We start from the raw sequence: 72,089 nt of genomic DNA, 5'->3' as shown, positions 1-72,089 counted from the left end.
TTCGGGGATTTTTGGTAAAATTACCTCAGGGCAAAGTTATATAGAAAAACGCCGGGTTAAATTTCCGTCGCCGAAGGACTTTATTTTTATTACGAAATTCATCCCGACTTCGCCTCTAGGAGTTATTGAAACTACTAGGACGTGCCCGTACGTGGGTGCCCGTTCCTTGCCAAAAAAAAAAAAAAAAAATGTCTTCGCCCATGCATGCATGGGCGTGCCCATGGGCCCATGGGCGTGCCCGTAAGTGCGTGATGTGACCGTACAATGAATGTATCGTCCCGACGCCGCAGCTAATCGGGCCTGTATCGGCAGAGTTATTATAAACGTGTACTACAATCGATCGTACCTTACAACAATCAACACAGATTGCAACGTCAAATAAATGAATACGCTCTCAAATGTGCCGTCCGAGGTAGCGTCTGCTCGCCACGTTCAGCATCAGTACGTCGTCACTATGACTATCCGTAAGTCCGGAAGTGACGTCCTCATTTGACTGTCCGGAAGGTCGCATATCGCAGTTACGATGAATCGCAAATTAGTTTTAATTAGTTTTAAAACATAGTTTAACGCCAACATAGTTTGCCAACGTGAAATAAATGAATACGCTCTCAAATGTGCCGTCCGAGGCAGAGTCTGTTCGCCACGTTCGGCACACGTGATAGCTCGCTGCTCTCTGATTGGTTGAATCGTTTTTTGGACATAGCTCGGTAACTACTTCTCCGATTAATATGAAACCTTGAAAAGGCACATCCTCAGGTCCCCAGCAATATATCTGGCAAGTTTCAAGTATATCGGACCCGTGGTTGTCGAGAAACAGCGGTCACAGACACACATACACACAGAGATTACTGGAATTATAGATAGACTAGGGCATGCCCGTACGTGGGTGCCCGTTCCTTGCCAAAAAAAAAAAAAAACGCTACCCGTACGCTCTACCCCGCCCGTACGCCCGTAAACAAAAAAAACAACGCTCTTCGCTTCCGCCATTCGCTCTGACTGAATTGGGAGAAATAATGCGCATAAGAAATCGAGAAATTATTATTTTCTCCGGAAGAAATCGAATTACGAACCGTAATGGCGCACGCGCTCGGCTCGGCTCGCTCTCGCATCGGCCACGCCTACGCAACAACGCGTTCTGTGATTGGCTGCCGGAAGTGCAGTCTTCACTGTCCGGAAGGTCGCATATCGCAGTTACGATGAATCGCAAATTAGTTTTAATTAGTTTTAAAACATAGTTGAACGCCAACATAGTTTGCCAACGTGAAATAAATGAATACGCTCTCAAATGTGCCGTCCGAGGCAGAGTCTGTTCGCCACGTTCGGCACACGTGATAGCTCGCTGCTCTCTGATTGGTTGAATCGTTTTTTGGACATAGCTCGGTAACTACTTCTCCGATTAATATGAAACCTTGAAAAGGCACATCCTCGGGTCCCCAGCAATATACCTGGCAAGTTTCAAGTATATCGGACCGGTAGTTGTCGAGAAACAGCGGTCACAGACAAACATACATACATACATACATACATACATACAAACATACACACAGAGATTACTGGAATTATAGATAGACTAGGGCATGCCCGTACGTGGGTGCCCGTTCCTTGCCAAAAAAAAAAAAAAACGCTACCCGTACGCTCTACCCCGCCCGTACGCCCGTACGCCCGTAAACAAAAAAAACAACGCTCTTCGCTTCCGCCCTTCGCTCTGGGAGAAATAATGCGCATAAGAAATCGAGAAATTATTATTTTCTCCGGAAGAAATCGAATTACGAACCGTAATGGCGCACGCGCTCGGCTCGGCTCGCAACAACGCGTTCTGTGATTGGCTGCCGGAAGTGAAGTCTTCACTGTCCGGAAGGTCGCAAATCGCAGTTACGATGAATCGCAAATTAGTTTTATTTAGTTTTAAAACATAGTTTAACGGCAACATAGTTTTCCAACGTGAAATAAATGAATACGCTCTCAAATGTGCCGTCCGAGGCAGAGTCTGTTCGCCACGTTCGGCACACGTGATAGCTCGCTGCTCTCTGATTGGTTGAATCGTTTTTTGGACATAGCTCGGTAACTACTTGTCCGATTAATATGAAACCTTGAAAAGGCACATCCTCGGGTCCCCAGCAATATACCTGGCAAGTTTAAAGTATATCGGACCCGTGGTTGTCGAGAAACAGCGGTCACAGACATACATACATACATACATACATACATACATACATACATACACACAGAGATTACTGGAATTATAGATAGATTAACTTATATAAAAATTAGTTTTCTAAGACTGAAGCACAGTGACGTCATCACGCCCTTAGTTTTCTAAGACTGAAGCCCAGTGACGTCATCACGCCCCCGCCACGAGTGTCGAAGGTCTTTCGAAGAAGAAGAGCTCGGAGTTGGACTGGACACGAGGCGGAGCGGACGCCATTTGGAAGAGCTGAGAGGACTCAGTCGTAATAGGGTGAGTCTGAGTGAGTATATCAAGACAAGAACAAGATCTAGAAGGAGGTATGTACGGTGCGAGTCATATAATATATTGTGTAGTTATCGTCGATGAGGAATTTGGGGTCGGAATGGGTGGTCGGCCTGGGTGACTTGGTCTCGACTAGATGCTAGGCCGCACCTCATTTTGTCCAATAAAGTGGTTTTAAAATATTTTTTGATGGTTCTTATGCTTATCATTAGATGCATAACATTCGTAGCGAGGTGTGGATATATGGATTGACATCGGATGGTCTGAGATTCGGGATTTAGGAGCTTCGAAGTTTTTTCATTAGGAATATAAGCGATTTGTTTTGGGGGGCCATTAGAGCTAAAGGAGGCTCGGATTTTAATTCTGATTCCGGATTTCGCAGTCGCTAGTACGTCTTAACACTCGACAGAAACTGGCCCCGCGAAATTTCCAGGATTTTCGGTAAAATTACTTCAGGGTAAATTTACATAGGAAAACCCCATGCTAAATTTTCGTTGCCGAAGGACTTTATTTTTTGCGAAATTCATCCTGACGTCGCCTCTAGGAGGATACAGGGGTATCTGTGGATAACGGGAACCTGTATTTGGCGAAATTCGGACTGGTATTGACCGAGTTATTCAAAATATTAACTTATATCAAATAAATCTTTTGAGGTGAAAGCGCGATGACGTCACCACGTCACGCGGCACGAATGCGCACCTGTATCGTTGGAGGTATTGACTTATATAGGGTTGGTTTTCTAAGGCTTATATCAAAATATTAACTTATATCAAATGGGTCTTTTGAGGTGAAAGTGTGATGACGTCACCATGTCACACGGCACGAATGCGCGCCTGTGTCGTTGGAGGTACTGACTTCTATAGGGTTGGTTTTCTAAGGCTTATATCAAAATATTAACTTATATCAAATGTCTTTTAAGATGAAAGCGCGACGACGTCACCGCGTCACGCGGCACGAATGGTTCCATTGTGCACGCTTTCGTTTTATTTCCAAATTAAAATCTGTTTTCACTTTTGCCTTAAAAAGGACATCAGTGCATCGAGTGTGGTATCTTATTTGGTGAAATTCGGTAGATTTGAAGTGGTGAAAATAAAATGTGATCGTGGAAAATCGTAGCGAGGGGCCATTTTGAATCGGTTTTCGATTATTGCACCGGATTATTGCACCCTCCCATCACCCTCCCCCATCACCCTCCCATCACCCTGCCATCACCCTCCCATCACCCTGCCATCACCCTCCCATCACCCTCCCATCACCCTGCCATCACCCTCCCACCACCCTCCCATCACCCTCCCATCACTCTCCCATCACCCTCCCATCACCCTGCCATCACCCTCCCATCACCCTCCCATCACCCTGCCATCACCCTGCCATCACCCTCCCATCACCCTTTATTGGACCATTTGATTCTATAGGGTTGGTTTTCTAAGGCTTATATCAAAATATTAACTTATATCAAATAAATCTTTTAAGGTGAAAGCGCGATGACGTCACCACGTCACGCGGCACGAATGCGCGCCTATGTCGTTGGAGGTATTGACTTATACAGGGTTGGTTTTCTAAGGCTGTAGGCCGCACCTCATTTTGTCAAATAAAGTGGTATTCGGGTGGTTCCGGTATTTGGGACCGCAGGGACGGAAAGTGCAGGTACGGGGTGCTTGGCACTCCCCAGCCGGCCCGCTCTGAAGGTTCGGATCGGGACACCGGGATTCATTCCGGTCGCCCGGTCGGCCCGGAGGTGGGGGTGCGGGGCCTGTCACGGAACGTCAAAACAAACGGCCTGCCGGGGCCGCCCAAAGGTCGGGCGTGAGGGGCGCGTCCACTAATGGAACGCCTCTCGCTTCCCAGATCGAGGGCCACGTGGTCAGGAGAACCTCGTCCCTTCTGGTTGCCCTGCCGTCCCACCGGGAGCGCTGGCAGGGTGTACTTCAAACTAAGCTTAAGTGTCAAGTGTTAAGTTCCTCCTTGCCCTCGCAAGGGAAAGGCTAGGGTCAAGCTCTTCCAAATTTCCAAACACTAGAAATCGGACGTCTCAAATTAATTAACTAATTTGTTAATACATCTCAGTCGCCCGCGACCTCTCTAGCGCGGGCGTCGAACCAGTTCATTTCCGGGCGACCGGGCCGAGTATCGGCTCGGCCGTGGCCGAAGCCGTTGATTCCGCCGTAGCACGCTAACGCGTAGGCTCGCGCGTCCCTGGTCCGCCGGGGCTCCGCGGGTGTCATACCGTGCCCACGTCGCCATGCTCCCTGAATAAGAGAGTCAGACGTGGTGCCCGGGGACGGAGTTCGCTGTCTAAACATGGTAGCGCTAGGCCAGTGGGACCGCCGGGACCCACGTGCACTCACAAGTTGTTCTGCGCGTGGGCGGCAGTATCAGACCGGGGCGCCCAAACGCTCCCCGGCTAAAGTTCATCCTGAAAGCGCCCACATTGTGCGGACAAACCAAGTCAAGGGCCACGTGGTCAGGAGAACCTCGTCCCTTCCGGTCACACTGTGCCTATCGGCCAGCCTCGAAGACCGAAATTGTGACGGTGTCACCCGAAATGTGATGTCAAATGTCACTCGTCATCCGACCGAGCGAACGAGTTTGCTCGCCTGCTCACGGAGTTCCCGGCCCTCACGCGGCGGACGTTTTCGGCCGTCGCAGTACGACATGGGATCGAGCACCACATACCAACCACGGGCCCGCCGGTCTACAACAGAGCCCGCCGCCTCGACCCAGCCAAGCTCGCCGTGGCCAGAGCCGAGTTCGACGCTTTGGAACACCTCGGCATCGTGCGGCGCTCCGACAGCGCGTGGGCTTCGCCACTACACATCGTCCCAAAACCAGGGGGCGGCTGGCGCCCATGTGGCGACTACCGCCGCCTTAACGACGCTACCACCCCCGACAGGTATCCGATCCCGCACATCCAAGACTTCTCCACCCGTTTGGCAGGACGGGTCATTTTTTCAAAGATTGATTTAATACGGGGATACCACCAGGTACCTGTCACGGCGGCCGACGTCCCAAAAACGGCCGTCATCACGCCGTTCGGCTTATTCTAATTCCTGCGAATGCCGTTTTCCCTCAAGAACGCGGCTCAGGCGTTCCAGCGCTTGATGGAAGGCGTGCTGCGCGACCTGCCGTTCCTCTTCGTTTACCTGGACGACATCCTCGTCGCCAGCACGTCCCGGGCCGAGCACCTCCTCCACCTCCGAACACTGTTCGGGCACCTCAGCGAGCATGGCCTCATCGTCAACCCGGCCAAATGCCACTTCGGCACGACGGCCGTTGATTTTTTGGGCCACCACATCACCAAGAACGGGGCCGTGCCGCTGCCAACCAAGGTCGAGGCCATCACCACGTTCCCACGTCCCCGCACCATAAAGGCCCTGCAGGAATTCCTGGGAATGGTGAATTTCTATCACCGCTTCGTGCCCTGCGCTGCTCAACTCATGCGGCCCCTCTACGAAGACCTCCGGGGCAAGCCGGCCAAGCACGACGTCGTCAGGTCCGCAGCAATGGACGTGGCCTTTAAAAGCTCAAAGCGGGCCCTCGCCGACGCAACACTGCTCGCTCACCCGGTGCTCAACGCTCCCATCGCCCTCACCACGGATGCCCCCGACTACGCGGTGGGCGCCGTACATGAGCAATGGGTGAACGGGGTTTGGCAGCCACTCGCTTTTTTCAGCCGGCAACTCCGGCCGAACGAGCTCAAATATAGCACGTTTGACCGTGAGCTCCTCGGTCTACACCTGGCCGATCGCCATTTCCGCCACCTCCTGGAGGGCCGACCCTTCACGGCGTTCGTCGACCACAAGCCGTTGGTTTACACAATGGCCAAGGTCACGGAGCCGTGGTCGGCCCGCCAACAGCGCCACCTCTCCGGCATGTCGGATTTTACCACGGACATCCGGCACGCCGCCGGCAAAGACAACGCCATGGCCGACTGTCTTTCTCGGGCCAGCGCGAACGCGGTCCACCTCGGCGTGGACTTCTCGCAACCACCGACACCACGGTGCAAGCCCTCCGGGCGGTGGACACGGGCCTCCGCCTGGCCGACATCCCCTTCGCGGACACTGTCCTGCTCCACGACGTCTCTCAAGGCCAGGCTTGCCCCATCGTGCCCGTTACCTGGCAACGCCGCATCTTCGCCTCCCTCCACGGCCTTTCCCACCCGGGCCGGAAAGCTTCCCAGAAGCTGGTGTCGGCGCGATTTGACTGGCACAGCCTTCGACAGGACGTCCGCGATTGGACCAGCACCTGCACAGCCTGCCAACAGGCCAAGGTCCACCGACACACACACCGACACACCAGGCCCCGCTGGCACCTTTCACCGTGCCCGAACGACGTTTCGACCATGTCAACGTGGACCTGGTGGGCCCCCTCCTCCCATCACGGGGTTTCACACACCTGCTCACCATGGTGGGCAGGACCACCAGGTGGCCGGAGGCCGTTCCCCTCGTCTCCACCACCACCGCCGACGTGGCGCAGGCTTTCATCGCCACCTGGGTCGCCCACTTCGGCGCACCGGCGGACATCTCGTCGGACTGCGGACCGCAGTTCACCTCCGAGCTGTGGGGCGCGGTCGCCCGCAACCTGGGGGTCAAGCTCCACCGTACTACGGCCTACCACCCCCAAGCCAATGGGTTGTGCGAGCGATTCCACTGCTCCATGAAGGCCGCGCTCATGGCCGGCCTTCAGGACGGCGGTTGGGCCGACCGGCTGCCGTGGGTCCTTTTGGGCCTCCGCACGGCCCCCAAGGAGGACCTCCGGGCGTCCACCGCCGAGCTTGTCTACGGCCAGGCGCTATGCGTCCCGGGCGAATTCGTGCCCGACGCTACCAGTCCCTGGTCCGCAGCTCACCAGCGCTCGGACCTCCAGGAGACCACCCGACGGTTTGCCCCTGTGCCAACGTCCCACCACGGTGACCCCCAGTCCTACGTCCCCCCAGCGCTTCGCATAGCGGAGTACGTTTTTGTGCGTCATGACGCACATCGGGGGCCACTCTGGCCGCCGTACGACCGGCCCTTCCGGGTCCTGCGGCGGGACGACAAGTCGTTCGTCATCGACATCGGCGGCAGGTCGGACCGGATTGCGGTGGACCGCCTCAAGCCGGCGCACGTGGACATTGACCAACCGCCACGGTTGGCCCTTCCGCCGCGGCGAGGCCGCCCCCCGTCCATGGTGCCCCCCACTCGACCGCCCACCACCACACCGGACCCCCCCCCCCACGACCCGCCAGGGGTCACTTCGGCTGGGTCATCAGGACCCCCCTTAAATTGACCCTGCCGGTGCAAGTCGATTCTGGGGGGACGTGTGTAGCGGCTACCGCTGGGTATACACAATCGCCTTGCACCTACCGAGGACGCAGAGCGATCACCATGCCGGGCTTGCCCAGGACGCCCGGGCATGCCCGTTCTCGACTTGCCAGGCCTCGTCCGGGACGCCCGGGCACGCCCCCTCTCGCCTTTCCCGGGCGAACGCTCCGGGATAATGTGTTTTTATATTGCTGCCCGATAAACGGGCTTTGGAGAGTACCTGAGTTGATTTGAGACAATAAAGAAACTCGGACGAATTCCAGCTTTTTGTCGCGTCCATTTTTCCGATCGACGTTGGAGCATAGCTCCTACAACGTCATCGGTCACGTGGTTCGGCCGCCATCTTGGAAAAACTGAGAAACTTTGCACCTCGATATCTCCAAAAGCGCTGAATAGAAAAAATTGAGAAATGGCTCATTGTAAAGAACTCTCCATGGAAAATAAAATATGTTAATGATGATGTTGAAGGAGCTGGGGCTCCCACGTCGATCGGAAGAATGGACGCGACAAAAAGCTGGAATTCATCCGAGTTGCTTTAATCAAACCAAACACTCAGGCACTCTGAAAAGCCCGTTTATCGGGCAGCAATATATATACATATTATCCCGGAGCGTTTGCCCAGGAAAGGCGAGAGGGGGCGTGGCCCAGCGTCCTGGCTGCGGCCTGGCAAGTTGAGGGCGAGCCTGTCCGGGCATGCGCGGGCATGCCCGGGCGTCCCGACCGAGGCCTGGCAAGTTGAGCGCGGGCCTGCCCGGGCGTCCTGGACGATCCCGGCATGGTGATCGCTCCGCGTCCTTGATAGGTGCAAGACGATTGTGAAAACCCAGCGGTAGCCGCTACACACGTCCCCCCCAGAATCGACTTGCACCGGCAGGGTCAATTTGAGGGGGGTCCTGATGACCCGGCCGAAGTGACCCCTGGCGGGTCGTGGGAGGGGGTCCGGTGTGGTGGTGGGCGGTCGAGTGGGGGGCACCGTGGACGGGGGGCGGCCTCGCCGCGGCGGAAGGGCCACCCGTGGTGGGTGGTCGACATCCACGTGCGCCGGCTTGAGGCGGTCCACCGCAATCCGGTCCGACCTGCTGCCGATGTCGATGACGAACGACTTGTCGTCCCGTCGCAGCACCCGGAAGGGCCCGTCGTACGGCGGTCGGAGTGGCCCCCGATGTGCGTCGTGACGTACAAAAACATACTCCGCTGTGCGAAGTGCTGGGGGGACATAGGACTGGGGGTCACCGTGGTGGGATGTTGGCACGGGGGCAAACCGTCGGGCGGCCTCCTGGAGGTCCGAGCGCTGGTGAGCTGCGGACCAGGGACTGGTAGCGTCGGGCACGAATTCGCCTGGGACGCGTAGCGCCTGGCCATAGACAAGCTCGGCGGTGGATGCCTGGAGGTCCTCCTTGGGGGCCGTGCGGAGGCCCAAAAGGACCCACGGCAGCCGGTCGGCCCAACCGCCGTCTTGAAGGCCGGCCATGAGCGCGGCCTTCATGGAGCGGTGGAATCGCTCGCACAACCCGTTTGCTTGGGGGTGGTAGGCCGTAGTATGGTGGAGCTTGACCCCCAGGTTGTGGGCGACCGCGCCCCACATCACGGAGGTGAACTGTGGTCCGCGGTCTGACGAGATGTCCGCTGGTGCGCCGAAGCGGGCGACCCAGGTGGCGATGAAAGCCTGCGCCACGTCGGCGGTGGTGGTGGAGACGAGGGGAACGGCCTCCGGCCACCTGGTGGTCCTGTCCACCATGGTGAGCAGGTGTGTGAACCCCCGTGACGGGGGGAGGGGGCCCACCAGATCCACGTTGACGTGGTCGAAACGTCGTTCGGGCACGGGAAAGGTGCCAGCGGGGCCTGGGTGTGTCGGTGGACCTTGGCCCGTTGGCAGGCCGTGCAGGTGCTGGTCCAATCGCGGACGTCCCGACGAAGGCCGTGCCAGACGAATCGAGCCGACACCAGCTTCTGGGAAGCTTTCCGGCCCGGGTGGGAAAGGCCGTGGAGGGAGGCGAAGATGCGGCGTTGCCAGGTGACGGGCACGATGGGGCGAGGCTGGCCTTGGGAGACGTCGCAGAGCAGGACAGTGTCCGCGAAGGGGATGTCGGCCAGGCGGAGGCCCGTGTCCGCCGCCCGGAGGGCTTGCACCGTGGTGTCGGTGGTTTGGTCCGCCGCCATAAGCGCAAAGTCCACGCCCAGGTGGACCGCGTTCGTGCTGGCCCGGGAAAGACAGTCGGCCACGGCGTTGTTTTTGCCGGCGACGTGCCGGATGTCCGTGGTAAACTCCGACATGGCGGAGAGGTGGCGCTGTTGGCGGGCCGACCACGGCTCCGTGACCTTGGCAATGGCGTAAACCAATGGCTTGTGGTCGACGAACGCCGTGAAAGGTCGGCCCTCCAGGAGGTGGCGGAAATGGCGGACGGCCAGGTGTAGACCGAGGAGCTCCCGGTCAAACGTGCTGTATTTGAGCTCGTTCGGCCGGAGCTGCCGGCTGAAAAAAGCGAGTGGCTGCCAAACCCCGTTCACCCATTGCTCATGTACGGCGCCCACCGCGTAGTCGGAGGCATCCGTGGTGAGGGCGATGGGAGCGTTGAGCACCGGGTGAGCGAGCAGTGTTGCGTCGGCGAGGGCCCGCTTTGAGCTTTGGAAGGCCGCATCCATTGCTGCGGACCAGGCGATGTTGTGCTTGGCCGGCTTGCCCCGGAGGGCTTCGTAGAGGGGCCGCATGAGTTGAGCAGCGCGGGGCACGAAGCGGTGATAAAAATTCACCATTCCCAGGAATTCCTGCAGGGCCTTTATGGTGCGGGGACGCGGGAACGTGGTGATGGCCTCGACCTTGGTTGGCAGCGGCACGGCCCCGTTCTTGGTGATGTGGTGGCCCAAAAAATCAACGGCCGTCGTGCCCAAGTGGCATTTGGCCGGGTTGACGATGAGGCCATGCTCGCTGAGGCGCCCGAACAGTGTTCGGAGGTGCTCGGCCCGGGACGTGCTGGCGACGAGGATGTCGTCCAGGTAAACGAAAAGGAACGGCAGGTCACGCAGCATGCCGTCCATCAAGCGCTGGAACGCCTGAGCCGCGTTCTTGAGACCAAACGGCATCCGCAAGAATTCGAATAAGCCGAACGGCGTGATGACTGCCGTTTTAGGGACGTCGGCCGCCCTGACAGGTACCTGGTGATATCCCCGTATGAGATCAATTTTCGAAAAAATGACCCGTCCCGCCAGACGGGCGGAGAAGTCTTGGATATGCGGGATCGGGTACCTGTCGGGGGTGGTAGCGTCATTGAGACGGCGGTAGTCGCCACACGGGCGCCATCCACCCCCCGGCTTTGGCACGATGTGCAGTGGCGAGGCCCACGCGCTATCGGAGCGCCGCACGATGCCGAGGTGCTCCAACGCGTCGAATTCGGCCTTCGCCACGGCGAGCTTGGCTGGGTCGAGGCGGCGGGCCCTGGCGTAGACCGGCGGGCCCGTGGTTGGTATGTGGTGCTCGATCCCATGCCGTACTGCGACGGCCGAAAACGTCGGCCGCGTGAGGGCCGGGAACTCCGTGAGCAGGCGAGCAAACTCGTTCGCCGCCGGGACGGCGCATGCCAGCTCGGTCGGCGCGGAGCTGCTCAATGTGCATACCAGGGAGCTGAAGGTTTCGGCGTTGATTAAACGACGCCGTTGGACGTCCACCAGCAGTCCGTGTGCGCAGAGGAAGTCGGCGCCTAGCAGAGCCATGGGCACGTTTGCGGTTACAAACGTCCAAGCAAAGCGTTGGCCGCCGAAGCAGAGGGTGACGTTGCGCGGGCCGAAGGTGCGGATGGTCGATCCGTTGGCCGCAACCAAGGAGGGGCCGCAAACCGCGGATTGCCTGTCCTGGTCAGAGGCGGGTATGACGCTCAGTTGGGCGCCGGTGTCGCACAGGAAGCGCCGTCCGGACGCTTTATCCGTGATGAACAGTAAGTTGCCCGTGTGGCCGGCGCTCATGGCTGGTAATGAACGCCGGCCCGGCCGTTTCCCGGCCTGCCGAAGGTGCACGGGGGTCGGCATGTCCGGGCCTTCTGTCCGAACCTGGCATGATAGTAACACCACGCTTGGTCAGGTGGAGGCCCCGGTCGTCGTGCTGGAGGTGGTCGGCTCGGTGTAGCGGCCGCCAATTGCGTCGGCAGTTCGGTCGTCGACCGTGCCGGGTGCTCGGGCGCCATGGGTGTTGCGTCGGACGGCGGTGGGTCCCATGTCGCCGCTGCGATGCGCTGTCCTGCGGCGGAGATCTTGTCGGCTTCTCTGGCAAGGGCCCGGGGATCTGTGATCGTCGTGCTTGCCAGGGCGAGGCGTACCGGGTTAGGCAGCTGACGGAGGAACAGCTCCCGGAACAGGAATGCCGGAGAGTGCTCACCTAGCAGTGAAAGCATGTAGTCCATTCGCTCGGAAGGGTGCGTGTCGCCGAGCTCGGGCAGGTCGAGCAGGCGCCGTGCGCGTTCCGCCGATGGGAGGACGAAAGCGTCGAGGAGAAGCTTCTTAATCGCGCCGTATTTGTCAGCGGCTGGCGGGCTCTCGAGGAGGCTCAGGGCGCGGGCCGCGGTGGCCGAACCGAGCGCTGCTACCACATGGTGGAAGCGGGTGTCGTCGGCCGTGATGCCTCGCAGGGCGAACAGGGAATCCGCCTGTGCGAACCAAACCACCGCGTGAGCCTCCCAGAAGGTAGGCAGTTTAAGGGCGACTGCCGTGTCCATGTCGGTAGGTCACCAATGAAGGAGCTGGGGCTCCCACGTCGATCGGAAGAATGGACGCGACAAAAAGCTGGAATTCATCCGAGTTGCTTTAATCAAACCAAACACTCAGGCACTCTGAAAAGCCCGTTTATCGGGCAGCAATATAAATACATATTATCCCGGAGCGTTTGCCCAGGAAAGGCTAGAGGGGGCGTGGCCCAGCGTCCTGGCTGCGGCCTGGCAAGTTGAGGGCGAGCCTGCCCGAGCGTCCTGGACGAGCCCGGCATGGTGATCGCTCCGCGTCCTTGATAGGTGCAAGGCGATTGTGAAAACCCAGCGGTAGCCGCTACAATGTCATAGGTGCCTCCATTATGACGTCATAATTCGATAAGTACATAACTTCATCTAATCAAGATGAAATTTCTTGAGCATAATCTAGGAATAAATTAGTTTAGAAAAAAAAATGACGTCACCGGTCACATGGTTCGGCCGCCATATTTGTTTTAACACAAAAGCCTTAAAAACCACTGAAAATACATCCTGGCGAGGGTTTGCAATCTCTGATTGCTCTTTTCTCGTTGATCTTGATATTGGGCTTTGGCCTAGGTGGTGGCTGGTGGAGCCCTTTGGTCTTTTGCCATGCACTTGCAGCTTGAATTTAAAGTCCATGAGACAATGCAGAATGTTTCGCATGTATCTAGCAGGTATTTGTCGAAGGTGAGCAGCTTGCTATCAAAGCAGAAGGGGTTAGACAAATCTGATGATTAATTGCTGATTCACGAGCATGCTGGAAGACTGACGTCAGCTGGTGTGACCCAAGATGCATCATTGCTTCCACCTTGCTTGGATTAATCATTAATACTATAATGAAAAATAATCAATTTGGCATGTTTTGGACTTTTATGCATAGGCGTAGTTTGACTTCTCTATTTGGGGGGTGGAGGGGGGGCTTAATTTTAATAATGGGTAGCTGGGTTTGACTTCCAAAATTACTGTTTGTTAGTGAGTGTTGTTACAGTGTACGTGAAATCACAAATACAGTTTACGTTCATTATTGTTACTCACGTTTAAATACGGGATGTGTTTTTCTTCATTGTAAACTACTGAAAAAAATTAAGGTGGGGGCATTGTCCGCCTTGCTCCCCCCCCCCCCCCCCTCAAACTCTGCCGGTGCGTTTATGAGTATCTCATTCCTCAAATTTCACTGCACTGTATCTATTGCACTGTCCAATAAATTCTAAGTATTAGGATGTATCATTTTCCTTTTTTGCTGGTAAAATTATTTCTTTAATTCTCTACCAGCTGCATATTATGCGCATGTAGCACATCATGCCAAAGTTGTAACTTCAGGGGGTTTGGGCCAGAAGGGTTTGCCTGCTTGACGCTCCCATCTGAGCACATAGCTTGAGATGCAGAAGTTCCAGGTTAAACCCATGTGCTAATCTCCTTGTAATTGATATGTCTAACTGTCTTTGTCCTGCATGTGATTTATGGACAGGCTTGCTCTATGAGCCTTGTATTTCTGCTGAAAAGAGACACTGTGAAAATGACATTTCCAAAATGGCAAATTCAAGAGTTGTACTTTCTATCTGACCTTCATAGACATTTCTAAAGCCCTTTGACTTGGTGAGCTGCGAAACCTTTTGAAACATTCATTGGCTAACCTTCAAAATTCATCGGTGCTTACCAAGCATGTAGTTGAACTTTGGGTTGGCTTGTTCTGCGTTCCCTTCTGAGCCCATATGATGCTGGAATCGGACGTTGAAATCACAAACTATGTTGAAAAGTCCATGTCTTCGAATCTCTCTTATTGCTAACTCTGGGATGCATGGCTCGAAGGCCATTGGACCCGAGCCATGCATCCTCGGGTTAAAGTGAAATGACACTGATGTCCTTGTCCTATATGTGACTCCTGTTGTCTTCTTAACATGAACAGTGCTTGAGACAAAATTTTCTTCAATAAAAGTATTACTATAATTTATTGATTGATCAATTTATTGATTCATTTAGTATTCAATTAACTATTAATTAATTTATTATTAATTAATAATTATTATTATATTAATTATATTAATATTAATTATTTATTATTATTATTATTATTATTAATAAATAATTATTATTAGATTAATTATATTAATATCAATTATTAACTATTATTATTAATTATATTATATGAAATTATTAATTATTATTAATTAATTATAATTATTAATTAATAAGTAATTAATTATTTAGTATTCAATTTAGTATTCAAATTAATTTATTTAGTATTAAATTTATTGACTGTTTGCATTGATCAAGGCCTCATGGAGGAGTTTTGTGCATAAACCACATGCAGAACCAAGACAGTTCACATCAGCGTACATCTATCTATAATTCCAGTAATCTCTGTGTGTATGTATGTATGTATGTATGTATGTATGTATGTATGTATGTCTGTTTGTCTGTGACCGCTGTTTCTCGACAACTACCGGTCCGATATACTTTAAACTTGCCAGGTATATTGCTGGGGACCCGAGGATGTGCCTTTTCAAGGTTTCATATTAATCGGAGAAGTAGTTACCGAGCTATGTCCAAAAAACGATTCAACCAATCAGAGAGCAGCGAGCTATCACGTGTGCCGAACGTGGCGAACAGACTCTGCCTCGGACGGCACATTTGAGAGCGTATTCATTTATTTCACGTTGGCAAACTATGTTGGCGTTCAACTATGTTTTAAAACTAATTAAAACTAATTTGCGATTCATCGTAACTGCGATATGCGACCTTCCGGACAGTGAAGACTGCACTTCCGGCAGCCAATCACAGAACGCGTTGTTGCGTAGGCGTGGCCGATGTGAGAGCGAGCCGAGCCGAGCGCGTGCGCCATTACGGTTCGTAATTCGATTTCTTCCGGAGAAAATAATAATTTCTCGATTTCTTACGCGCATTATTTGCCAATTCTCCCAATTCAGTCAGAGCGAAGGGCGGAAGCGAAGAGCGTTGTTTTTTTTGTTTACGGGCGTACGGGCGTACGGGCGGGGTAGAGCGTACGGGTAGCGTTTTTTTTTTTTTTTGGCAAGGAACGGGCACCCACGTACGGGCATGCCCTAGTTACGCTAATGTGAATAACAAGATATTCACGAGACAATGAACAAATGCATATGGGATTTGAATGTATGGGATTTGAAGCTGGGGTCTGAGTCAGGGGTTCAGATGGGAACAATAAGCATGCCAACCCAAACCCGACAGGCTGGACCCGAGTTTGCTGGACTGTCTGTCCGTCCATCACGCTATCTCCTCCTAAACGGTTTTGCAGAAATTCACCAAACTTAGTAGTTATGATCACCACATGGCAAGGTGTGAGAGCAGTATAATTTTTAGCACCGACCCCTGATGCCCAGGGGCGGGGTCAAAAGGTCAAATAGGAAAAAATGCAATTGCGGGCACATTTTTGAAAGGTTTTAATGAAATTTTGTACATGCAATCAACATTGGAGGACGCATGAAATATGTAACAATTTTTTTGATTTGTCTCCTGGTTCATGCCCCAGGGATTTGGGCAAAACAGATGATTTTTTTTTAACTCAAAATTTGAAATTGCGTCATTCCTGGTGAAACGTTTTGCTCTCTTTCAAATTTGTTTTATGTGGGACGCGGGGAGTCTTGTGATGGCACATCATCGGTTTCGCTCCAGTTATTATTATTATTACTAGGGCATGCCCGTACTATATATATGCCCGTACTATATATCTATCTAAAATTATATCCCCCCCCTCTATTTACATGAAATGGTTTGGTCCATTCGCAACGCCAAAGCGAACGGCGAACGGCTTGCGAGTACAGTGACAATCCCCCCCCTCTATTTACATGAATGGTTTGGTCCATTCGCAACGACCACAGAACCCCCCCCTCTATTTACATCAAATGGTTCGGTCCAAAGCGAACGGCTTCCGGAGTTTGGTAAAGAAATCGCCATCGCGTACACAAACGCGCAGGAAAGCGAATGAATCGCAAATTCGTTTTTATTAGTTTTAAAACATCGTTTAACGCCAACATAGCGCCAACATAGTTTGCAAACGTGAAATAAATGAATACGCTCTCAAATGTGCCATCCGAGGCAGAGTGTGTCCGCCACGTTCGGCACACGCGCTAGTTCGCTGCTCTCTGATTGGTTGAATCGTTTTTTGGACATCGCTCGGTAAGTAATTGTCCGATTAATATGAAACCTTGAAAAGGCACATCCTCGGGTCCCCAGCAATATACCTGGCAAGTTTCAAGTATATCGGACCCGTGGTTGTCGAGAAACAGCGGTCACAGACAAACAAACACACACACAGACAGACACACACACACACACACAGAGATTACTGGAATTATAGATAGATAACTATTATTGTTATTGTTTGTTGAGAAATTAGCCTCAAAGACTGTTCAGGACTATATACATACATATATATATATATATATATATATATATATATATATATATATATATATATATATTATTATATATATATTATTATTATAACTATTATTGTTATTGTTTGTTGAGAAATTAGCCTCAAAGACTGTTCAGGACTATATATATATATATATATATATATATATATATATATATATATATATATATATGTGTGTGTGTGTGTGTGTGTGTGTCGTGTGTGAGCCTAATTCACTTTACACATAATACATTTCCATCATGGGATGAAGAGCGGCACGCTTTGTTTGCTTTGGGGCAAGACCTTAGTCCTGATTGAAGAAGGAAGAAGAAGAAGAAAAAGCCGTTTTCAGATTGCTCTTTCAGCTAAATCTTGGTTGCTTCACTTAGTTCCTCATCATCGGCAAATCGGTGGCTACACAAGTGGGACTTCAAATATTAAAACAGATAGTCGCGTAGGACCAGGTCCGGTCTGCATGGGGGTGGTGTTTCTACAAGTCTCAGCATTTGTCCTCCATGTTCTGATGCAATTTTTGCATGATGCTGCCTTATTGTTCCCATGTTATGTAGTTGTGGAAGACCTTCAGTCAATCGGAAAGAATTCCTTAACATTCCCGGACACGGGTTTATTGATCAATTTCATCATCACCAATAATCATCGTTTTCGATAGGATATCACCAAAGTATTAGAAAGTTTCAATATTCAGCTTTATTGATCTTGATATTGGGCAATGGCATAGGTGGTATCTGGTGGAGCCCTGTGGTCTTTGGCCATCCACTTGTAGCCTGAATTTAAGGTCCACGAGACAATACAGAATGGTTTCGTATTGTCGCGTGGACCCTTCGGTTAACACCAGGGCTCGCAGATGGACCAGAACGGAATTATTGGAGGCGACGCTCAGATACGGATTTTGCTTATGTAGCGCGGGAAGGAGAAGGGAAGAGGAAGCTGCGGTAAAAGCACGTACCTGTGGAAGGCGAATAAACTCAAACGGCACAAGATTTGCAGGGAATGGAAAATAATACAAGGGTTTATTTGCAAAGGTCGGGACAGGGAAACACGATATTAAATAAAAGTCCTAAATTGTGATCCCACACACCTCACTTCAGAAACGAGACACAGGAATGAGTTACGAAAAGAATTGTCTCGTCGTGTAATGCAAAATGTTCTGTGGGTGCAGCCTTATCTCATCTGTAGTCTTGTCCGTCGTCGTCCCACGCGGCTCCCTCCATCTGCCTCTGAGCACCAATCCAAAAGCACCATGCGTCCAACACACCAAAAGCACCACACGCCCAATGCAGGCTAGTGAGCTCCACACAAGGTCGGTCTCCAACACAAGGCACAAAGGGACAGGCATGGAGAGATTGCAGGAGAGAATAGCGTCGAGGAGAGGAACAGAGCCAACAGGATTCCAAGCCAAGCGCAGCGCGAAGCACGATCCAAGCCACGAGGGAAGAGAAGGATCCAAGTCAAGCACAAACCGGGCAAAGAGAGCAAGCTTCAATGTCATCTCTGAGAAAAAGCTCTCGTATCGGTGCAGCGCCCCCTAATATCACCTCCGTTACATCAGCCTTTGCGCGCCACCCAATCAGCGCCTTCCACGCCAACCAATCACTTGTTCCCTGTAGCGTAGTGATAGCTCGTGTCACTCTATGGTGCTAGGCCTGCCAGAGGTATAGCTGGCTGCGGCCCATGCGACGGTGCCCCAAACTGGCCTCTTGTCTGTTCCTTTCGAAGTCATTGTCAGGGAAGGGAATTATTTAATGTTGTACTAAGGGCCTATCTAAGTGTCTATGTTGGTGTGCATTGCCATAAGGGATAAAAGTTTGATTACCAGGTGTGACATACAGGGGTTTATCTTAATCCCTACACTATCTAACACCCGAACATCCTGGTATGTTCACAAGCAGACATCTTAACCCGACAAACCGGACTACACACACAGAACTTATTACAGGTAGATTCCCTATCGCGACAGACGAAGCATGTTACCTATTCAGATCTACCTGACTCTAGATATTGCTTTACCCTACCGACATAACACAGCCCCCCCCCTACCCCCCCCCCCCCTGGAACCGTAGCTCCTGCAAGGTTCACTGCAGGTGCTACCATTCCAGTCTTAACACTTACTGTCTCACACTTACTTAGCCTATGAAATAAATCAGGAGGGCTGTGGGAAGTGAGTCGGACTTCCTACCTGTACTCCTTGACATGCTAATCCCCTTAACAATCATGCAATCAAATATGTACATTTCATTCCTTGTTCCTGCAGAGGGAGGAAACAAACAACACTCAAAACTAACTTTACCACAAAACTTAACCTTGTTCAAAAATTCCGAACTCTAATAAACATTTGTACATACCCCGGTCTACAGACCGCGTCCCCCGGTGGATGCCACAAGATGCAACCTTACCTGCGGGGCCATCCCAATGCACCCCTAAATTTCCACGGGCCCTGTCCAGGTGTTACAGGTGAGTGACATGGCTCGGTGGATTTCACCGACATTGATAACACAAACCCCTTATCCACGCATACTCATTCCAGAAATCATCACACAAAATCATTACAAGCACTTATTTCATACACCCCCCCCCCCTGCAGGACCATGGCATTGATGTCATATTCATGTGTGCATTTCTCTACTAGGCAGCGGGGAGGTACCACACAACTAAGACGGTGGGGGCGCTTCAGACTGTGGTGCCCGCAGTCCCAAAACAAGTCAACCGACTTACAAGTTCATTGCCCCCCCCCCCCTTACCTCTTGGCCCCGTGGCAGCCCAACAGCCATTTCTGTCGTTACCCCGCCAGTGAGGGTCTCTACACACCAGGCTCCGTTGCCTCCTGCTGCCGCGCAGCTCCACGGGTCGCCGGGGGTCTCCTTTACCCCACGGCACCCAACCAGACCCTCCAACAACGAGCTCCAATTTCCAGATACCACTGGCTGCCAGGGGTAATTGCCGCAGAGGGGGGCCGCAGGCATCGCTCCTCAGAGCCTGATCTGTACCTGCGGACACACACCTTCCCCACGCACAAGATCCCAAAACACATTTCCTCCCCCGCTGCCATTCAATTCTCACACATTTCAGCACAATTCCAAGCAGATGTTACAAAAAGTTGCCATGGCCTGCTATTGGGAAATCCACATTCACAGTTGAATCACTTATTTCCAGAAGCACATTTCAAAACTCAATAATCACCATTCATTTTCTCCAACCTCACGACCACATAAAAATACATAACCACAACACTAACACAAACGCCACCCACAAGACTCTGTGGCACACATTCCATCCCCCTCACCGACAATGTCATCACTCTCACCCGCCTCCCAACTCCAAACCACATGTCCCCAATTTTCTACAAGCAAGTCCTGAAGCCTGGGACACTACACATCAGTTCCTCTCACCTGAAATGCAGGTAGTTGCAGGTTGCTCAAACCGAAAGTGCCATTCACCCACAAAATCCCAAAATTTCTCATTGGACCAATCAAATTCTTCCAAATTTCTCTTTTCTCCCCACTATACTGGCAGGTATGTGGGTCCGCATCCAACGGTGATTATCACTACACAACTACCTGTGGCTACGACAGCTCCGCACCTCCACTGTGCAAGGGTCATCGGGACAAGGTGAGCAGTCAAAACGCCAACATGGCCCATGAGTGTCCACAAGGGTGCGACCCACCATCCATCCTTCGGCCCCCCTGCGAGGAACACAGCTGCACCAGCCCCAGCTGGCCAATGTGGTGAGCACCTGCTGCCAACAACCACGACCACACGCACAACCTCGGCCCTGGGGGAGAAGGTCGCAGTGTGTGGCATTCCCCTCACGTCACCTACGCCGCCCTCATCCCCCAGTCCACAGAACTGCAGCCCACCAGTGCCCACCCACACTTGACCACACCAAGGTCCAGTCGACAGCCATGCTCCACCAGGGGACCCACCCAGAAGACATGGTCCACACACCTCGGACACGCACAGGACCACGTTGACCCTCAGACTACACAATTACATCCCCATAACCCTGCATCCCAAATATCGGCACAGTCCCCCCCCACAACCAGTTGAAAGCTGTGTCCTGCTAACCTGTCTATTTTTATCACAGCCTCCAACACTGTGGTCTAACACACCTGGATCAATAATGGTGCCACTGATGTCAGTGACCACCATGACATTTCAAAATTCACCCTTAAATTTACATCTAACCCTCAGATTACCCATGCCAAACATTTTTCACATTTCACTAAACTCACCAAAGAAAGATGCTTTGCCATACACATGCCAGCCGAGCATGGCCCATATGCTCGGCTCGTTACACATTCCCGATTCACACTCCCATGGCTCTCTCTTCCAAAACCGAGAGTCCATAAATCATAACGGAACATCTGTGGAAGGTCACTCTCACACCATCACGCTCCACAGATGCCCCAATGGTTGTCTGGTGGGCTAGCTCATTCCTGTCCATTCGGTTTGACCCGCGTCCATAGACCAGCACGGCATGGCAGGTCACCACATGCCGGCTGTCCCAGAGTCTCAGGGAGAGGGTGTCAGGCCACATGCCTGGGCGGTCACCACATCAGGCCCAAGTTGGCCGTCTGCGATGCCACCACCTAAGCGTGACCCACAACACCTCCCCCTAGTGGTCCTCAATAAATTCCATCCCAGGCTTGAGAAACAACCTCGGACCCCCTGGAGGTCTTAACCCCCTACCAGGGTCCGGTGACCCTGTCGGCCAGAGCCACCCGCTCGGGCGGCGCCCCGACAGAAAAGGGACGCCACACTCCACCAGACCCCCCCGTGGGGCCCAGGTCGTACCATGCCACCCATGCCTGGACCCCACATCCAAATCTCGCGAGCACAGCCCCTCAGCTGACTGGCATCACCAAATTTTGAAAGGGGCAACTTTTCCCCGAGGCCATCCGCAATGACCTCTCCTTGTCCAAATTCCACAGCCCGGGGACCAACTCCCACCAAGGCTGTGCCAAATCCATTTCCCATTTCCATTTAATTTTAGGCTAACCCCGCTCTAGCAGGGAACATGGCCTTAAAATGCATGTTGTTGTTGTTGTATTTAATTTTATATTTCCTTTTAACAATTTGTATCTCCCGTCCCAAACCGCAGCTGCAGGTAACAAACCGCTCAGGTTGTTCTGCCCCTCCCTGCATCTGTTCCAAATTCCCTACGGGGACCAAATCATCTGAGGCTCTATCTCCCGATCCTCCAATGTACAAATCCAGCCCGGAGCCAACACACTCCCCCAACTGGTCATTCCATTTCGGAGCCTCTGTTACCAAATCGTAGTGTACGGTGAGGGTCCCCTCGGTCACCACAACCTCCTCCTCGGACCGACCCACCTCATTTCCCAAACTCCTTTGGGCCTGGTCAACCTTGTCCTCCATGGGACTGTCCCAGGTCCCCAGCCACTGAATAACATCATTTCCATCATCCCCATCAACACTTTGCAGTCCCGACAGGTCTTCCCCAATAAATACCCGGTCCGGCTCCATTACTCGGACCCCCAATAATGTTATCCCCTCTCGCTCTGCACCACCGCCCTGGTGCTGCAAGGATTCCAATTGCTCCCCCTGTTGGTGTGTTGTGGCATCCACCCGGCCCCGACACCTCCAGGCCACGATGTGGGAAACATCCTCCATTTACCTTTACACATGCAGTCTCCCCATCTACCTGTGAGCACTCCACATTCACCTGTAAATTTGATTTAATTGCCATTCCCGTTGCAATTCCTAATTTGCCTTCCCCCCGTTCCGATTCTATTTCTGCCACCCTTGGCTTCTCCTGGGCCCCACCGGCACCATTCGTTCGTCCTTCCTTCGTTTGTTCATTCGCCCGGGCATCCATTTTGTTAATCATTCGGTCAATGTTATTGTTAATTTCTCCCATCTGCTTAATGAATCCATCCTTCATTTCCCGCATATTGTTATCCAATCGCGCCATAAATTGCATTCGGGCCTGGCTGTCTTTGGGGGCCGTCCTGATAGCAGTGGGGGAAGCTCCACCACTGCTCTCTACCCCCACTACTTCTGACTCACTCCCAATGCTTCCCACATCTTCCATCCTTCCTTCCTCCATATTGCCCACCTCCTCCATCTCTAAAGGAGGATCGCTTTCCCGCGCAGCTCTTACAACAGGAATAAAATTAAATTTAATGATGCGCCATTCGCATCTCGTTAGCCCAATCGACTATGCAAATTTATCGCCTCGGACTACGAAAAAATTTCGTCCAAATGGCGGGCGCCCGACTGTGTCTATGTTTCGCCGTGGACAAAAAAAATTGTCCGACAGGCCCAGATCCTCACTCCTGACACCAGTTGTCGCGCGGACCCTTCGGTTAACACCAGGGCTTGCGGATGGACCAGAACGGAATTATTGGAGGCGACGCTCAGATACGGATTTTGCTTTTGTAGCGCGGGAAGAAGGGAAGAGGAAGCTGCGGTAAAAGCGTGTACCTGTGGAAGGCAAACAAACTCAAACGGCACAAGATTTGCAGGGAATGGAAAATAATACAAGGGTTTATTTGCAAAGGTCGGGACAGGGAAACGCGATATTAAATAAAAGTCCCAAATTGGGATTCCACACACCTCACTTCAGAAACGAGACACAGGAATGAGTTACGAAAATAATTGTCTCGTCGTGTAATAGTGTTGGAGCGTATGTCACTATATTGGGGCCCGTGGGCATTTTGTGAACATTTTGTTTTCTTTGTTGGCATTTGTTATTTAGACCTAGCTGAATAATTTCAACTTGCCAGTTCCAACTTGGACAGGGTACTCCCGCCGATGGCGAAATGAAGCTTCTTCTCCTGTTGATTCTGGCCGGTAGCGCACCTGTCTGTCAGATTTTGCTTCATACATATTATGTTGTGCTATCGTTGATGCTTTCTGATTTGCGTAATTTCTGCGCTTTTCAGTTGGGAGCTCAGTTGCCACGCCTCTCATAATCCATTGGAGAAATGTAAGAAGCATTGTAGGAATGTTTGCACTTAAATCTGACCCTAGTGTGCCATCAAAAGACCAACGTGGGGCGTCAAGAATGTCCTTTCACAGAACTTTGGCACAGTTGAAGATCATTTTCATGTCATCGTTGATATTGGATTCACAGAGAGCTGCTTCAATTGCGGCTATCTTAGCTGCACTGAAACAGAACCGATCTGACTCATTTCGACGTGTGGCAGGGATAAAGTCAATGCCCTCAATATTTTCTGTGAGCAAACGTCGCGTGCTTTTTACGACTAGGCGTAATCTCACAGTTATGTTCTTCTAAGATCGTCAGGTAAGCTGTATGCGCAGCATCCATCGACAGTATCTTACTCTTTTCAAGCAAATCTCGTATGATATCAAGATATTCCACCTTGGCAGCAACCTCTTTCTCATTTATCGACTGTTTCTTAGAGGCGGTACCAGAACTTGAACATCCAGAACCGCGAGCAACGTGACTTTGCCAGCAAATTCGAAGATATTTCACATCTATGGAGAGTGCATCTTCGGAATGAATAGCACTACTTAGGTACACTTTGTAGATATCTTTGTCACAATTTTTCACGTAATCATGAAGCTGCTTTCCACGGCTTGCACTCTGTATAGCATGGACAGGTTCTTTCTCTTTATGCATTTGACAAAAAAGCATAGATTCTTGTCATACCTAGCAGTGAACGAACGGGAAAGGCGCTGTTTATATGAAGATCCTGCAGGCTCAAATTCTTGAGGGGATGACGAAGTCGATGGCTGCCCTGATGTCCGCTATTGCGTTCGCGTATTGTCCGCTATTGTACAGACCTTACTACAGGTCCAGGCCTTACTACAGAGTTGTTGCCTTGTCATGTTCCTGCTAATACACATCCTCCGTGTCCCAATAGCGTATTGTCCGCTATTGTACGTTGACGTTCTTGGAAGTGAGTGCTTCTTGATATCTTCTTTTGGCCCTGGAAAGTTTCTGTAAATTCACAAAATCTTTTCTACAACTGACATGATAAGTTGCACCGTCACGTTTTAGCGTATCCTCAGTGGCATTTTCCAACCGTTTACTTGCTTCATGGAAGACAATTTCACCATATTTTGCTCTGTCTGTCACATAGTGAAGAATGTTCTTTAAAGTTCCTTTATCAGGTTCCTTCACAAGCCGCTCACTAGATATTTTCTGACATATTATACACATACTGTAGTCGTTTAAAAGTTATATCCATGGTCGTTTCACAGGAGGACTCTCCATGGTTGAATCTCACAGTAGTAATGGTTTGCTTGGGCGTGCCTTTTATTTCTTAATTGTTCAATAGTCTTGAGATACCTGAAAGAAAGCATAAAGATTGACATCACATTTTAGGTATTGCATTTGAGTCATAGACAGTTACAACATTAGAAACATGAGTTGTTTTTGAAGTGATCTAACAATAATAAAGGGCTATTCAGATTTGTTAATTGTTGTGACGAAAGACCAATTCACTTATAATTATATAATAGTAATAACAGTACAAAATAAAAATCTGAGGCACGTTTGATACATTTTCACTCGTATTAGGAGCAAAATAACTGAATACATACCATTGTCAAATTTTGGGGGCATGCCAGGGCACAGTATTTTTTCAGGCACAGTACCCTTATAGACCTACAATAAGCAGAACAATCCACAAGTATCAGCTGTTCAAATGATGAACAAGAACCAGGAATTTGTATGACCAGAGCATGGTGGTGAGTTGAACCGCGCTCCTCCCATAGACTTATACGTGTGCAATGCGTACCCTTATTTACGTCGTTAATTATTCAGCGCTATACGATTCGGATACTTGTATACTTTGCGAGAAATGACGTCATAATTCATTTGCATAAAAACACACTAAAACTAGCTGAAAAAAATTGGCACCCTATTTCATTTGTTTTCTAACATCCTAAACTACAATTTCCAGCCAAGAAAATAAAATGTTCACGAAATGCCCACGGGAAAACAAATGCTCCAACACTACAATGCAAAATGTTCTGTGGGTGTGGCCTTATCTCGTCTGTAGTCTTGTCCGTCGTCCCCCCACGCGGCTCCCTCCGAGCACCAATCCAAAAGCTCCACGCGTCCAACGCACCACGCGTCCAACGCAGGCTAGCGAGCTCCAAACAAGGTCGGTTTCCAACACGAGGCACAAAGGGACAGGCACGGAGAGATTGCAGGAGGAGGGAACAGCGTCGAGGAGAGTAACAGAGCCAACAGGAATCCAAGCCAAGCACAGCGCGAAGCACGATCCAAGCCACGAGGGAAGAGAAGGATCCAAGTCAAGCACGAACCAGGCAAAGAGAGCTAGCTTCAATGTCGTCTCTGAGAAAAACCTCTCGAATCGGTGCAGCGCCCCCTTATATCACCTCCGTTACGACGTCAGCCTTGGCGCGCCAGCCAATCAGCGCCTTCCACGCCAACCAATCACTTGTTCCCTGTAGCGGGGTGATAGCTCATGTCACTCTATGGTGCTAGGCCTGCCAGAGGTGCAGCTGGCTGCGGCCCATGTGGCGGTGCCCCCAACTAGAGTCTTGCCTGTTCCTTCCGAAGTCATTGTCAGGGAAGGGAATTATTTAATGTTGTACTAAGGGCCTATCTAAGTGTCTATGTTGGTGTGCATTGCCATAAGGGACAAAGGTTTGATTACCAGGTGTGACACACAGGGGTTTATCTTAATCCCTAAACTCTATAACACCCAAACATCCTGGTATGTTCATAAGCAGACATCTTAACCCGACAAACCGGACTACACACACAGAAATTATTACAGGTAGATTCCCTATCGCGACAGATGAAGCATGTTACCTATTCAGATCTACCTGACTCTAGATATTGCTTTACCTCTAGATATACAACTTCTGTCCTGGAAGTCATTGGTGTCCTTGTGTTTTATACTTCTCCCTCCACCCCCCCCCTTCCCATGCCTCCTCCCCCCAAGCCCTCTCCCTTCCACACATCTCCCTGCTCTCAAATGTTGTGTTTGTGTGCTTCACCTTCTCTCCCCATCTTGTTTTCCGCTCCCGCTTTTTATATATTTTGTTTGTCTGGTTGATTTGTTTGTGAAGTAAATGTTAGCTCTTTCACGAGCCTCGATTCAGTATACAAAAACCCTACCGACATTACAGTATGTATCTAGCAGGTATTTGTCGAAGGTTTTACAGCTTGCTATCAAAGCAGAAGAGGTTAAACAAATCTGATGTCATCAACACCATTGCCTCAAGTGTCACTTGATGCCGGGTGAGACAGTCTTGACAAAATCCATGTGTGCATGGCATGTATTTCAACTTGGTTTCAGGATCACAGTGATGATATCAGTCATATTTTGTCACCAGTTACCAGACAAGCAATAAAGTAAGCAGAATCTGTGTTGAACAATTTGAGAAGCTCACAACATGATGCCAGCTATTGTTGTCGATCATGTTTCTGAGGTTTCAGGGGAGCCATTTTGCCAACACCTTTGATGTGTATAAATGTCACTTGATGGGCTGGCAGGATGGCTTAGAGGTACGCACGCTTGCCTCTAAGTTGTCCAGCCTGGGTTTGAATGTCGACCCTGCTAAAAACTGCCATCCCAGAGTTTCATAGGTACGGTGATTCATCAATGTGTGTGTCCTCCGTCAAACGGACATTAGAACTGGGAGTCCCATCTGCCGACATTAGTTGATGGACGCATTAAATATTGCGGTGTATTTTGCGAAGAGTAGGAGCACGATCATTGGCACCCTGAGCAACTTCCAAATCCTTGCTGTAACCTAAAGAGGGCATTGCATCTGTGGCACAACCGCATCATCTATAGCCAATGATGCATACAAAAGAAGAAGAAGAAGAAGAAGAAGAAATGCCACTTCATGCCGGTTGAGACAGTCTTGAGAAAATCCAAGTTTTGTGGATATTTCAGTGACCTTCACTGGGAGATCCTCCATCATTATTGACTCAACCTCGGCAACGGTTTGTGAGTCTAAGCTGGCAATTCTGACTTGGGCTCATCTTTAAGGTCTCATGTCCTCATTTAAAATCAGCTGCCAATTTGGCAACTATAGTCGAATACGAAGGTGCACCTGTATTGTATATAAATATCCACCACGTATTTGTGGATTTCTTTGGAGGTAACACCTTCTTTGCATCGACACATCGATGATGAATCTTGAGAAGATCCATTATCGAAAAAATGTTTGATAAAAACACCGTGCCAACTAAGATACTGTTTGTAAAAATATGTAAACACCCTCGGCCACACGTCTCAGTGCGCAATGTGCCCAGGATTATATTAAAGCTGAAAGGTGTTCCTGAATAGCGTATCAAATATGCTTGAAGAGAATGAATGAAATATGCTCTGAATGGATGTAGCAGAAAATTCGAGAAAATTCTAGAACAACAAAAAAAGGCTCCAGCTTTAGCAAAACTCGAATAAGTCATTTTTTTCATTTTCCTGCTAACCGAAGGAATTATATAGGCAATTGTTTTACCTCTGCTGAAACAGAATGATGATGGAGGAAACAGGGAAAATATGAGCCCTTGGGGAAATAAGGATGCTTGCAGAAATTTGACCCCTCGGGGGAAATTGCGTGCCTGGTCATACACAGCCACCCAAATAATTCGCAGCCATATTAAAAAAAGGGGTTTCAGAAGATATATTGTGGAGAGTGCTTCCATTGCATTCATTTTGTACCTAATGAATCATGGATGTGACCGTGTATATTAATAAGGCATTCACATTGATTGTCTATATTATAGTCCAAGACATTGTCATTGGGAGGATCCTTAAGAGGTTCATATGACACTGTCATCCTCCATATTTGACGTCACTAGGCTTATGTAGAAACACAATGTGTCATTTCATATCTTGCTCTCGTGGCTGTTTTACGTTATTTTGTGTCTGTTGCATAACACTGATTTGGTATGTACTGGATACAAAAATCGAGGCTCATGGAGGAGCTATAAAATATAATGGATCAGGATGTAACAGAACAAAAGGAACAGTAGAAAGAGAGGGAGGCACACCAACACCAGGGTTGAGGGACAAAATATAGGGAGACTTGGACAAATAAGGGATGAGGGCAAGAGGAGGACACACGGGGTGGACAAGATGGATACAGAAGCAAACTCTCAGAAAGGAAAAACTGGACACTTGAAAAGAACTGTGCTTGGGGAAGGTTAAGGTGGGTAAAGAATGGTTGTGGATGGGGGATGATCTGAGATAGTGGTGATCTGATGCATTATATCGTACTAACACGGTGACCCAGCATTGCCTGGTGATGTTCTAATCCCGTTAGCATTTTGAAGAAAAAAAATTGGGGTTATTTTTATATTTTTTGTGGATGCCTGAAAACACTACCCGACAGCCACTAAGGGATGGGGTCAGAGATAATTTAATATTACCTTTCACATGGCTCCAAAGGCTTAGGGACTATAGAGCGATTTTAAAAAAAAAGGTCCCCAAAAAAATTCAACTTTTTTTTCAAAAATTTTCAAAAAGATTTTTTTGCCTAAAACACTCGTCGACACTCATTGATTTTCCTCTGAAAGTTTGACAAAGACCCATGCAGCCATCTCTGAGAAAAAGGTGACACACACAAACATAAATCGTATAGATCGTGTTGAGAGCGGCTAACCCCCGCTCCAGCAATGAAAATGGCCTTAAAATGCCTGTTGTTGTTTGTGTTGTTGTGTTCAGAAATTGTTGGGAAGAGAGCGCAAACTTGTATTCTTTGTGTATTACCAGAGTGCCGCACTGCTAGCCGGAGCATTACAAGAGCACTTGGTTCTGAGACTGGGCCTTGACAACCCAGAACCCATCTTCTCCATATCTAATCAGTATGGAGTTGAGCATCGACACCTGGATGTTAGTGAGCGGCAGTACGTACTTAGAACAACCAGGACACGCCTGACGCTTGGTGAGTACAAGGGACATGATGAGGTGAAATGGTATGGTCATCGTAACATAAAATTTCTGTTTTACATTAAAATTAAAAAAATAAAAACAAAAACTTTTCTGAATTTATAACAAACTAATTTGCACAATATTTTTCTCCCAAATGCTATTATTGCCAAATTACCAAATTAAGGAAGTCTTTCATTTGAGTAAACTCCATGGCATTAAAGGTTAACCTGGACTTTTTAATATGAGTCACAAATTCAAAGATTGCAAAAATAATCGTGAAATCTTAAATTTTGTGCAACGATATTGCGTGCCTTGAGCAAGTTGGACACAGGAAGTGACAGAAATTCTGGTTCAAAGCATTCTGGGTTAAACCGAGACTGCGTGCAACAATCTACTTAATCTGCTTACTCAACAATCCTCATCAAGAAGTTCGGTCACTCAAGCTTTTGGGTCTCACTATCTGCCATGATCTTTCCTGGGAAAACCACATTTCCAAGCTGGCCTCCAAAGCCAGTCGCCGAATGGGGATCCTCCGTCGTGTGAAGTCCTTCCTTGGTACACCTGAGTTTGTTGCACTCTTGTTCTGCACACCTCACCACATACAAGGCTTTCATCCGCAGCTCAATGGAATACTGTTCTCCACTCTGGGCTGGTGCTCCTGCCTCACACCTCACCTCACGCTGTTGAAACCAAAGCTTTCAGAATCATTGGAATCTCCTGCGATGAAGCTGATTCTGAGGCCCTTTCACTTACTCACCACAGGCAGGTTGGTGGTCTTTCTGTCTTCGAGCGACTCCTCTGCTCAGACTTCCAGGAAAGAAGTTGGTAATTCAAAAAAGTGGATTTGGGGTGAATTGTCGGGGGTAGAAAAGATCAATGTTTTGGATGGGGGAAGAAAAGAGATGGTGGTGAACAGCTGTATTAAAGACCTGGAGGGATGAGTGGGATTGAAGAGACTGAGGGAGTTCGTTCCAGAGGCGGGAGAAAAGAGGAATGAAGGAGTGAAGGTGAATAGAGAGTCTTGATTTTGGCAGTTTAACCAGAAGAGGGTTGCAGGCAGATCTTGTGAGACCTGTAGGAATATTTGGGGGACAGAGCCCAGAGAGAGCTGGGGGAGCAAGGCCGGAGAGTTGAGCGCTCTTGAAATTGTTGAGCACTCTTGAAATTGCCAGATTAGTACATGTGAAATTGCAGAATCATTTGGTGTCAGTGTTCTGGAAAATGTGAAAACAATCATTCATTCTCACTTTTAATTTACTAAGTTTAGTGTACGGTATGTACCAAAGGACCCCATGTTTGATCACAAAAGCTCCTGTGGCTATTGCAGAAAATACTAGTTTTGAAGGTTAACTTGTAATGAGATCTGGGTCCATTATTTCGTGCATTGTGGAGACATTCCTGGTCCCCACCATCCAAAGAAAAATATCTACCTTTCACCATCATCTGGGAAAGGTTATGACAAGTGTTTGGGACCTTAATTTGCATGGCCTTTCTTGAATTTTGCAAAAACTCCAATGCACATTACTACAGTGACTTGTTTCATGATGAAGTGAGACTGCAAGTATGTAAATGACAGTAGATGACAGCCAAGTATGCAGTCTCAAGGTGTGACTTTACTGCATGATAACGCCAGTCTCCATGACAAATCTGACCATGACTACTCGAGTGGAGATGCGTTTGGAAGTTTAAAACGATCCCCATCCAGTCCAGACTTGTCACTTTATGATTTTAATCTTTATTGACCACTCAGAGTGTTTGGGTAACGTTAAGTTTACGAATCATGAGGATGTAAAAACGTATTCTGGAAATGACTGCATATTCTTCCCAATTATTTGTAAGGCAGGTGGCATAAAGGTGTTACGCTGGACCAAGTGTGCACATAGAGCAAGCAGAATACCTTCAGATATAGGGGGAAGTTTTAGCAACCTCCCTGCACATTTTGACTTTTCAAGAATACAACACAAAACTTCACATCAACCTTGAACTTCCCTCAGATATATAGGATACCTTGATTTTAACCATCCTCACACTAATGATCCTAAGAAAATAAAATGACTATTCAGCTCTTTGTTAAAAGGGAGAGAAACTCTATCGTTTTGGGAGAGATAAATGGAGCTTTTGATCTGTTTGCCATCAGGATCATCGCCCATCAGAGTTTTACAGCGTATCAAGGTTTGGGAGTCCTGATGCATGTGGCGAATGCCAGATGGGTCCATATGGACCGATGTGTTTGACAATAATATTTACATATTGCAAACTGAACTGTGCTATCTGCTGTACAGCAGGGAAACTTTACAATTATGGCAATAGTCCAGTCAAAGGGTGTGGGCGCTTGGAGATAGAGTCAGGCTGATACAGAATTGTTACTGTGATGTCACTCGTGATACCTGAACTCCTTTCCACCTACAGAACCTTCATCCACAGTTTGATTGAGTTTTGTACTCCCCTGCCTTGCACCTTGCTTAGTTCGACACTGTGGAAACCTCGGCCTTCAATATCATTGGAATCTCCCACGATGAAGTTGAATCTATGGGCCTATCTATCTCTTTCACATTGTAGACAGGTTGGTGGCCTCTATCTTCTACTGCCTCCTTTCTTGTTTTGCACCCTCTGCTCTATCCATGCTTTGTCCTTCCAAGTTTCTGCAGGGCTCACATGGTCCACCAGCAACTCCCTTCTGGTGAAATTCCCAAAATGAAGAATCACTGCTCCCCTCCACTCATTCGTTCTTCTTTTTCCCACCTGTGCAACAAACTTCTACATTCTCTTCAATCTCCTTCTTCCTTCCAGATCTTTAAGACAGCTGTTCACCACCATCTTAAATCATACCCCATCAAAAACCATGATCTTTTCTACCCCTCTTAACCATTACCAAGCCCATTGCTTTCCAAGTCCCCAGTTTTTCCTTCCTGAGAGTTTCCTTCTGTAGCCATCTTGTCCGGTCACCCTATGCATCCTCCCCATGCCCTCATTCTTCCCCATATCCTTTATTTCTCAAGTCTTCCTCTATTCTGTCCTTTAACGCCGCTGTTGGTGTGTTTCCCTCCTCTCTTTCTGCTGTTATTTTTGTTCTGCTACAATAAAATGATGCGTCATACTTTGTAGCTCTTCCATGAGCCTCGACTTTTTATACAAAAAATAAAAATAAGTTCCTTGTATATCCTTGTTATGATCCAAGCAGCACACCTAATATATAATTATGGAGCGTTTCTCACACCTTCAGGAAAAGTCCAAGTACATGTTATGCTGTATAGGTATTTTACAAGTATTGTATTGTAAACATGCAAGAGTATTGTATTGTAAACACCATCTCTTATCTTCCCCCATCCAAAACCTTGATCTTTTCTACCCCTGCTAATTCACCCCAGATACACTTTTCTTTTTTCTTTTTTGAAATTCCAACTTCTTTCCTGGAAGTCCTTGCAGTGTTCATATGTTTTATATATCTCCCCACTCCCCCTAAGCCCTCCCTCTCCCACATTTCTCCCGATGTCCCTGCTCTCAAATGTTGTGTTTGTGTCCTTCCCCCTCTCTCCCCATCTTGTCTACCGCTCCCCTTATTGTTTTATGTGTCGGTTTGACTTTTTGTGCGATTAATGTTAGCTCTTTCACGAGCCTCGATCTTGTATACAAAAAAAAGAAAGGAGTCTCACGGATGTTATTTATTGTTTTTGGAAAGAAAGTCACAGGTTTTATTTTTTGTTTAGTTTTTTTTTTTCGATTCATATTTCCTTTACATCTATGTTTTCCAAAATAAGTTTCTTTTTGTATCCCAATATTAGGATACAAAAATTGAAATTACATTATGATTGATGTTGAGGTCAAACGCAGTGAGACAAAGTGTTGCAGAATTTCCTTTTCTCAGTATCCTACCTGTCCGTGCAGCCCAACGGTTGCACCTCATTCCAGCAGCTCCCCCACCCTTGTCTGATGATGAATGGCGTTTGGTGAAAGAACGCTCAGCACATCGAAGAGACTTCCAACGACCCTGCGCCATCTGCAAGGAGGAGCTCGGAATTCGCAGCCAGGTAAATGCAATTCCAGTTTTGCGAGACAGAAAGGCGGATAGTGGAAATTGTTTAAAATTCAAGGTAACCCCTTTCAAGACTAATACTCGTAATAAGAGTTAGGGTCCTAATGACCCAGAAAGGAGTACATTCTGCTTTGTTGAATGGTTTACACTCGATCAATGCTCCGAGTTAGTCTGTTCACAATCACAATCATGGTCTGAGAGCTTTCCTCAAAATTATGTATCTGTGGGATCCAGTCCCACGTGGGATGATTAGGTTCTCCAACATATATTAATACACTTGTTCTCCATACAGCAAATAGTTATTTCGCTGGGATGCAATGATCAATTTCCTCTGCCAGTTGCATCATCAGCATTGAGATTGGGTCGCTCTGCAGCGGGTGAAGCTAGTAACACCGTAGATTAGAGCTGTAAGAGGGAATTTGAACATCGTACCAACCTACCATGGCCTGCTATTTTCAAATGGAACTTTCACACCAGCAAATGCTAGCATGAACGTCCTTCTGAAAAATAACCAGATTAATGTGCCTCTGAGACAGCCGGCTTAACGCTATTCTGAAATATAGCACTCTCACTGATACAAAGCACATGCTGTGAAGCTACCAGAGTGATAGCTTATCGATGGGTTTGGAATAAAACACAAACAATATACAGTCACGTGAAAAAGTAAGTACACCCCATGTAAAGTTTTGACTTTTTAAACATATTTCAACATACAGCTATTTGATCTTCATTCCAACAATATTGACAGATAAAGGTGATATAATATAACAAATATCATGAAACATTTACATTTTGTAGTACATTGTATAATTAAAATAAACATAAATGCAAATTTCGCATGTGGAAAAAGTAAGTACACCCTTGGCTCTAAGAGGTGGTATTGCCCCATTTGGCAGAAACAACCTCAAGTAGGCGTTTCTTATAACTGTCTACCAGTCTCTGACATCGACTGGGAGAAATTTTTGCCCACTCCTCCATGCAGAATTATTTCAGCTGTGTGATGTTTGAGGGGTTTCAAACATGCACAGCTCGTTTCAAATCCCCCCACAACATCTCGATGGGATTTAGATCCGGGCTTTGACTTGGCCATTCCAGAACCCTCCATTTCTTTCTTTTCAGCCATTCCTTGGTGGATTTACTGGTATGTTTAGGGTCATCGTCATGTTGCAAGATCCACCTTCGGTTGAGCTTCAACTTCCCGACAGATGGCCTCAGATTATCCTCAAGCATCCTCTGGTACAATGAAGAATTCATAGTGGATTATATGATGGGTGAGCTGCCCAGGCCCTGATGCAGCAAAGCTGCCCCAAACCATAATATTTCCACCACCATGCTTTACAGTTGGTATCAGGTTCTTGTGGTCAAATGCTGTCTTTGGTTTTCGCCAAACATGTCTTCTGGTACTGTGGCCAAATAGCTCTACCTTTAACTCATCTGTCCAGAGCACATTGTTCCAGAAGTGCTGGTCTTTGCCTAAGTGTTCATTGGCAAACTTTAGTCGTGCCCTGATGTTCTTTTGGACAGCAAAGGTTTCCTCCTGGCACACCTCCCATGTAGATCAAATTTGTGCATCCTCTTTCTAATGGTAGACTCGTGCACTTTGATATCAACAGTGGCAAGAGCTACCTGTAGGTCCCGTGATGACATTCTGGGGTTCTTAGAGACTTCTTTCAGCATCTTGCGATCTGCTCTGGGGCTGAACTTGCTGGGGCGGCCTGGCCTGAACAAGTTGGCAGTTGTTTGGAATCTTCTCCACTTGCAGATGATCTTCCGGACAGTCGAATGATTGATTTCAAATTGTTTGGAGATCTTTTTAAATCCCTTCCCAGACTCGTAGGCATCTATAACCTTTTTTCTGAAGGCCTCAGAGAGCTCTTTTGATCGAGGCATGGTGACGCCGCACACTTCAACAACAAAGAGCAAACCAAACTAAATGTCTGAGGTTTAAATAAGACAGGTTCCTCCAAGATCCTCTCCAACAATGTTCTAATCATTTGCACCTGATTCTATTTTTAGGTATTTGAAGTAGTGATAAATGTGGGGGTGTACTTACTTTTTCCACATGCGAAATTTGCATTTATGTTTATTTAAATTATACAATGGACTACAAAATGAAAATGTTTCATGATATTTCTTATATTATATCACCTTTATCTCTCAATATTGTTGAAATGAAGATCAAATAGCTGTATGTTGAAATATGTTGAAAAAGGTCAAAACTTTACATGGGGTGTACTTACTTTTTCACATGAGTGTATAATATATATATTCCGTTACAATAGGCTGTCCCACAGGTCTGGGCCCACCCATAAGTCTGGAACCATGATGAACGAAAAAATTCATTCTTAAACGAAAAAAATCATGAATCACTTATTTTTCCCTATGGTTCCAGACTTAAGGGATGATTTTGATAGAGATATACTAAGCTATACCAATATAAATATATCAAGGAAGCTGATAGAGCTATAACCAAGAAGACTCGAATCCGTAAACGCTGCCAAAGTCTCTTTTACGAAGTATTGAATCGGGGGGTTGAATACTTATGTAAATTCGATATTTCTGTATTTAATTTTTAATTGATTTGTAAAAATTTCCAAAAGAAAAAATTCGCTTTGACATTATTGGGTATTATGTGTAGATCAGTAACAAAAAAAACAACTCAATTTAATCAATTTTAAATTCAGGCTGTAACAACAAAATGTGAAAAAGGGCAAGGGGTGTGAATACTTTCTGAAGGCACTGTATCTCCTTGCATTGTAATTTTGATTAGAGAGCGAAGAAATCCTTGATATATATATATATATATATATATATATATATATATATATATATATATATATATATATATATATATATATATATACGTATATATATATATATATATATATATATATATATTATATATGTATTATATATGTATTATATATATATATATATATATATACACTATATATATATATATATATATATATATATATATATATATATATATATTGTAACGGATTTGAGAATCCTGTAATTTTTGTAAATACCACCCTTTGTAAATGTAATGAATCTGTGTAAATACCTCCATAATTGTAAAGGTCAAAGGTCATCCCCATTAGTTAATTCATTGCATACACCTGCCATTCTTAGAGCCTCTAAATAGTTATTCCCTTATTATGTGTTCCAGTTTAAGGCTGTGTCTTCCAATAGTTGACACTCCATTGCACCGAATCAAATAAGGATAGCTCCCATTCAATAATGACATTTCCCAGCCAAACTCTCCCTCTCTGGGTAACGCAGCTTAACAAGCGTGGGGTGCGCGCCCCCTCAACTGGCCTGGCTTTGGAAGCGGCGTTCGCTGCTAGGATGAATATGTGCTCCGTGCTCTGTTTGGACAGGAGGGGCGTGGCTGTTCGGCCCCATGCCCAAATAAGGAGACAAGCCCGTGGCTCGCCACGAGGGGCACGCCGTTCGGCTCCATGCCCAAATAAGGAGACAAACCCGTGGCATTGCCATATAAGGTCACGAAACAGCATGGGGGAGGGCGGTACCGAAACAGACGAGGGCGTGTCACACCCGCGCTTGAGGTATGATATATGCGTGCGAAAATCGCGCAGGAGATGATTTTGAGGGAGAGAGACGCGTCAGACGATTTTGAGGGAGGAGAGGACCGCAGCAGATGACAAAAAGAGCCCGAGGCATGTCGAGGAAGGACAAGATACGTGTGCCGCCGCCGCCGCCCTGCTCGCTCCCAGCCCGGAAAGGACCTGCTTGCTGTGCGCTCTGCTCAACCCTCCAGCCCTGTGGTTCTACCTTCCTCTCCGTCCAGCCAATCCACTCTGAAATTCCCCATTCGTGCACGTGAGTTTGTTTTGTGTGTCTTGTCCCTGGGTTAAGTAAGACTGTATAGTATAAGCTAGTATTTGCCCTGTGTCCTTCTGATTCTTCCATTTCCTTGTATATTACTTTGATTGCTTTTCTTCCTTTAGTTGTGTGTAAAATAATAATAAATCCCTGTTCTTCCTACTTTGTCTTCTTCTTCACATTCGGTCGCTTTAGAGGTTTCCAAATTGAGTGTACGTGGCGCGATTCGGCCGACGCATATGAATCGGGTTTAGCCCCTTCGATAAACTGCTCACGCCGCAGTTCGCTTCGCTCGGCGCAACCAATCCATTACGCTGCGGCGTTTCCTTGCGTACCGGGAGGCGCTGGTATTTAGGTCATAGGACGGTTGGGCCTAATACCCTACCCAGCGCTGACCGGGCGTGACGTCATACCCCAGGACCACGTCGGTCAGTCATAGACGAGGGGATTAATCCCCCCTCGATAAGGGGGAAAGAGGCCGACGTTGGGTTCCGTAACAATATATATATATATATATATTATATATATATATATATATATATATATATATACACAAAGAATTAAGTTAAGCACCCCCCCCCGTTTTTTTACAACCTCGCACATTACAAGTTTGTTGTCGTCAAAACAGTGTAATATACCCATGATATTGCTATATTTTCTGGAGAAGTGATATTATGGTCACATAAAAACATAACAATCATGCCGTTTTCAATATTTTATTCTGAATAATTTAAGGTGAAATTTTTTGGGAATTTTAGGCATATTTTCACCTCAATTTAAGTATGGAGCTATAGGTCCATCACGGACAGTGTGGATGACGTTTATGTTTTCTAACGTACAGTCATTGTTCTGAGAGGACCTCTAGCGATCTTTGCGTCAATAACGTGTGTAGGACCCACGTGATCGGATCACTGACTCAACCCTACGTCTCATAGACCCTGTAAGCCGTCGTATGCGTTGCTGTGGCAGGTTGTTCCATTCCCAATCATTATTTGATCTCACATACCTTAGAATATATGCCAATGTATACATATACACAAAGAATATATATTAGGGGGTGCTTACCTTAATTCGTTGTGTAGGGGTGCTTAACTTAATTCTTTGTGTATATATATATATATATATATATATATATATATTGTTGTGGATATGAGAATTGTGTTTTTTTACTGTGTAGTAAATGGTAAAATATCACCCTCCTTCCTCCAGTTGTGTATAAAGGTCAAAAGGGCGTCCCTTAGTTAGGTCATATACAATCACGTTAGCCAATCATAGATTTCCTCATTGTTGGTAGTTTATTTCCTTATTCTATGTAGGTTAAGGCTGTGTCTTCCATTAATTGACACTCCATTGCACCGAATTCAAATAGAGTAGATCCCCTTTCATTCCCAAAGCCCCATTTCCAAAGCCTCGATTGCCAACTGCATTCGCCGCCGTTGCCATGTGCTCCGGCTCGGAGAAGAAAGGCGTGTCTCCACCTCGTCATAGAGGGGAGGAGTGAGTCGGCCCCGCTCAACCAACCCAGCCAAAGGGGTTTGGCTTGAGAGGGCGGAGGAAGAGCGATCGGGGAGGTTCGAAAAGGTTCAAGGGTGGGGCTATATATAACCCGCGGGAGACGCCCCCACCTGAGATGAGTTCTGAGTTCTGCAGAGAGACGCGCAAGAGAGCAGATGAGCCCAGATGCACCTGAGGTAAGTCCAGAGGAGTAGAGACGAGCTTCAGAGAGAGACGGGAGACGCATAAGAGAAGAGTCCTGAGAGCAAGTAAGAGCAGTACCACGCAGCTTTGACTCCACCAGGCAGCGTTGGCTCCACCAGGCAGCTCCGACCCGTTACCCCGCGGGAGCCGGATTGCGGTGGCATCGGTGGCCGTCGAGGTCCAGCCCTCCAGCCATCCACCTCCTGCCATTCCTGTCATCATCCCCCGTGTAAGTGTGCTTGTAGTCTGTCTTTTGTCTTGTCATGGGGTATAAGTTAAGCCTGTTTAGTTAAGCTAGAGTTTCACTGTGTCCTCCTGGTCTGTCCCTCCTTCTGTTTTTATTTTATTATTCTTCCTCCTCCTTGGTTGCTTTCAATTGTGTAAATAGTAAATAAATCATATTTGTATTTCTTACCCTTTGCCTTTCTTTCCTCTACATCCGTTGTTGTTGTCTTTTCCCCATTGGACACCTGTGGCACGATTTTGGCCAACGTTTCAGGATCGGGTTAGTCTTGTTAACGGTTCGTGCCGCGGCTGCCATCCGCTCGGCAAATTAACATCTTATCCGCGGTCACGAACGAAGCTGCTCACCTGCCTCTGGAGGGAGCTTGGGCAGCTTCAGGGACCACGTCGGTCAGTCACAAACGAGGGGACTAATCCCCCCCTCGAGAAGGGATCCGAGGCCGACGTTGGGTTCCGCAACAATATATATATATATATATATATATACTGTATGTATATATATGTATGTATATATATGTATATATCTATATATATATCTATATATATATATATATATATATATATATATATATATATATATATATATATATATATATATATATATATATATATATATATATATATATATATATATATATATATATATAGCAGTTACCTAATTGGGACATAATTCACGGGCATGGGCCAGTGGGGCTTTTGATGGAGTGGGCGTGGCGAGCGCGCGGTTGTTGGAGCCACGCCCTCCGAAGAGGGTTTTGGCGTTATAAAAGCTGTATGAGTTCCGTTCGCGTGAGGAGTTCTGTTGGAATAAAGGAGCTTTGACACCTAAGAAATGGCCTCATCCTCTCGTCATCCGCAACTCCTACATTGGTGACCCCAGCTGCTCCCGAACGTTTTTGGGGGCTTCAAACGAACATGGCAAACGCAGTTTCGATCGAACTGCCTGAGTTTTGGGAACGATGGGCGGCCGTTTGGTTCGCGCAGGCTAAGGCCCAGTTCGCCCTTCGGAACATTTCCATGGGCGACATGGCATATTGTTGGGTTGCGTCTGCGCTCGGCTCCTCCACTGCGACCAGGATCCTCCGAAGGGACGCAAGTACGAGACGTTGGCAGCACTGCTGCTCGTCTCCTTCGCGCGCACTGAGGCCGAGCACTGCTGCTCGTAACCTTCGCGCGCACTGCGGCCGAGCACTGCTGCTCGTAACCTTCGCGCGCACTGCGGCCGAGCACTGCTGCTCGTAACCTTCGCGCGCACTGCGGCCGAGCACCTCCTCTGCGACCAGAGTGGTGAGCCTTCTCCAGGATCCTCCGAAGGGACGCAGGTACGAGACGTTGGCGGCACTGCTGCTCATCTCCTTTGCGTGCACTGACGCTGGCGGCACTGCTGATCATCACCTTCGCGCGCACTGTGGCCGAGCACTGCTGCTCATAACCTTCGCGCGCACTGCGGCCGAGCACTGCTGCTAGTCACCTTCGCGCGCACTAGAGTCCCTGTATATAGAGTTGTGTCAACTCAAATTTGGACGCCATTTTGTGTCTAAGTGTGTCGGATTAGATATACATGTACATTCGCGATATGGGGTGATATATTCTAAATCTGCTAAAAAAAATTTTACTACACATATTTAGTCTTATTATTACATACAGGTGATATTTGTTTTGTCAAAAACTCAGCTATTGCCGTGAAAAAGAGCTGTGTGGTGATATTAAAAGTGGTATGGCAATGCATATTACAAGCCAACACTGCATATAAGAGCTAACATTATAAGTAAGACAAACCAATGCTGTCGTTCTCTGAATTTTAATAACTTTTAGAAAGGAGTGTGGGCATATCCAATATTTTTTAAAGGGTGCCGAGAGCAATTCCGGTAGCTAAATATTGTTGGAACTGCAGAGCACTTCAACCTCTTTTTGTCATCAGCTCGCCCCCTCTCAAACTGATTCACATCGAAATGTTCCTGCAATCATACAATGAGTGTCCTTGATGTATTTATTTATTGAAATTTATATTCTAACACAAGCCAGCTTAATTTTAATGAGCTGTCATGTACTAGTACTTCCACAACAGAAAATCACATGGACAATCTTTCGGAAGATGGCCAGACAAATCGCTAGCTCTATCGACCACATGTATATTGATATCAAACAGGGATAACAGCTTTTGAAAGTTGAGCCAGTTTTAAATGTGGGTACACAAATACACCTGTTTTACTGCATTAATCACCTAGAAATATTGTATGTTTTGGGAACGATAGCTGTCACCAGGTTAAATATATAGGGATTGTCCAATGTGCAAAATCTTCCATCACTACAATTTGGCCATAAATCCCGGGGTGGGAAATATTTGAGCAAATATGCCACAAGACGCATGAGCACTGTACAAAGCAAACAATAACTCGTCAAATTTTGGACGTATGGATGGCTGCACAACCCGCAAAAAATTGAGCAGGTCCCCCCCCTAAAATAGCTTTTATGATTGCCGATTAGGCTAAAGATTTTAAACCAAAAAAATAACTTGCCTCGGAATAAGTTTTGAATGGACGGACAGACAACTGAAAACAAAACGGACCATGGGTTTCCCACCCCTATAAAATCAAAATTAATTCCCTCTGAAAAAGTACAGTGACATTGCCCGCAGACTACCCAACTGCAGACCAGGCAATGTCACTGTACCGGGACATTTCATCAATCAATGACAATATGCGGTCCGCTAGGACTATCCGAAAAAAAATTGAGCAGGGTTCTTCCCACGGAAATGCATTTTTGGTCAGCTCCTTGAAGATTATAAACAAACACAAATCACTTCCCTTTAAAAGGGTTTTCAACGGACAGACAACCAAAAAAAAACCGAGCAGATACAATTGCTTTTGAACATCGATCATCAAGCGGCGTGGGCCTACCTGGCAGAGTCTCGAGGAGTCGATCGCTTTCCAGCTCTTTCGTCTGACTTTCGCTTCCCAAATTTGTCTTCTGACTTTATCACTTGGAAATCTATACATCTTATATTTCCCAGATTGGTTTGAACAACCAAAAGCAGAACAACCAGTCATTTTGTTTGGCAATAAACAACATTCCCGTACCAAGCTGACGTTCACGCACGGTGAAGTTAGACACAAAATGGCGCCACGAAATCACGTGACCAGAAATCTCGCGTCAGCGCATGGCGCAAGTCTCTTTATACAGGGACTCTAGCGCGCACTGCGGCTGTGCGCTAATGCTCGTAACCTTCGCGCGCACTGACGCTGGCAGCACTGCTGCTCGTGACCGTTGCGCAACTCCTACATACTACAACTACAACTCGCGAAAACTCTACAACTACAACTCGCACAACTACAACTCCTACTCTGCAGCCTCGGGAGGCACGTGAGGAACCTCAGCAGCCTTCCCCGAGGCCCGTGAGGAACCTCAGCAGCCTCCCCCGAGGCTCGTGAGGAACCTCAGCAGCCTCCCCCGAGGCCTTGACCAGCCCCTCAGTTGGTTCAACCCCACGGCGGGGCCGTCCCCCGTCGGGTAAGTCCCTGGTTGGCCCGCCCACCGCCAAGCCGCTCACAGTCCCTGCTCGGGTCATCAGTCGTTTCGGCCGGGTGGTTAAGGCCCCCCAAAAACTGACATTGCCCATGCGAGTGCATTCTGGGGGGGGGGGGGGGGGGGGGGGCGCATTTAGCGGTTACCTAATTGGGACATAATCCACGGGCACGGGCCAGTGGGGCTTTTGATGGTGTGGGCGTGGCGTGCACGCGGTTGTTGGAGCCACGCCCTCCGAAGAGGGTTTTGGCGTTATAAAAGCTGTATGAGTTCCGTTCGCGTGAGGAGTTCTGTTGGAATAAAGGAGCTTTGAACACCTAAGAAATGGCCTCGTCCACTCGTCATCCGCAACTCCTACATATATATATATATATATGTACATATGTAATGTACAAAATATACCTTGTCAATTAAAATTATTTCACTACTGAATTATGCAAATTATTGTTGAGAATACTTTATACTTTATACATGAGAAAACATATGATAATAGGTAACCATCTACAAATGACATCACGCATTTTTCTGAAATAAGGGGTTCACTATTGAAAGAAGGTTGCTGCTTCTTCTCCCCTTTTCGTGCACTCTTGGCATCTGTACAGTAATGTCGGTTCATGGTATAAACAAGTTATCTGATGATTTGTTGAAGGATTTTTACAATGGAAGGATGTAAATGGAAAGTTAGTCGTAGACATAGGAAGAGGCCATTTATCCAGTCATGCCTTGACAACTTTCATCCACCACAACATATGCCAACTCCTCCAACATTGTAGGTTAGTTGTGAGTGGAGGGAAGGACAATGTAGAATAAGGGAGGGAGGGGAAGGTGAGGATGGATAGTCCTAGATATTCCACAGTTGGGAATATGTCTGGACACATTTATGGAAAGGCTTGAATACCATTCATCTGGGGATGAGGATATGGAGAACAAAATCCAGGATGACATGCAAGCACCATGATGGATTGAAGGATGTGGCCTGATCGAATACAATACAATACAAGGACACTTGTTAATGCTGATGACAATGATTAACTCAGTTATTTCAGGTGTTGTTATAAATGCCTCAACCTGTCAGCTTGAATGGATCTGATCCCATTGAATATCCGAGCCGAATAGATGAGTATCTGGCATGGTTACTGGTTGATGATTTTTAATTGTCTGAGAGGTGTTAACAATGACTGTCATCGAAACAACTTATTTATTGATGGTATCAAAGTCTTCCTCTTCATTATTCTCTCTTTACAGGTGCTGCTCAGCTGCTCACACACTTTCCATAAGGTGAGTGGTTTCATTAATTGCTCTATAAAATTATGCTGCTTTTATCTCATACAGAATATGAGTACAAGGAGGATCCCAAGTTCAAAGAACCAGCTATGTAGGGTGTCAAAAAGTTATACAAATGGGAAATTCACAATAGTCCACGATATACCCATTTTTTTCGACTGACTAATTACATATCGTCAGATATTGAAAATCAAGAAACGTTTGTGTGTCTTGGACAATGATAATTATCTTGTTCGGAGAACTTTTTTTAATCACCCTGGTAAATTGATTGGTCCATTGTCTCCTAAACTCCTTAACCTATAATACATTTGTACAATGCACGCACACACACACACACACACACACACACACACACACACACACACACACACACACACACACACACACACACACACACACACACACACACACACACACACACACACACACACACACACACAATTGTATATATGTGCACAAGGCTAAGTCTCATAGGGAAGCAAGATGTGATATATGTAGAAGCCTCAATGTCCAATATGAATTTTAGATCACTATAAAATTAAAATTCCATATTCCATTCCATTTAGAATTTCCTTATATTTATCACTTTGATATTTCCCGGATTTAAACATTGTGATGAGGTAAAATTTAGGATGAGGACAAAATCTGAGAATAAGTGTCGGTGAGTGATAACTATTGCTGTAATGGAATTATAATATCATACGTTACAGCAAATAATTCATAATCTCATGAGCTTTACATGACCATATATGTTCAGGTATGCCTACAGGCATTCGAGCACTTCTCCGGGAGGAAATGTTGCCCATTGTGCCGCTATGAAGAATACCAGGCACGAGTAGTACACGAAGGAACTCATTGGTACAGAGTCAGGTGTGCAACCAGGTCAGCATGCATGCCACAGCCCGAGATGCATCATGGGAAATGTGATATTATGCAGTGCTATCAGTATTTAGGAGAGCAATGTTATATCACTCATTAATATTGTGGGATGTACTAAGCACATGTAAGGAAAAGCAAATGTGTATCATTTTCTATACAAATTAGTGGTATGGATTCATTTGCCGAAATTGTAGTTCCCATGGAGTTTCACAGTTAGTGCACAATGGAGAATAAATTGTTAATTTTTCATTACCTGTGCACACACATTCCAGAATTCAAGCATTGTGGAGAGGCTACTTTGCTCGCAGGCAATACAAGCAGAAGATTGTGGCTTTACTCCCAAAGGACATGTATCTGCAAAGGAAGTTACACGAGGAGAAGGTGAACATTGGCAACATATTGCACCACCTAGAAAGAATACCGTGAGATTTTATTTTATAAATCACAGGACAACTATGCAATTTACAGTTACTTATGGTTCTATAAAGGACAGTCCCTGTGCTTCAGGCATTGCTCCAAAGCTTAAAACACAAGTCCTGTTTTCAGAATTGACCTATGCAAATGGTTACAAAAATGGTATGTATAAAAAATCTTCTTATTCAAAATATCTTTGAAAAGATAGGCTTAAAAAGGATCACAGCATATCTAAAAACGGAGTGATACGTCTCAGAGGTCATGAGTTTGAGCATTGTTTCAGGTCACTTGTGATAGGGTTTGGTTGTGGCTAAAATAAGAGTAAAGAACATGTGGTACCTCCAAGTGTTCATAAATCTTTGCAGAGTTTGGTGACATGAAGATGAGTAGCCAAATGGCCTCTTCCTGCGTGCATTTCCCTGTATTTCCTGCTAAAACAAACACTTTTGTGAATTGTCACGCAACCACGTGTATATTTAAGACGTGACTGGTTTTACGTCTTCTGAACTATTATGTTATAAAAGGGAATAGTGCGATTTATAAATGAAAACCTTTTCAAATTAATGATATTGTTACGTTGGAGGGGGTACCAATTAGGTAGAATGTTAAGTTAGCATGGTCCGTGTGCTCACATCGGTTACATTTTTTGTAATGAGGAACCCGTTAGAGTAAGCTGTTCCGTTCTTATGTATGCCGTGAGGTGCGGTATAATTGACATTGTAGGATATGGGTGCATTTGGATGGGTCTTGGTTCAGATTTGGGCCGATAAAGGCCCATGCCCTGAGCTCAGGGCATCCGGCGTCGTGCCCGCCATCACAGGGTCCCCTCGGAGCATGCTGTCATTGGCGCACTGCACTGCAAGGTGGTGCATCATTGGCTCAGGTTGTACTGTTATTAGTCCCCTACCAGTGTACACCGGAGGGGACTATAGCTTTGCATGCCGTCCCTCCGTCTGTCAGTCCATCAGTCCGTCAGTCCGTCAGTCAGTCAGTCAGTCTGCCCGTCCGTCACGCAAAGAACAGTTTTCCAGACTTTTTTTCTACACTCTTAATGCTAACGATTTCAAAATTGGCACATGGTTTCCTCATGATAAGTTACAGATCTTGTTCGAACCGAAGTTACAGATTTTTGACAAAGTTATGGCACTTTGAACTTTGGGAATTCTGATAATTCGGATGAGCCTTAACTCAGTGCCATTTTAAGTTTTAATTTCCTTTAAAAAAGATTTTCTCTGCAATAATAGGACCGATTGAGATCAAATTTTCACCTTAGGGGGGACTCGATCTGTGGAATATTTTAATGGTAATTATGACGTCACAGGTCATGTGGTTCGGCCGCCATATTGTTTTTCGTGAAAACACGAAAACCCCCTTTTTCTCTGCAACGGCTGAACAGATCGAGGCCAAACTTTGCAGGCAGAATCGCATACCCATGACGAACAAAAAAGTCAACGAGCATGACGTCATGCATCACATGGTTTCAGAGTTATGACGTTTTTGAGGATGAACCTTTAAAACCGAGCTCCTCCCACATTTTTGATCCAATCGAGGGGAAACTTCACAGATCTGTTCAGCATGTCAGTCTACTAAAATGTCCTTTTGGAATTTGCGATAGGGCACGTGGTTTGGCAGATATCGTTAATTAAACGAAAATATTTTAAAAATGGATATCTCTTGGTTATTCTCGAGCTCTCCTCAAGCCGCACCGCGCGCCCTTAGCCTCGTCTCGCGAACGTCAAAAGTGCGACACAGCTCACGCTTTCCGGAGGGGCGGAGCCAAGCCAAGCAACACATATATATACACATCGATCATTGATCGTGAACCGGAAAATATAATAAATTACTGATATTTAGCGACTCGAAAGGTTCTTTATCAACAACTTGTTTTCTCGTGCTTCTGCTGACCTGTCTGCAAGGTGTATAAATCGAAGTCCTGAGTGCGAATCACAGGTGAGCCCGTCCTGAGGTAATTAGCGATTGGGAACGATTCAGAACCTGTGGGCAAATAACCCTTGGTAATTTCCTCAACAGTTTGCCGGACGACAGACTGCCGGTAGGGGACATGTATTGCGGCGCAATACTCAGAATGCTTGCTTTCATTCTGTTATATCTTGGTTCGTTTTATGTTCCAACTCCTCCATGAACAACGACTCTTTTCGACAAAAACTTTGACTGTATCGATTTAATTTGCCTCCGGAAGTCCATCTAATGTCTCCTAATGTCTTCTACTTGCGATGCAGCAGCAAAAGCCCTTCCAGCAGAGTTTAGACTTTTAGTTTAGAGCCTCAGCTTACCAAATTCAAAAATACATGAAAATACTGGAAAGAAATAGTGAAAATGAAAGTGAATTTATAAGTTATGCACAAAGAATGCCAATAGGAAGAAGAGGAGATCCAACACAAAGATGGAATTGGACAACAAGTGACAGTGAAATGTTTCATTCTTGAAGAGAAAGCAGCATTGAGCAAGATTAGCAAACATGGCAGCTTCTCTAAATTCCATAAAATGACAACCATATTTTTGGAATCTACTGTATATGAGCCAACAAATTACACAACAGATTAATATCAGGCATGCATAATATTGTAATGACTCAATCATGATGCGTAAGACCTCAACAAATGCCACCACACTGAGTTTACATAATCATATTTTGTGGAGAAGGAAGTAGAGGTATGGCCTACACTTTAGTGTCCACCTTTTGGGGATGTTACCAGGTAGTATGGAGTTACTAAAGTTTGCTTCAAGAGCGTTGTCCTCTTAAGGAACATTTTTTGAAAACTCTATAACTTGTTATCATGTGGTAAATCCCAGAGTAAATAGAATTTGTTTGTAAAAAATTTTTTTTTTTGCTGGTCTGCCATTTGCTGCCCATAACAATGAGGAAGTGTATGCGATGATCTCATGAGACCGAAAAATAATGTCGTTTTGGTGTTGAAATCCAGGCATGAGAAAGGCAGGAGTTTGTCAGGCTGATTTTTCACAGATCCGTCACAATCAAGGCTCGCACAAATTTGCGGAGCATCTGTCGGAGCAGTGTGGGCAACCCCCGTGTTTGCTGTGGCAGACGAAGCGTTATCTCCTTCCACTTATGAGCAACATAATTCATGACCTTTACCTCCATGGTTCCTCTTATAAACACCTACCTGGTAAAGATTTAAAAAAATAACATGGCTCATCATAATTATTGCCAAATACTAATAGGAGTAGCAAATATCCATATAATTTAGGTTGTAGGTTGTAGACAGCAACCACCCAGGGTGGTACGACCATTCTGACTTCGGAGTGTTAAAGTGGTGCCCGGAACCATCTTACACTCTCCGTGTCAGGATTTCCGGTCTTACTTTCTGTCTCACTCAAACTATAGTTACTGGGCTAGCTTCAACCTCTCTTTCTCGCAAACAAACATCATACGCTTTCCTTCTCTTTTACTTAAGGCCTGGCCTCTGAGGGCTATATAGTCTGCGCCTGGACCCTTCAACATTATATATATATATATATATATATATATATATATATATATATATATATATATATATATATATATATATATATATATCTTTAATATTTCTCAATCTGATGATGAATTTTCTATAATCAGTTATATGAACGAAAGCCAGATTTAAAAATAACAATTGAAAAATAAAGGTTAGTAGAGAAGCTGCAATGTAAATTGAAAGTTCAATCAATCAATCGTTTACCATTTTCTATAAAGACTCCAAAGAGCCCAGTTATGCCAAAGCAGTTTCCTTGCTTGGGTAACAATCCTGGATGAGTCACCACTCCACCAAAGGAAGTAAATTTGGCGAGGGTGCCAACGATAGCTCACATACTCTTCCCAAAGGACACCATGGTATCTTTAATGTCCACACAAACTAATGCTGGCAGACGAGACATCTAAAGATAGTTCGACGTCCATCTGAGGGACGGAACACACATTGTTGAATCACTCTGCGTGTGAAAAACCGGGATGACAGTTTACATCTGGGTCGGGATTCAAACCCAGTCCACACAGCTCAGACTTGTGTACAAATACCTCCAGGCCATCCTGCCAGCCCTAAGGCTAACCGTAACACACCCCTCAGTTTGTCTCCTTCCCTTCACCCCCTGCCATCAATCTATTCCATCTAATCTGACAACCAGTAGATGGGAAGTTCTATAGTTCTCAGATTGCATGTTCTGTATAACACTGGAATATATTTGATGTTGACAATTATTATTGGCAACAACTTAGATACTTTAGAGTTTAGACCAACTCGTAAGGAGATTGAAACCGAGAGGCTCCAGGTAATGAAAATAACAAACAGGCGAATAAATGTGATTGGAGAACCTACAGTGTTAACGAACTCGTGTTCGGCAGCTGTGTGCTCTGAGTGACCAGTTGCTGCAGAGATATGAAACCGGTGCTGATCAGCTGCTCGAGGACGTAGATCACTCGGTGGCCATTTACCGCAGCCTCCTGGGCCAGTTGGATGCTCCGATCGGTCGGGATGACTGGGAGAAGATACAGTTCAAGGTAAAGCATGGTCTTCACCACATTCGCTTGGCATGGTCAAGTTTGATGGACGTGAGTCAGGCGGTAAACAAGTACCCCAGCCAAATATCGTATGTCGGGTTTGGTAAGTCTCTTTTTTGACTGGAAACAACAAGTGATATATTTTAGTGCAAAATATTTTTCTTTTGGGCTCTTTGGTTAATTTTGTTTTTCGTAGCAGATACCTGACAAGATGCTATCTTAAGTCTCATTATTCTCAGCAAATCTCGCTTCTTTGCAAACAGGTCCATCCTGTGTCGCACAATCAATCAGCGAGGGCTTCACTGGCGACGATCGTGGACGAAAATGCTTTAAAAGTCTTATTGATCTCGTCTTTTGTCCATTGCAAGTCTTTTTGTCCAAACATGCACCTGACAATTTTTTTGGTCTCTTTTAAGCATTGTATGGTCATAGTTGGGTAACAAAATATTGCTACCATAATGCTCTTTAATATCACCCATTATCTCAGTGATCAATATAAAAAAAACTAAAATAGCTATTCTGTTTTCAAAATCAAATTAATTGGAACTAGAAAGAATCTCAAAATGCAAAACACATCCACATCCGCTTTGTACTAAAATTTAACTTGACAAAAACAAGTGAAAGTGAAAGAAAATAATGTGTAAAATTTATCAATTCCTGTTCTCAATTATCATACGATAACTGAGGTATGTATGTATGTATATATGTATGTATGTATGTATGTTTGTATGTATGTACAGACTTGGCATTTAATATGGAATATTTTTTTTTTCTTGACGGGTTTACTTTCTGAACTCAGTATATCAATCTGGTGAGTTCCTTTTACCCTTCGGTGATGTCTTTGTTGAAAGAACCATGTCACTGATTGTCTTTCGCAGCAAGAAGTCAATAACAGGATTATATCACAGGTGGCGTGACAAAATGTAAGGACAGGTACATTTGACGATTGGCTTCACAATCGGGTATATAAGGGTTGTTGCGTTCTGTATTGGTGGAAAAAAACTGCTGCACGTCTACAAAAGTTATTGCCGCTTCCTCTGGAGATGGTCCGTCAACTTGACAATGCTGTTTGTCATGGAGTGGTGGCTTTACGAAATTCTGGCATGAAACAGCGTGCTATTGCTCGGCAGTATGACATCATTCAAGGTCAGGTGTCAAAGATCCTGAAACGAAATGCTCAGAGGGGTGTCCCTACTCCGAAACCGAGGCCAGGACGTCCACGCAGAACCACAAGGAGAGACGATCGCCAGCTGCACCGGTTAGTCTGCAATGGCCGTACCAAGTCAGCTAATCGGCTTAGGGCTGAGTGGCAGCAACTGACAAATGTGCCTGTATCCAGAAGGCTAGTCAACCAACGACTGGTTCAAGCAGGCTATCGTGCCAGGCGTCCCCTGAGAAAGCCACGCCTGACCGCACAACACAGCCAGTGCCGATTGCAGTGGGCCAGAGAGCACCGTCAATGGCAGGCAGGCCACTGGAATCACGTGACCTTCAGTGACGAGTCTAGATTTCTGGTCTATCGTCAAGATGGCCACGTCCGAGTGCACAGACAAGTGCATGAAGCCCACAACGAAGATTGTATAGTGCCAAGAGTCCAAGCTGGAGGTGGTGGGGTGACCGTTTGGGCTGCTTTTCATGCAGGGGGCAAAACTGACCTGGTTGTTCTGAATGGAAACCTGAACCAGTTCAAGTACAGGGTCATTCTGGAAGAAACATTGCTTCCATTTGCTCGTGCAGCCTTTCGAGGAAACTTTGTCTTCCAAGATGACAATGCACGGCCTCATCGTGCTCGCAAGATCCAACCCTTTCTTGCTGACCATGGTGTAGAGCACATGGAGTGGCCTGCCATGTCCCCGGATATGAATCCGATAGAGAACTTGTGGGCAGAATTAACGCGTCAAATCGACAACTTGGACCAGCAGCCGACCTCTGTGCGTGAATTGCAGCAGGCTATTGTCACTGCATGGCAAGCGATTCCTGTCCAAACCTTGGCAAATCTCGTGAACAGCATGCCTCGACGTGTACGTGCTCTCCTGAATGCTCGTGGGGGTTACACGAAGTACTGAACTGTAATTTTACTGTCCGTAATCCCAGTCATAATTTGGCTTTTGTTTTTGTTGAAATTTTTTTTGGCTAATGTGCAAAATAAAGAGATACTTCTGGAAAACGCACAGAAGTTTAACACTACTGTCCGTGAATTGAGTTCGATATCAGTTTACATCACTTTCAAGGATCAATTTATTTGTTTCGAAATGTCAAATGTGGTTTTTGTTTCTTTTAAAGGTCACATTAACAAAATCTAGAATAATTTCAACATAATTCCAATGAACTTTTGGTTCTAAGTCGTCTTGAAAAGTAAGTTCACCCCCACAAAAAAAATATTCCATATTAAATGCCAAGTCTGTATGTATGTATGTATGTATGCAGTAGAAACTCCAGATATTGCATTTCTGGTCAATTAAAATGAATAAACAAGAAAGAGCAATCAGAGATTGCAGACCCTCGCCAGTACATGTTTGTAGTTGTGTTGTGTTTATTAGCTTTATGTGGTTTATTTGGTTTATTGATGACTTCGATTTATGTTCAATCCCATATGGCTGCCGAACCACGTGACCAATGACGTCATGCACCCCTCTATTACCTTTGTCTTTGTGCACCCCTCTATTACCTTTGTCTTTGTGCACAACTCCATTACCTTAGTCTTTGTGCACCCCTCTATTACCTTTGTCTTTGTGCACCCCTATATTACCTTTGTCTTTGTGCACAACTCTATTACCTTTGTCTTTGTGCACCCCTCTATTACCTTTGTCTTTGTGCACCCCTCTATTACCTTTGTCTTTGTGCACCCCTCTATTACCTTTGTCTTTGTGCACCCCTATATTACCTTTGTCTTTGTGCACAACTCTTATCTCAGGACGAAATGGCCGGCCCCCTCTAACACCATGTAACACTTTAGGTTGGTTTATCCATGTGGTTTCTACCAAGGATTGTTACATTATATGTATTTGTCGACTCCTTTCATTGCACCGATACGTCAGGCTTCGTATACGAGAGATAACATCAAGCAGAGCATAAATCTCCGTGACGTATCACTGTGCACGATTCCTGATTGAGTTGTGGCCCTGTCCACAGGCGCTGCGGAGGGAAGTTGTTGACTGTCCGATCTGTCTAACCGGCCTCACCAGCACCACTGATGCAGAAAGCACATCTGACCACAGCCCCGTCGTGCTACTTTCCTGTTCACACCTGTTTCACGGCATCTGCCTGCAAACCTTTGAAACCTGTGGGGATGGAGGCCTCCGCCTTTGCCCTGTATGTCGTTCTACTTACGTCAAACAAGAGTTCTCTCCGAGTGGGCATCTGAGTTTCCCGATTGATAGACACAACACTTATCAAACAGATAATTCTGCAGTGTGAACGTGATAACGGTGCTCATGCTTTTTGTTTTTTTCATTTATAAATGAATTAACTTTGCAAAAATTCCACAGTTTATGAGATGTTTCCATATTAACGTTACAACTTTGAATAATATATCATATGTATAACTTCAGTTGAGCAAACATCAAGGAATTAAATATTGTGATTTGGCATTGCAACGACATTCCATAAACTGGAAGGTAAGGAAATAGAAATTGGCCTCAAAATTCGAAATGCTTATTCTCATCGAGGCAAGGTACTCAAGGTGTCTGATGGTCGAGTGTAATTTGGAGCCAAATTTATTTCCCCCACCGAGGGGTTCGACAGACGAAGCGGCAGCGGGGGCTCCAAGCGATGAGCAGCACCATTGCTCATGATGAGTGCATTACTGCTTCGCCAGCAAAAGATTGCCAATCCAAGTAATGGCCTTTGGTTGGAAATGCTCCAGCATAAACTTGGTGGATAACAGAAACCAAGGTCTTTCATTAATCGATCGTTGACTGCTCAGAGCACACGGCACACGTAGTTCGTTAAAATGAACACCGTAACAAACGGTGGCGATGTTTACCGAATGATTTTGCTGAAAAGTACAAATGCAACTTTGTATACGTTTGATGTATTATGGTGCAGCAAATTGATCTGGAGGAAATGGCGTCCAAACAAACTGAAGGCAAAATAAATAAACATGTACACACACAAACTATATACGGTACATGTTATACAATGATGGTGCAAGGGTGACCTGGATTTTATATTGTACAATGTCTAAGTAAGAACTGAATGCTGAAATTTGGTGCAATGATTTTGTCTACCCTGAGAAGCGCCATCAGTGCTGGGACAAAGCATTCTGGGTAAAACCAAAATGGTGATAAACAGACATGTGTGCTCGGTAATAGAGGGGTATAGTCAGGGCCCTTAGGGATATTTTGGGGCCGTTTGGTTCAAATTCTTCCAAAAGCACCAAATTTGGCCCAGATGTTGCCCATGCCATACTCTTTCGATTCTTGACGGGCGCCAAGACGGGCGCCCCCCCCCCCTCCCGGGGGCCCCATATTGGCGAAATACTAAATGGCCACCACCCGGATTAGAGGAAAATCAGTTAAATAATCAAAAGGGTTGGAATCATGTATGATACCACTTTTCAGGGGTTTTCGAGGTCGAGGAATCCAATTATGATGTTATTTTGATGATTCGAGGTCAAGGTCAACCCTCAAGGTCATCTTAAAGGTCATTTTTGAGTCAAACATGTCGGTTTTTGTTTTTTGTCAAGATACGCAAGGTTCACCATTTTATGTTTCTGGGTTGGGTAATCGAACTCTGACCTTATTTTTGACAATTAGAGGAAATATTTACATGTCTATTTCCTAATTTTCAGGCATATGCAGTTCATCAGTCTAATTACAAAGGTACGGATTTTGATGTTTTATGAACTGTATGCCATATCCTTGTGTTTAATTTTTGTGCGATCATGATCCGGGTTCATGTATACATGATTGTATACATGTCATAAATATGACGTCATAGGTCATGTGACCTGGCGGCCATATTGGATTTTATGAAAACCTTAAAAATGGATCCCTGCCTTCATTTTTCGATCGATTCATTTTGAACTTTGACCACTTATAGTACGCCATGTGATTGGATGCATATCCTAATTATGACGTCATAGGTCAGGTGACATGGCGGGATGGACCGGTATGGTCCCCGGATCATACCGCCCTTGGCGCCCGTCAAAAATCGAAAGAGTATGGCATGGGCAACATCTGCGCCAAATTTGATGCTTTTGGAAGAATTTGAACCAAAATATCCCTAAGGGCCCTGACTAGTATGGTTAAGTTTGTTGTAAAGGAGGACCTTGTATGACGCAAAATCCACAGGAGACAACTCAATCTTAATCTTACTGACAACTATTAATCTTTAATTAATTAATTAATAATAATGTATTAATTAATGTATTTTTAATATTAATTAATACATTAATAATATATTATATATATATATATATATATATATATATATATATATATATATTTATATATATATATATATATATATATATAGATATATATATAGATATATATATATATATATATATATAGATATATATATAGATATATATATATATATATATATATATATATATATATATATATATATAGATATATATATATATATATAGATATATATATATATAGATATATATATATAGATATATAGATATATATATATATATATATATATATATATATATATATATATATATATATATATATATATATATATATATATATATATATGATATGATCAAGGCACCTCCAAGCTTTAATGGTGAGCACCAGCCACGAATTGTGTCACACGGTAAATACCGCATAACCCACAAGGAACCAACAGCCTGTCTGCCACACAGACCATCGTTCCCACCAGTGCAAACCAAAACCAGGGGGTGCGGTGCGATCGGCGGGGATAATAATCAACGACATAACAGCGTGACGAGCGCTGTCCCGATCTCCTGTGGACCGAAGTCCTAGACCAAAGCGTCACCTCCGACCCGGAGGCCTCAGCCCGGCCACTCTGTCGACAGACAGAGATTTATTCATTGGTCCCCATAGGCTAAACATCAAGCAGAGCCGCCAATCCAGATTTCGGGCTTATTGACCCTCGTCAGGACGGCATACTGCAAAAAAATCTAACCAATGAGGACCAAAATCGTCTATTAAGATGATCAAGGCACCTCCTAGCTTTAATGGTGAGCACCAGCCACGAATTATGTCTCACACGGTAAATACCGCGTAACCCGCAAGGAACCAACAGCCTGTCTGCCACACAGACCATCGTTCCCACCAGTTCAAACCAAAACCAGGGGGTGCGGTGCGATCGGCGGGGATAATAATAAACGACATAACAGCGTGACGGGCGCTGTCCCAATCTCCTGTGGACCGAAGTCCTAGACCAAAGCGTCACCTCCGACCCGGAGGCCTCAGCCCGGCCACTCTGTCGACAGACAGAGATTTATTCATTGGTCCCCATAGGCTAAACGTCAAGCAGAGCCGCCAATCCAGATTTCGGGCTTATTGACCTGTTTTGGGGCCACAGGAAAGGCCTGCCTTTTTTGCTTGTGAAAAAAGGTAAAAAGTCAAACATTTGAACAGCCTTGGACGTGCACCTTGACCCCATGGCCAAGGCACAACGTCAACAAGGCTGTCCCAATAACATTACACATGCGCCTCAACCCCAAGAGGGAAGCACATGGTCATTCAAACGCATGCATCATGCCCCCGAAGGGCCACAATGCATGGTCATACAATTGGGACCACTCCTCTTAATAGGAGTAAGACCCCTTAATCCACCAGCAGGGCATTACTCCTGTCAGGTCCGATTTGCATGCAGGTCTACCGCTGTTTTGGGGCCACAGCTAAGGCCTGCCTTTTTTGCTTGTGAAAAAAGGTAAAAAGTCAAACATTTGAACAGCCTCGGACGTGCACCTTGACCCCATGGTCAAGGCACAACGTCAACAAGGCTGTCCCAATAACAATACACATGCGCCTCAACCCCAAGGGGGAAGCGCATGGTCATTCAAACACATGCATCATGCCCCCGAGGGGCCACAATGCATGGTCATTCAATTGGGACCACTCCTCTCAATAGGAGTAAGACCCCTTAATCCACTGACAGGGCATTACTCCTGTCAGGTACGATTTGCGCTGTTTTGGGGCCACAGCTAAGGCCTGCCTTTTTTGCTTGTGAAAAAAGGTAAAAAGTCAAACATTTGAACAGCCTCGGACGTGCACCTTGACCCCATGGTCAAGGCACAACGTCAACAAGGCTGTCCCAATAACAATACACATGCGCCTCAACCCCAAGGGGGAAGCGCATGGTCATTCAAACGCATGCATCATGCCCCTGAGGGGCCACAATGCATGGTCATTCAATTGGGACCACTCCTCTCAATAAGAGTAAGACCCCTTAATCCACTGACAGGGCATTACTCCTGTGAGGTACGATTTGCGCTGTTTTGGGGCCACAGCTAAGGCCTGCCTTTTTTGCTTGTGAAAAAAGGTAAAAAGTCAAACATTCGAACAGCCTCGGACGTGCACCTTGACCCCATGGCCAAGGCACAACGTCAATGAGGCTGTCCCCATAACAATACACATGCGCCTCAACCCCGAGGGGGAAGCGCATGGTCATTCAAACGCATGCATCATGCCCCCGGAGGGCCACAATGCATGGTCATACAATTGGGACCACTCCTCTTAATAGGAGTGAGACCCCTTAATCCACCGGCAGGGCATTACTCCTGCCAGGTCCGATTTGCATGCAGGTCTTTAAACCCCGTTTTAGGGCCCCGGGCAGGGCCTGCCTTTTTTACACGAAAAAGGTAAAAAGTCAAACATTTGAACAGCCTTGGACGTGCACCTTGACCCCATGGTCAAGGCACATCGTCAACAAGGCTGTCCCCATAACAATACACATGCGCCTCAGCCCCGAGGGGGAAGCGCATGGTCATTCAAACGCATGCATCATGCCCCCCGAAGGGCCACAATGCATGGTCATACAATTGGGACCACTCCTCTTAATAGGAGTGAGACCCCTTAATCCACCGGCAGGGCATTACTCCTGCCAGGTCCGATTTGCATGCAGTTCTATGAACGTTTTAGGCCCGCTCGAAGGCCGCCTTTTTTACAATGAAAAAAAGGTAAAAAGTCAAACATTTGAACAGCCTTGGACGTGCACCTTGACCCCATGGTCAAGGCACATCGTCAACAAGGCTGTCCCCATAACAATACACATGCGCCTCAGCCCCGAGGGGGAAGCGCATGGTCATTCAAACGCATGCATCATGCCCCCCGAAGGGCCACAATGCATGGTCATACAATTGGGACCACTCCTCTTAATAGGAGTGAGACCCCTTAATCCACCGGCAGGGCATTACTCCTGCCAGGTCCGATTTGCATGCAGTTCTCTGAACCTGTATTGGGGGCCACAGGGAAGCCCTGCCTTTTTTACAAGAAAAAAGGTAAAAAGTCAAACATTTGAACAGCCTTGGACGTGCACCTTGACCCCATGGTCAAGGCACATCGTCAACAAGGCTGTCCCCATAACAATACACATGCGCCTCAACCCCGAGGGGGAAACGCATGGTCATTCAAACGCATGCATCATGCCCCCCAAAGGGCCACAATGCATGGTCATACAGTTGGGACCACTCCTCTTAATAGGAGTGAGACCCCTTAATCCACCGGCAGGGCATTACTCCTGCCAGGTCCGATTTGCATGCAGTTTTATTTACCTGTATTGGGGGCCACAGGGAAGCCCTGCCTTTTTTACAAGAAAAAAGGTAAAAAGTCAAACATTTGAACAGCCTTGGGCGTGCACCTTGACCCCATGGTCAAGGCACATCGTCAACAAGGCTGTCCCCATAACAATACACATGCGCCTCAACCCCGAGGGGGAAACGCATGGTCATTCAAACGCATGCATCATGCCCCCCAAAGGGCCACAATGCATGGTCATGCAGGTGGGACCACTCCTCTTAATAGGAGTGAGACCCCTTAATCCACCGGCAGGGAATTACTCCTGCCAGGTCAGATTTGCATGCAGTTTTATGCTTCGCCAGAGGGTGGCACACTGCAAAAAATCTAACCAATAAGGACCAAAATCGTCTATTAAGATGATCAAGGCACCTCCTAGCTTTAATGGTGAGCACCAGCCACGAATTGTGTCTCACACGGTAAATACCGCATAACCCACAAGGAACCAACAGCCTGTCTGCCACACAGACCATCGTTCCCACCAGTGCAAACCAAAACCAGGGGGTGCGGTGCGATCGGCGGGGATAATAATCAACGACATAACAGCGTGACGAGCGCTGTCCCGATCTCCTGGTCTAGGACTTCGGTCCACAGGAGATCGGGACAGCGCTCGTCACGCTGTTATGTCGTTGATTTTATATATATATATATATATATATATATATATATATATATATATATATATATATATATATATAGTGTACAAGATCGAGGCTCATGAAAGCTAACATTAATGACAAAAAAACATAAACGGACACAAAAAGAATATAATAAAGGGAACGAGAGACAAGATGGGGAAAGAGGGAAGCACACAAACATAACATTTGAGAGCAGGGACATCGGGGGATGTGTGGGAGGGAGAGGGCTTTGGGGGGGGGGGCTGAGGATGGAAAGGGGGGGGGGGGGAATTATATATATATATAATTATATATTATTATAATATATTATTGTATTTTTAATATTAATGTATTAATTATGAATTCATGTAGTTAATAATTATTATTAATGAATTATTAATTATTAGACAATGTAATCTTACTGCACAATTGCTGACACATGTTTTCCAAATCGTTTTGTATTACATGGCCGAAAGAGCTTGAAAATGGCTGTGAATTGATGCCCATTCTGAGGATTCTCACATACAACTAACTGCTGTTTCTCAATTAAATATTGAACGTGTTCAACAGTCAATTTTGGAGAACCACTGGATTATTCTGCGTGTTATTGCACAACAATCGGATGTCAGTATTAGAAGTATGCAAAAATTGTTCATTCTCACTTGGATTTCAATATGGTTCGTGCAAGGTGGGTACAAAAGGATCTCACGTTTGATCAAAAAGCAGCTCATGTGGTCATTGCAACGAGGCCCCTGAAACCAGTAGGAGGAAGATTGGGACACTTGACGAAACCTGAGTTTATCATTTCGTTCTAATGCCAATGTGAACAAATATGAAGTGGAGACATTATTGGTCCCAGTTATAATAAATATTTAAGGGTCAGCCATCTGCCATCAAATTTAAAGCAACAGGGTTAATTTGAGATTTGAGACAGTAACAGGGTTAATTTGAGATTTGAGACAGTAACATGGTTAATTTGAGGCAGTAACAGGGTTAATTTGAGATTTGAGACAGTAACAGGGTTAATTTGAGATTTGAGACAGTAACAGGGTTAATTTGAGATTTGAGACAGTAACAGGGTTAATTTGAGACAGTAACAGGGTTAATTTGAGACAGTAACAGGGTTAATTTGAGATTTGACACAGCAACAGGGTTAATTTGAGACAGTAACAAGGTTAATTTGAGATTTGAGACAGCAACAGGGTTAATTTGAGACAGTAACAGGGTTAATTTGAGATTTGAGACAGTAACATTTGAGATTTGAGACAGTAACATTTGAGATTTGAGACAGTAACAGAATTCATTTGAGATTTGAGACAGTAACAGGGTTAATTTGAGATTTGAGACAGTAACAGTGTTAATTTGAGATTTGAGACAGTAACAGTGTTAATTTGAGATTTGAGACAGTAACAGGGTTAATTTGAGATTTGAGACAGTAACAGGGTTAATTTGAGACAGTAACAGGGTTAATTTGAGATTTGACACAGCAACAGGGTTAATTTGAGACAGTAACAGGGTTAATTTGAGATTTGAGACAGTAACATTTGAGATTTGAGACAGTAACATTTGAGATTTGAGACAGTAACAGAATTCATTTGAGATTTGAGACAGTAACAGGGTTAATTTGAGATTTGAGACAGTAACAGTGTTAATTTGAGATTTGAGACAGTAACAGGGTTAATTTGAGATTTGAGACAGTAACAGGGTTAATTTGAGACAGTAATAGGGTTAATTTGAGATTTGAGACAGTAACAGGGTTAATTTGGGATTTGAGACAGTAACATGGTTCATTTGAGATCGTAACAGGGTTCATTTGAGATTTGAGACAGTAACAGGGTTCATTTGAGATTTGAGACAGTAACAGGGTTAATTTGAGACAATAACAGGGTTCATTTGAGATTTGAGACAGTAACAGGGTTAATTTGAGACAGTAACAGGGTTAATTTGGGATTTGAGACAGTAACAGGGTTAATTTGGGATTTGAGACGGTAACATGGTTCATTTGAGATTTGAGACAGGAACAGGGTTCATTTGAGATTTGAGACAGTAACAGGGTTCATTTGAGATTTGAGACAGTAACAGGGTTAATTTGAGACAGTAACAGGGTTAATTTGAGATTTGAGACAGTAACAAGGTTAATTTGAGATTTGAGACAGTAACAGGGTTAATTTGAGATTTGAGACAGTAACAGGGTTAATTTGAGATTTCAGACAGTAACAGGGTTAATTTGATGTTTGATACAGTAACAGGGTTAATTTGAGACAGTAACAGGGTTAATTTGAGACAGTAACAGGGTTAATTTGAGACAGTAACAGGGTTAATTTGATGTTTGATACAGTAACAGGGTTAATTTGATGTTTGATACAGTAACAGGGTTAATTTGAGACAGTAACAGGGTTAATTTGATGTTTGATACAGTAACAGGGTTAATTTGAGACAGTAACAGGGTTAATTTGAGATTTGACACAGCAACAGGGTTAATTTGAGATTTGAGACAGTAACAGTGTTAATTTGAGATTTGAGACAGTAACAGGGTTAATTTGAGATTTGAGACAGCAACAGGGTTAATTTGAGACAGTAACAAGGTTAATTTGAGATTTGAGACAGCAACAGGGTTAATTTGAGACAGTAACAGGGTTAATTTGAGATTTGACACAGTAACAGGGTTCATTTGAGATTTGAGACAGTAACAGTGTTAATTTGAGATTTGAGACAGTAACAGGGTTAATTTGAGATTTGAGACAGCAACAGGGTTAATTTGAGACAGTAACAAGGTTAATTTGAGATTTGAGACAGCAACAGGGTTAATTTGAGACAGTAACAGGGTTAATTTGAGATTTGAGACAGTAACATTTGAGATTTGAGACAGTAACATTTGAGATTTGAGACAGTAACAGAATTCATTTGAGATTTGAGACAGTAACAGGGTTAATTTGAGATTTGAGACAGTAACAGTGTTAATTTGAGATTTGAGACAGTAACAGTGTTAATTTGAGATTTGAGACAGTAACAGGGTTAATTTGAGATTTGAGACAGTAACAGGGTTAATTTGAGACAGTAACAGGGTTAATTTGAGATTTGACACAGCAACAGGGTTAATTTGAGACAGTAACAGGGTTAATTTGAGATTTGAGACAGTAACATTTGAGATTTGAGACAGTAACATTTGAGATTTGAGACAGTAACAGAATTCATTTGAGATTTGAGACAGTAACAGGGTTAATTTGAGATTTGAGACAGTAACAGTGTTAATTTGAGATTTGAGACAGTAACAGGGTTAATTTGAGATTTGAGACAGTAACAGGGTTAATTTGAGACAGTAATAGGGTTAATTTGAGATTTGAGACAGTAACAGGGTTAATTTGGGATTTGAGACAGTAACATGGTTCATTTGAGATCGTAACAGGGTTCATTTGAGATTTGAGACAGTAACAGGGTTCATTTGAGATTTGAGACAGTAACAGGGTTAATTTGAGACAGTAACAGGGTTCATTTGAGATTTGAGACAGTAACAGGGTTAATTTGAGACAGTAACAGGGTTAATTTGGGATTTGAGACAGTAACAGGGTTAATTTGGGATTTGAGACGGTAACATGGTTCATTTGAGATTTGAGACAGGAACAGGGTTCATTTGAGATTTGAGACAGTAACAGGGTTCATTTGAGATTTGAGACAGTAACAGGGTTAATTTGAGACAGTAACAGGGTTAATTTGAGATTTGAGACAGTAACAAGGTTAATTTGAGATTTGAGACAGTAACAGGGTTAATTTGAGATTTGAGACAGTAACAGGGTTAATTTGAGATTTCAGACAGTAACAGGGTTAATTTGATGTTTGATACAGTAACAGGGTTAATTTGAGATTTGAGACAGTAACAGGGTTAATTTGAGACAGTAACAGGGTTAATTTGATGTTTGATACAGTAACAGGGTTAATTTGATGTTTGATACAGTAACAGGGTTAATTTGGGATTTGAGACAGTAACAGGGTTAATTTGAGATTTGAGACAGTAACAGGGTTAATTTGGGCTTTTGAGACAGTAACAGGGTTAATTTGATGTTTGATACAGTAACAGGGTTAATTTGAGAATTGAGACTGTAACAGGGTTAATTTGGGATTTGAGACAGTAACAGCGTTAATTTGGGATTTGAGACAGTAACAGGATTAATTTGAGATTTGAGATAGTAACAGGGTTAATTTGAGATTTGAGACAGTAACAGGGTTAATTTGAGATTTGAGACAGCAACAGGGTTAATTTGAGATAGTAACAGGGTTAATTTGGGATTTGAGACAGTAACAGCGTTAATTTGGGATTTGAGACAGTAACAGGGTTAATTTGAGATTTGAGATAGTAACAGGGTTAATTTGAGATTTGAGACAGTAACAGGGTTAATTTGAGATTTGAGATAGTAACAGGGTTAATTTGAGATTTGAGATAGTAACAGGGTTAATTTGAGATTTGAGACAGTAACAGGGTTAATTTGAGATTTGAGACAGCAACAGGGTTAATTTGAGATTTGAGACAGTAACAGGGTTAATTTGAGATTTGAGATAGTAACAGGGTTAATTTGAGATTTGAGACAGTAACAGGGTTAATTTGAGATTTGAGACAGCAACAGGGTTAATTTGAGATAGTAACAGGGTTAATTTGAGATTTGAGACAGTAACAGGGTTAATTTGGGATTTGAGACAGTAACAGCGTTAATTTGGGATTTGAGACAGTAACAGGGTTAATTTGAGATTTGAGATAGTAACAGGGTTAATTTGAGATTTGAGACAGTAACAGGGTTAATTTGAGATTTGAGATAGTAACAGGGTTAATTTGAGATTTGAGACAGTAACAGCGTTAATTTGGGATTTGAGACAGTAACAGGGTTAATTTGAGATAGTAACAGGGTTAATTTGAGATTTGAGACAGTAACAGGGTTAATTTGAGATTTGAGATAGTAACAGGGTTAATTTGAGATTTGAGACAGTAACAGGATTAATTTGAGATTTGAGACAGTAACATGGTTAATTTGAGATTTGAGACAGTAACAGGGTTAATTTGGGATTTGAGACAGTAACAGGGTTAATTTGAGATTTGAGATAGTAACAGGGTTAATTTGAGATTTGAGATAGTAACAGGGTTAATTTGAGATTTGAGACAGTAACAGGGTTAATTTGAGATTTGAGACAGTAACAGGGTTAATTTGAGATTTGAGACAGTAACAGGGTTAATTTGGGATTTGAGACAGTAAGAGGGTTAATTTGACATTTGAGATAGTAACAGGGTTAATTTGAGATTTGAGATAGTAACAGGGTTAATTTGACATTTGAGACAGTAACAGGGTTAATTTGGGATTTGAGATAGTAACAGGGTTAATTTGAGATTTGAGACAGTAACAGGGTTAATTTGGGATTTGAGACAGTAACAGGGTTAATTTGAGATTTGAGACAGTAACAGGGTTAATTTGAGATTTGAGACAGTAACAGGGTTAATTTGAGATTTGAGATAGTAACAGGGTTAATTTGAGATTTGAGACAGTAACAGGGTTAATTTGGGATTTGAGACAGTAACAGGGCTAATTCATACAGAATTTCCTGAATGTGGGGAAATCATCAAATGAGAGTACTACAGTGATGAATTATGCAATTAAGTGGTCGATAGACAAGTAATATGCAGACAACGGCCAAGGTATACTGCCTTGGCTTGTGGACTTTAATGCATGATTGTCCTCGACCCCACACTGCAGTTGTCATGAAATGGATGCATCGCATCAAACATTTATATACAGATAGCATGAAGCTTTCGCGCAGTGTTGAAACAAGTGTATACATGTCGGGAATACTACTGAAGCAGGAAAACTTACATCAACTGCCATGTACTCTGATTTATGTTACTCAACTACTAGTACCGACTGCAAAGCCGCAATGAGCCGGCGAAGCCAAAACCTATTGCCACTATTTTACCCATCACCATGGCATCAGTAGGTTAGGTAGTTGGTAGTAGGTAGGTAGGTAGTTGGTAGTAGGTAGGTAGGTAGTTGGTAGTAGGTAGGTGTAGTAGGTACCGTACCTGGTAAGACTTGGTAAAAGAGAACAGCAGACAGTCCTCCCCAATACCTGCATACCTCTTGCCACTATTTTACCCATCACCATGGCATCAGTAGGTTAGGTAGTTGGTAGTAGGTAGGTAGGTAGTTGGTAGTAGGTAGGTGTAGTAGGTACCGTACATGGTAAGACTTGGTAAAAGAGAAGAGCAGACAGTCCTCCCCAATACCTGCATACCTCTTGCCACTATTTTACCCATCACCATGGCATCAGTAGGTTAGGTAGTTGGTAGTAGGTAGGTAGGTAGTTGGTAGTAGGTAGGTGTAGTAGGTACCGTACCTGGTAAGACTTGGTAAAAGAGAAGAGCAGACAGTCCTCCCCAATGGCAATACCTGCATACAATACAATAAATGTCACAAGAAGCTTAAGGAAGTAACTATACGATGTGCTAGCTTAAGGCCTATTTTTAACTGGGCTTAACATACGTTTTCACAGTAAGTGTGTAGTCTTGTAACTTCAGTCGCTGTCAGGCGCCAGGGCTGGTTCTCTGACTCTCCGGGCACGGCAGCTTCGTCCACCAGAAGACGTTAGCTTGCAGTGATTAATTCGGTGAATTCCATCTCAACTTCGGATATTTCCGGCCGTGAAAAACTATCCGTATTTCTAAACTAAATATGTAAACCGCTTATACCATATTTCTGGCCGTGAAAAACTATCCCGTACGGCCGCGAGATTACTAAAAAATAATTCTTCGTCAATTTTAGAATATTTGACGCCGTTTTCACCGTCCGAAACGCGTAATAATATTTTTTCAAATGCTCGAATCTCATTGGTTCTGGTCTTTGATGACGATTTTCGTTGAAGATAACGGGGTTGGTCTTAACGTATTTTAATTACTAATAAGAGGTTTCGTTAGATTATGAATCAAAGAACGACAGGTGAAACAAAGTCCTATTGAACTTTTTCGCAATTTTTTTATGCAAACTTCCGCATCCGGTCGATGGCGCCCATCATTGAGCGCTTTCAATTTAGAAATATTTTTGCAAATGCTCGACTCTCATTGGGTCCGGTGTTTGGTGACGCATTTTGTTGAAGATAACCAGGCCCGTGCGGGCCGATGTTGGTCTTAAATTATTTTATTAATACATCGGAGGTGCATAAGATTGTGAATCAAACGCCGACGGGTGAAAGAAACTCCTAATGAACGTTTTAAATTTGGTATGCATACCTCCGCCTCCGCAAGATGGCTGCGCCCACTGCGCTTCGGATTCTCGAGCCAAGGCATAATCAGGTTTTCAACATAATACGTACTCGTTTATTGACAACACCGGCTTCGCCGGCTTTCAGTGAGACATAAGGAATCTGATTTGCAACAGATGTAAAACTGACAATTTTATTTGGATGAAATTAACAGGATGTTGTTTGAGGCTGTGCCGTGGGAAGCAAGCAAGAAGAAGTTTCGTGCATTAAACATTCGTCAAACCAAAGATGTGTGGGATATGGGCTGGGATTGATGCAGGATGGGAGTGTGTCACAGGTATGTGTGCCAAAGCAGCGGCAGGTGTCAGGGAACATAAGTGGAGTGAGAATGACTGATTTTGACAGGGAAGGTCATCGTTGAGGGGATAAAGGTCAAGGGGACTGGGACTAGGAGAAAATTGGAAATATTAAATATGGGGAAGAGTGATACAAATAGAAATATCAATAATAATTAAAAAAAAAAAAAAAAAATCATGAAATAGTAAATAGAAAAAAAATCATTAAAAGTTAAAATTAAAAGATTGGCAAAAATGAGAGGGAAAAAGGGAAGAGGAGAGAAAAGAGGAAAAGGAAGGCAGGAGAGAGAGGAGACGAAAAGGAAGAGAGGTAGGTTAGATGAAACGAAATAAAGTATTAAAAAAAAAAAAGGCAAAACGGAGAAAGGGAGAGGATTTAAAAGTTACAACAGATGGGAGATTTAAATTAATGAAAAGTGCTCATTAATCCAATGGGGAGCCAACGTGCCAATCCTGAAGGTAAGGGTTTGCTCGTTTCACTTCCGACTGTCCATGGTGCTGAAATGGAGAAAAATTCCGGAGACTGCCATGTGACTGAATGTATATTACAGGAAGACCGGAGTGTCGAACAACCGGCTTACAAGGTCTGGGCTGACGGCTCGTACAACGAGCAAGTGTTCATGGAAACGATCGCCCATTTTCACTGATGTTGAGACTCTTGCAAAGAGTGTACGTGAATCCGTATATCACATTTGTGGAGGGTGAATCCGAACATCACATTTATGAATGGGGCAGTTGAAATAGTCTGCTGTTTCAAAACTGCTTTTGGGTCCTGAGAGTGAAGTGGTAATCTTGATGAAAAGGCAGGTGAAACAGCAACTCCATGAACACTTGAGTTTTAGAGGTGGGAGGATACAGGTAATGGTCCTTTAACCAGGGAATTTCTCAAATTTCTGTCCATTTCATAGAAAGAAGAGCCAGTTTTGATAAAGTTGAGGCGGTTCAAGGATCATTTAACAAAAGCGTGGTTTCTTTGGATGACCTGTAGTTCCAAAAGCATGGAGTTCCCTAGATCGTGGAGAAAAAGGACCAAGATTTGGCATTCACTTATGTGAACATTTGCTTGATGCAAGTTACTGTAAATTTAAATCTTCTCAGTGATTCGTTCAGTCACATGGAAGTCTCCGGAATTTTTCTCCATCCCAGGATCGGCACTTTGGCTCTCGACAGGATCAACGTGCATTTTTCATTCATTTAGACTTTCCATCTCTTGCAAATTATCAATCCTTTCCCTTTTCGCTCCATCAGTCATTTATTTTTATAATTTGTAAATTCTCTTTTTTTCATTATTGTATTTTTGTCCCCGGCTGCTCCGACAATGTCGGAGACGGGAGATATTGAAATGAGCTATGTCCGATGATCCATCCATGTACTTTTGTGTACGCGATATTTCAAAAACCATTGAACATTTAACTTTCATATTACAGATATCTATTCCTCATGACATCACCTAAACCTGATTAGATCACGGCTCTGATTGGCTAAATTCTGTTGCTATGGCAACCTTATCGTTAACTTGGCTTGTGTACCCGATATTTCAAAAACGTTCAAATTTAGCTTTCATATTACACAGATCGATTTCCTCATGCCATCCAAAAGGTGGGGGACATAAAGTATCAGCTCTTTATTTTTATTTGTATCACTATTTTTAAGTTACTTACATTTTTTATTTATATCATTTTCTTCAGTCACTTCTTGTTTTGTCCCCATTATTTTCACTTTTTTCCTAGTTCCAATCCCATTGACCCGAGCCTTCTCTGTCAAAATCAGTCATTTTCCTCCCACATGCTCCCTAACCATGCTCTAACACACACACACACACACACACACACACACACACACACACACACACACACACACACACACACACACACACACACACACACACACACACACACTCCTTTCCACCCTCACCTCTATTCTGTCTATTTTCCTCCCATGGAGGGTTAACGCTTGGAATGTCAGCTTCTCCTTGCTTCCAAGGTGGTTACAATCCTTAAATCAACCTCCTGTTGATTCCGTGCATTGTTTTCAATGTCCAACAACAACAACAACATGCATTTTAAGGCCATTTTCCCTGCTAGAGCGGGGGTTAGCCTTGTGGTCCCCATGACAATCTTCTCCATCTTGCCCTATTTTCTGCATCTCTCCTTGTTAACCCCCTTGCCCGCATTTCTTCTTCCACCATCTTTGGCCAAGTCTTTCTCGGTCTTCCCCGTCCTCGACTTCTTTCTACATTCATTTCCATCACTCTTCTCAACCAGTCACTTTCATCCTTCCTCAACACATGACCAAACCATCTCAACCTGTTCCTCTTCACAACATCAATCACAGGCTCTATTCCCATCATTTTTCGCAATTCATCATTTGTCTTCCTCTCTCTCTCAACGATACTCCGCACATCCATCGAACCATTCGCATTTCCACCCTTTCCAACCTTCGTTGCTGCTCTATGTTCATTACCCATGTCTCGCTCCCATAAATCATAACACTTCTCACACATGCAGCATACACCTTTCCCTTCAGCTTCAACGACACTCCCCTCCTCATCAGCACGCCACTCAGTTCCCGAAACTTCTTCCATGCACATCTCACTCTAGCAACCGTTGCCGAGTCTGATCCACCTTCTCCATTCAGCATGTCTCCGAGGTAGCAAAATGTTTTCACACCTTCCAGCTTCACGCCATCTCCAAGATCCAACTCAACATTTCCTCCATCTGCAGCTCCCTCTGTGCACACCTTACATTTGAATGTAGCTGCCACACTGGTTAATGACCCTCTCAGACCACTACATTTTTGATGAACCCACTCAGCGCACATTGTACATTGAATGGAGTTCACTCCGACACCCTTCCTACACACAGCACAGGGCCACTTCCCAGTTCTTTCCACCTCACCACATGCTTTACCACTTGCCATCACCTTCGTCTTTCCGATATTCATCTTCAGACCTTTTGTCTCCATACATTCCTTCCACTTGTTCAGCTTTTCCTTCAGTCCTTCAATCCTTCAATCCTTCACAGGATCGCAGTCCTTCAATGTCCGCGGACACAAATTGGCACTCGCCTTCATGAGCAAGATTAGTTCTTCAAACTAACATTTTCATTTCAATCAATCAATCAATCATGGTTTTATTATCAATTCGTCGCAGCCAAAGGCTGAATTGTGAATGATTTACAACATAACATAAAATTTGAGATCATGAAATAAATAAGTCAATAATTTGCAATCACGATAACATCTACAAATAATGAAAATGAATAAAAAATGACAACACTAGAAGTACATATTCAAGCATTAATAACATGAAAAATAAGCATCGTTTAAAATACACACAATATTGTAAAATACATCCATTGTCATAAAATACACACGTATAAAATACACATGTATAAAATACACACGTATAAAATACATACTGTTAAAATGGCTGCAATAATAAGTACCACGTTCCAAGATGAAAATTTCCTTAAAATATAAAACGAGGATATATTTTAAGTTATGAATCTCACTTGGAGAATATGTATTAAGAGATTAATCTTACTTAGAACACATTCATGGTATTTCAAAGTCTGACTATATAAGGTAAATCAAAGGTGGGCGGTCCGCTTCGAAAGTCCGCTTATCCGCTTATCCGCTGCAGCGGACTAACGTTTTCGAAGCGGATAAGCGAATCGGAACAACCCCCGGAAACCGAAGCGGATAAGCGTACGCGGACTACCGAAAAATTAAAGCGCATCGCGATTCGCCAAATCAGCTGTTAGCCTGAGCCGTTACTCTAGAATTGTGAATATTTATTTAAGTGAATAATAAGTGAAACCCTAACAACTCGGCTCTCGCCCAATCTCTTCCCGCTCGAGTTCCGTGATGCTTGGGTAACTCTATTTCTCAGGCATAACACGCCGCTCCCGAGCTCTGCCTCGGTCGAGCGCGTGTTCAGCTACGGGTCGGACATCCTCAGGCCTAAGAGGTCGGCCCTGGCTGCACCGAACTTCGAGGCCCTCGTCTTCATGAAGGGCAACCTCCAAATCCTCAAGAAGGCCCACGAGGTGGAGGAGGAAGACGAGGACTAGTCAACAGACTGCTAGTCTGTTGACTAGTAGACTCTCTTGTCAAAGAAAGGACGGGCAAATTGATTTTTCTTTAATGTAACTTGCATATATTAAAATTATATTTAAATTAACTGTAGAGTAGAGTAGAGTCGAGTGGAAAACTTTATTTCAATAAATTTTGAATAAATTTTATTTAAATAAAAATGTATATTTTTGATCTTAAAAGCTTTGTTTGTCTTTGTAGTCGTTAGAAATGGCTATTTAGGCTTAAAAAGCATTAAATTCCCTTTAGAAACGTCAAAAATCGCTTTAAAAACGTCGAAGCGCTTTTAAAAAATCGAATCGAAGCAGATAAGCGGATAAGCGGTAAGCGGACTAAGATTTTCGGCCGCTGAAGCGGATAAGCGAATCGGACTACACGGGCTGGCGGAGCGGATAAGCGGTAAGCGGACTTAAAATTTTCCGAATCGCGCCCACCTTTATAAGGTATTGCACTCTTTCTGTAACGTTCAGTCCTGCACCTAATTTCAATAAGCTTATTGCTGTGACGTAATTGTCTAAGTGACGATTGTTTGTTTGGTAACCAGTCTGGGAATCTACGATACAAAGAAGATGCAAAGTTACTACAAAGTAGTTCACGACGTTCGTGCAGTGAATTCAGCTGGCAGGTACTCAAAGCATTGCAGTAGGAATAATTATAATCGCCAGCAAATTCATTTGTCCCACTGATGAACATTTTGTACATGTTCACCCCATAATGCCCATTTTTGGCTTTAGCAAGACAAATCATCTCAAAATGCAATTCGTACGAAACAGCTTGTATGAACATAACATGAGGTTACCTGAATGCGAAAGGCCACATTGACCTAACCCATCTTGATTTAGTTACCTAATAAATTAATCCTCTGGTTTTT

General features: G+C 45.2%; 1 protein-coding gene across 1 annotated transcript; it reads left to right on the top strand.

Moving 5' to 3' along the window:
* The first annotated feature begins 31,801 nt into the window (after positions 1-31,801).
* Positions 31,802-53,659, top strand: RNF32 (ring finger protein 32). The gene is made up of 7 exons (XM_078782696.1): positions 31,802-31,922; positions 33,636-33,778; positions 44,344-44,376; positions 45,140-45,252; positions 45,534-45,642; positions 50,036-50,191; positions 53,324-53,659. The coding sequence occupies exons 1-7, from the start codon at positions 31,802-31,804 to the stop codon at positions 53,606-53,608; spliced, it is 960 nt and encodes a 319-aa protein (XP_078638822.1). The 3' UTR covers positions 53,609-53,659.
* Positions 53,660-72,089: the final 18,430 nt, after the last annotated feature.

The sequence above is a fragment of the Myxine glutinosa genome, chromosome 7 (assembly GCF_964187855.1).
Source record: "Myxine glutinosa chromosome 7, kmMyxGlut1.1, whole genome shotgun sequence".
In the NCBI taxonomy this organism is placed as follows: Eukaryota; Metazoa; Chordata; class Myxini; order Myxiniformes; family Myxinidae; genus Myxine; species Myxine glutinosa.
The sequence above is the reverse complement of the archived record's forward strand: the minus strand, read 5'-3'. Positions and strand labels throughout refer to the sequence as shown.

What these genes read in the sequence shown, in the direction of transcription:
- RNF32 (XM_078782696.1), top strand. Translation starts at nt 31,802, where the DNA reads ATGACTATTCAGCTCTTTGTTAAAAGGGAGAGAAACTCTATCGTTTTG. An exon ending in ACTCATTGGTACAGAGTCAG is followed by an intron (nt 45,253 to 45,533) that starts GTGTGCAACCAG and finishes CACACATTCCAG; the next exon opens with AATTCAAGCATTGTGGAGAG. An exon ending in GGGAGAAGATACAGTTCAAG is followed by an intron (nt 50,192 to 53,323) that starts GTAAAGCATGGT and finishes CCCTGTCCACAG; the next exon opens with GCGCTGCGGAGGGAAGTTGT.